This window comes from Chiloscyllium plagiosum, unplaced genomic scaffold, assembly GCF_037043375.1.
Source record: "Chiloscyllium plagiosum isolate Xiang-an unplaced genomic scaffold, Cpla_swu_hap1 HiC_scaffold_47, whole genome shotgun sequence".
In the NCBI taxonomy this organism is placed as follows: Eukaryota; Metazoa; Chordata; class Chondrichthyes; order Orectolobiformes; family Hemiscylliidae; genus Chiloscyllium; species Chiloscyllium plagiosum.
Genome location: NW_028270185.1, coordinates 109,858 through 174,391, shown reverse-complemented (window position 1 = coordinate 174,391; position 64,534 = coordinate 109,858). Strand labels below are relative to the sequence as shown.

The 64,534-nt window shown below is 44.8% G+C and overlaps 1 protein-coding gene across 1 annotated transcript; it reads right to left on the bottom strand.

Moving 5' to 3' along the window:
- Positions 1–7,629: 7,629 nt before the first annotated feature.
- shkbp1 (SH3KBP1 binding protein 1) lies at positions 7,630–50,238 on the bottom strand. Its single transcript, XM_043684061.2, has 18 exons — positions 50,092–50,238; positions 35,187–35,240; positions 34,895–34,940; positions 34,663–34,736; positions 33,650–33,708; positions 31,075–31,155; positions 30,678–30,842; positions 29,496–29,586; positions 28,666–28,856; positions 26,744–26,859; positions 26,570–26,657; positions 25,743–25,859; positions 23,223–23,393; positions 21,519–21,674; positions 20,259–20,355; positions 18,404–18,588; positions 16,677–16,809; positions 7,630–8,758 (listed from the first exon to the last, which is right to left on the bottom strand). The coding sequence occupies exons 1-18, from the start codon at positions 50,145–50,147 to the stop codon at positions 8,176–8,178; spliced, it is 2,463 nt and encodes an 820-aa protein (XP_043539996.2). The 5' UTR covers positions 50,148–50,238; the 3' UTR covers positions 7,630–8,175.
- Between the last annotated feature and the right edge of the window lie 14,296 nt (positions 50,239–64,534).

Below are 64,534 nucleotides of genomic sequence, written 5' to 3'. Positions count from 1 at the left end.
GGGATAACCCTAGTAACTATAGGCCGGTGAGTCTCACTTCTGTTGTGGGCAAAATCTTAGAGAGAATTGTAAGGGATAGGATTTATGAACATCTGGATAGGAATAATGTGATCAAGGATAGTCAGCATGGTTTTGTGAAGGGCAGGTCGTGCCTCACAAACCTTATTGAATTCTTTGAGGTGACTAAGGAGGTGGACGAGGGGAAAGCGGTAGATGTGGTGTATATGGATTTTAGTAAGGCGTTTGATAAGGTTCCCCATGGTAGACTACTGCAAAAAATACAGAGGTATGGCATTGAGGGTGATTTGGAGGTTTGGATTAGGAGTTGGCTGGCTGGAAGAAGACAGAGGGTGGTAGTTGATGGCAAAGGTACATCTTGGAGTGCCGTCACTAGCGGTGTTCCGCAAGGATCTGTTTTGGGACCATTGCTGTTTGTCATTTTTATAAATGACCTGGAGGAGAGGTTAGAAGGTTGGGTGAGCAAGTTTGCGGATGATACGAAAGTCGGAGGAGTTGTAGATAGTGAGGAAGGATGTGGCAGGTTACAGCGGGATATAGATAAGCTGCAGAACTGGGCAGAAAGGTGGCAAATGGGGTTCAATGTAGCTAAGTGTGAGGTGATTCACTTTGGTAAGAGTAACAAAAAGATGGGGTACTGGGCTAATGGTCGGATACTTGGTAGTGTGGATGAGCAGAGGGATCTTGGTGTCCATGTACACAGATCTTTGAAAGTTGCCACCCAGGTAAATAGTGCGGTGAAGAAGGCATATGGCGTACTGGCTTTTATTGGTAGAGGAATTGAGTTCCGGAGTACTGAGGTCATGTTGCAGTTGTACAAGACTCTGGTGCGGCCGCATCTGGAGTATTGTGTGCAGTTTTGGTCGCCATACTATAGGAAGGATGTGGAGGCACTAGAACGGGTGCAGAGGAGGTTTACCAGGATGTTGCCTAGTATGGTAGAAAGATCGTATGAGGAAAGGCTGAGGCACTTGGGGTTGTTTTCATTGGAGAAAAGAAGGTTTAGGGGTGACTTAATAGAGGTGTACAAGATGATTAGGGGTTTAGATAGGGTCGACAGTGAGAATCTTTTTCCACATATGGAGTCAGCTATTACAAGGGGGCATAGCTTTAAATTAAGGGGGGGTAGGTATAGGACAGATGTTAGGGGTAGGTTCTTTACTCAGCGAGTCATGAGTTCATGGAATGCCCTGCCAGTAGCAGTGGTGGATTCTCCCTCATTATGGGCATTTAAGCGGGCATTGGATAGGCATATGGAGGATAGTGGGCTAGTGTAGGTTAGGTGGGCTTGGATCGGCGCAACATCGAGGGCCGAAGGGCCTGTACTGCGCTGTATTCTTCTATGTTCCACGTTCCAGAGACAGGGACACAGGCACACAAATCCATGCACACTATAATCAAAATCTGTTCTTGAATCAAAATGAATCTGAGCTGGAGTAAATGCCCAAGTGCTGTTTTTTTTCTGGCTCTCCAGTTGGTAACACGTAAACCCTTTGAGATTTGGTCCCTGTTTAATTTATTTCTGACCACATAAGACTAATCATCAGCTAATAGTGTAATATTTTAATTTCAATATTTAATTAACTTCCCTTTGAATCTATTAAAATTAATTATCTATATCCCATACTTCATTAAGAAGCTGTCATTTTTTGTGCTGGCCCACTTCCTTTTAACCTGGCACTGTAGTGAAATTGGATTTAACCCTTCACACTCCAAGGTCCGTGGGATCAAAGTTGGGGAATTAGCTTAATATCTCATCTGGAATACAGCATTGCCAACAGTGCAGCACTCCTTCAGTAGTGACCCTGCAACAGCGCAGCACTCTCACAACATTGGCCTTCAATGGCGATGATGATGATGGAACAGTCAGTGATCAGGATGAGAAGCACTGCCTCAGGCTGAGGCTTTCCACAGAGAATTGGATTTATATCCATTGGTCATGGTAAAAAGTTGGAGGAGTGTGATCAGAGGAGCTGCTGATGCAGACACATTAGCCTTTCTCTGTGCTGTAACTGTAGATTACATGAGTATAGCTTAAAAATGTGTTGCTGGAAAAGCGCAGGTCAGGCTGCATCAAAGGAACAGGAGAATCAATGTTTTGGGCATAAGCCCTTCTTCAGGAATGAGGAATTCCTGAAGAAGGGCTTATGCCCGAAACGTCGATTCTCCTGTTCCTTTGATGCTGCCTGACCTGCTGCGCTTTTCCAGCAACACATTTTTAAGCTCTGATCTCCAGCATCTGCAGTCCTCACTTTCTCCCGATTACATGAGTATAGACCACTATCTGTTTTAGGATTAGTTGAATGAAGTAAATGTCAGCCACTGAACTTGACAGACAATGGGTTCTTTCTCCTGAAAAACATCGATCATACTTCACAGGAATATGGGATTTCTGAGGCCTTTTCAAAAAAGGTCCTTCGAACCAACTCCACCATTCATGATCATAGCTTGTCATTCAACTCAGTCCCCTGTTCCTGCTTTCTCCCCATAACCTTTGATCCCTTTAGTCCTAACAACTATATCCAACTCTTTCTTGAAAACATTCCATCTCTATTCCATGTTCAACCTTGAATGCTTTTTGGCAGAGAATTTCACCATGGGTTGAGCGCCCAGGTTCTGGACACTCAGTCATTACAAACATCCTTCCTGTGTCTAACCTGCCTAATCCTATTAGAATTCTATAAGCTTCTATGAGAATTCCATATCCCACCAACACACCCCCACTCCCATCCCAAACCCCAATTCTTCAGTTAACTTGATGTCAGCCCAGAAACTTGTGGATTTAACAGGTTGTGTACATGTCAATGTTCAGATCAGAACTGAACACGCAGCTTCTGGTAACAAACACAGGAACATCAGGTAATTTTTGCTACCAAGACATTCGCAAGACTAATGGGAACAGGCAGGAAATATAACCAAACTTGCACCGAGATTTTATTCATGTTTGGGGATTGCATTCTAGTATTCATTAGGGGATTGGCTGACTGTAACTGAAAGGCTTAAAGATGAAGATTTCATGCTTTGGGAAGATCTTCCACACACATCATAAAAACCTAGGCCTCGATTCCTATGAAATTATCCCAATTAAATCAAATTCTACCTTACCGTACTGTTATCGTTTCTCACTTGTCTTCTGAACTGCATCTCTTTTCAACTATTCCAAAGGAAGCCAACCTCTTCTCTCTGGAGTAACATGTAAATAAGTTTCATCACCCTGCTATTAGCAAACTTTATTGCCATCTTGTGGAGAACTTTCAGGTTTTTACAATTCCATAAAGTTTTCAGAAGGCCCATTCTGTACAACTTCCTGGTTCTCAGAGTGATCATCTATCCCCCAGACCATTATTGCCACATGATGGTGCATATGACCCCCATCAAGTAAAACCTCCTCTTCCCTTCAAATTGTTTCAGAACTCCAGAATTTTACTCACTCACTCAGGTCTTTAATTTACTCGTCGTTTCCTAATACCACCTAATCTTTACTGCCTTAACCTTGTGGCCTATTATGGGGTTTCATAAATTATCAATGCATGATCCTATTCCAGTCATGACTTTTCTACTGTGGAAGCCTTTGGTCCTCCAGAGTTGACAATTCCATGGCAAGTATAGAGGTTGGTGAAGGTCTAGACCCAACTAATCTAAACGTGCTCCTGATCAGACCCCATAGCCTGGCCTCTGTGAACGCAAGGTCCTGCAAGATTCCTAATTCACAGCCAGACTTTGATCACATTTCCTCATCACATCTGTGGGCACCCACCTCCACAGGCTCCTTATGAAATCACCCCTTAAATTTTATAATTCTCTTTCTTGCTTTTAAAGGCTTCATCCCTCCCCAACTTGGATATCTCCTCCAACCCCAAACCTTTTGTTTTCACATTTCCAACTGCGGCATTGAGTGGCCCCAGCAGAGAAGGGCAAACAAAAGAGTGACCAATCTGGGAATTTAGCGAGAGTGGGAATCCTCGAATAACTATGATGGGAAAAAGTGAAATCTATTTTTAAATCTTTTGAATTGAACAGTTCACTTTAAAGGCCGTAAGAGTCTTAGAATGGCAAGGTAGGAAGCGGTGCATGGTATTGTCATTTAACTAGTAATCCAAGGTTAGGGGATAACGGATGAATCAGGAGCAGGAGGTGGTCATTTGCCCTGACAAGTCTTCGCTGACAATCAATAAGATAATGGTTGATCAGTTAGTTTCATTTTCCACATTCCCACCTGTATTGCTGCATTTAAAGATGGACTGCTTCAGTACCTGAATGTGTACTGTTCAGCACCAATCATCAGCAAACATCCCCACTTCTGACCTTATGATAGAGGGACGGTCACTGATGAAGCAGGTGAAGATGGTTGGGCCTAGGACAATAGTCTGAGGACAGTATTACGGTGGCAGAAAAGACATTTCATGAGGACTCATCTACTGAGGTAGTATGGGCTGAGGTTAGAAACAGGAAAGGAGGGGTCACCCTGTTGGGAGTTTTCTGTCCACCCTATCTAACCCTCTGATTATCTTATATCTCAATTAAGTCAGCTCTCAATCTTCTCTCTAATGAGAACAGCCTCAACCTTTCCTCATAAGACATTCCCTCCAGACCCGGCAACATCCCAGTAAATCTCCTCTGAACCCTTTCCAAAGCTTGCACATTCTTCCTATAATGCGGTGACCAGATCTGTATGCAATACCCCAAGTGCAGCCACACCAGATATTTATAAAGCTGCAGCATGGCTCCGAAACTCAAATCGCTCTACCAATAAAACCTAACACATCATATGCCTTCTTAACATCCCCTATAAACCTGGGTGGCAACTTTCAGGGATCTATGCACATGGACACCAAGATCTCTGTTTATCTACAATACCAAGAACCTTACCATTCGTCCAGTACTCTGCACTCCTGTTACTCCTTCCAAAGTGAACCATCTCACTCTTTTCCACATGACGCTCCACTTTCCACCTCTCAGCCCAGCTCTGCAGCTTATCGATGTTCCTCTGTAACCTACAACATCCTTCAGCACTACCCACAACTGTACCAACCTTAATGCCATCCGCAACTTTACTAACCCATCCTTCTATGTCCTCATCCAGGTCAATTATATATTTAAAAAATGACAAACAGCAGTGGCCCCAAAACACTTCTTTATGGTGCACCACCAGTAACTGAACTCCAGGATGAATACTTCCCATCAACCACCACCCTCTCTCTTCTTTCAGCTAGAGAATTTCTGACCCAAACCACTAAATTACCTTCAATCCCATGCCTGTGTATTTTGTGCAGGAGCCTACCATGGGGAACCTTATCAAACACCTTACTGAAATCCATATACACCACATCAACCACTTTACCCACATCCACCTGTTTGGTCACCTTCTTAAAGAACGCAATAAGGTTTGTGAGGCATGACTACCCTTCACAAAACCATGTTGACTATCCCTAATCAACTTATTCCCATCGAGATGATTATAAATACTCTCTCTTATAACCCTTTCCAACAATTTACCCACAACTGAAGAAAGACTCACTGGTCTATAATTACCAGGGGTTGTCTCTACTCCCCTTCTTGAACAAGGGAACATTTGCTTACCTCCAGTCTTCTGGCACTATTGCTGTAGATGATAACGACATAAAGATTAAAGTTAAAGGCTCTGCAATCTTCTCCCTGGCTTCCCAGAGAATCCTAGGATAAATCCCATTCAGACCAGGACATTTATCTATTTTCACATTTTGCAGAATTGCTAACATCTCCTCCTTATGAACCTCAATCCAGTCTAGTCTAGTAGCCTGTAGCTCAATATCCTCCTGGACAACATTGTCTTTTTCCAGTGTGAATACTGATGAAAAATATTTGTTTTGCGCTTCCCATATCTCCTCTGACTCCATGTACAGCATCCCACTATTATATTTAATTGGCCCTAAGTTTACTCTCGTGTTGAGAATGTGGGGTGCTGGAAAAGCACAGCAGGTCAGGCAGCATCCAATCGACGTTTTGGGCATAAGCCACTCAACAGGATCTGACCTGCTGTGCTTTTCCAGCACCACACTCTCCATTGAGATCTCCAGCATCTGCAGTCCTCACTACCTCCTAATCTTTCTCTAGTCATTCTTTTATTCCTAATATACCTATACAAAGCCCTAGGATCACGGAAAATCCTATCTGCCAACAACTTCTCATGTCCCCTCCTGGCTCTTTTCAGCTCTCTCTTTAAGTCTTTCCTGGTTAACTTGTAACTCTCAAGCGCTGTAACTCAGCCTTCATGTCTCATCCTAACATAAGCCACCTTCTTTCTCTTGACAAGAGCTTCAACTTCTTTAGTAAACCACAGCTCCCTCACTTGACCACCTTCTCCCTGCCTGACAGGTACATACTTACCAATGACATGCAGTAGCTGTTCCTTGAATATGCTCCACATTTCTAATGTACCCATCCTCTGCAGTTTCCTTCCCAATCCTATGCATCCTAAATCTTGCCTTATCGCATCATAATTGCCTTTCCCCCAGCTGTAACTCTTGCACTACCCCTTTCCATCACTAAAGTAAACATAACCGAATTGTAGTCACTATCACCAAAGCGCTCACCTACCTCCAAATCTAACACCTGGCTGGGTTCATTACCCAGTAGCAAATCCAAGGTGGCCTCGGCCCTTGTTGGCAAGAAACCCTCCTGCACACATTGGACAAAAACTGACCCATCTAAAGTACTTGAACTATCGTATCCCCTGTCAATATTTGGACAGTTAAAGTCCCCCATAACTACCCTATTATTCTCGCTCCTAACCAGAAACATCTTTGCTATCCTTTCCTTTACATCTCTGGAACTATTCGGAGGGCTTATAGAAAACTCCCAATAGGGTGACCTCTCCTTTCCAGTTTCTAATCTCAGCCCATACTACCTCAGTAGACTAGTCCTCAAACATCCTTTCTGCAACCGTAATACTGTCCTTGATTAACAATGCCACACCTCCCATTTTGCCGTCTTCTCTGTTCTTAAATCCCGGAATGTGCAACAACCATTCCTGTCCCTGCTCTATCCAGGTCTCTGAAATGGCCACAACATCGAAATCCCAGGTACCTATCCATGCTGCAAGTTCACCCACCTTACTCTTGGTGTTGAAGTAGACACACTTCAAACCAACTTCTTGCTTGCCAGTGCCTTCTTGCAACCTTGAAATCTTGTATCTGACCTCACTACTCTCAACCTCCTGTATACTGGAACTACAATTTAGGTTCCCATCCTCCTGCCGAATTAACACCCCATTCTGTGAATGAATTAAAAGAAAACTTGTTGATGATCAAGAGTAGACTAATGAAGCAGGAAGTGGCCAGGTTGAATTTGTCCTTTTTTTGTGCATGGGGCATATATGGGCTGTTTTGCGATGTTGTGGATAAATGATGTTCTTCACTTGAATTTAATGTCAACTGTCAACCTCTGTCCATAACATCAAAACACCTCCCACCATCATAGGAAATGTCACAGTGCATCAAGTTTACTCTATACATAGCCATTCAACAGTGAGAGTAAATGGAAGAGATCTGTCCATTGGTGAAAGACACTTCTGCAGTTCCAACACCAATAAATATTGTAAATAGCACCAACAGAAGTTGAAGAAACTTAAGAAATGCTTCAACTGTTTATTTCATTCAAAATCTGATTTGCAAACATTAAAAACTTTACCAATATAATGACTCATAAGCTGTCTGATCAAATCTCTTGTCCAGGACTAACAGGTTTTAATCCTTTAAGAGCTAACATTTCAGTTTTTCCAAAATGTGAACTGCTAAACAGCAAGAGTCTTCCACAGGTGGAAGTTTGAACATGAACGGAGGATAACACCAGATTCTGGGCATCAGAAACTCTCGATGTTCATTAAAAGCAGAACACATGGATTAGCTGGGATCAGCTTTTGAGCCGGAATCTCGCTTCCCAAAACAGGGAAAAACAGTTGATTTGGGTTGGGTGATGTTTCTACTGATTCAGAACAGGATTTGCAATTGGAGGAGCCAGTTAGAAGTCAGAATGTGCAACAAAGATAGCTTGAAGATATCTGATGAACTGGCTACTGTGAACTAGTCAAGCTGCAAAACCTCATGCAAATGTATGAAAGGAGCTCACCAAGTGCATTGTTTGGGTTTCAGTGAAGCATCACTGGACGATGAGTGATAATCAAAATGAGGTCTCATTCATTCGGGGTCTGTTGGCAGTTGCTGACTCCATGGCTGGACTGAGGGGACTGGTTACTGACAACCGAGACTCTACAGAGGGACTTGCCGATGGCACATTGGAAGGGACAGTTCTAATGGATACTGTTGGACTGGGTGACGTAGCTTTTAGCCCCTGTACAGAATCAGACTGACCTGGAGTTCTATTCCTGTTCAATAATCTATCAGACTCATGGCTAAAACGACGGAGATCCATGGATCCATGGAATTCATTGCAACGTGCTAACTCTTGGCATCGCTCAACAAAGCTTCCTCTTTGCCCTGCCCTGCCATCCCCTTCTGCAATGGCATTTTCATTGCTTGGACCGTCCGCTCGGATGGAGGAGCTGCGTAATCTCACTTGCCTGGGGCTCCCACTGGGAACATCACCTTTATCCAATGAGGTCCGGCTGGAAACAGATGATTGCAGACTGCACACACTGGAAAACCGCTCCTGCAGTCTAAGCATCATGGGGCTGTCTCTCCGAATGCTACCAGTGCCATTCCGCAACAACTTTTCACGGAATCCATCAACAATCTGAAACTGGCTGTTTCAACAGAAAAAGGAAAGAATTGCAACAAAACAATTTCCACTTGAACACAAAGCACCATGATGCTATCCCAACTAAACACCACCATGTCTCTTGGAGATCACGTCCTTATGATAATACCCTCACTTCCTGCTGCATTTTTCCTGTTACAGTTTGTTCCCAATAGTATAAAGTTGAAAGATTAAATTGGACTATCTCCCTGGACATTAATGTAATATTAAAGGGTTCAACTGTACTGTCTTCCTCCAGAAACTGAACATTCTGGAAGTGGGTAGAGACGACATGCATGCAGGAATGTGGATGACTCCGACTCCATTGAGTCAGTCGTTTACCACTACTTCCCTACTATTATCAAATTAAACTCTCATTCAGCCCTTCCGTTCAGAAATACTTACATAGCCATCCCCCAGCCAATCAGGTTCAGTTGCGTGATCATCCCCGATACTGAAGCCTATCACAACTACATTGTCTGGGAAAGTAGCAGAGCTAGAACCCATTTGCAGGGCTGCCCCGAAGCTAGGACATATCACACTGATATTGTCTTGGGGAATCACAGAGTCAGGAAATCATTTGCATAACGTTTCTCTAGGATTAGGAACATTTACATTTACATTTTCTCCGAGGATGACCTCGTACTACCATTGTACCTGGGGTAACATGGTTATTGGGGTGGGGGAGTGGCCAGGGTATCTATGAGCATTACCAACTGACCTGTATAAAAGAGGATGTGTTTTCTTTGTCCGGGGGCCTCATTTTTACTCAACTTCGCATGACCAGCGAAGAGTGTCAGAGGGGTCAACTAGCTTGTACAAGCTTTAATAAATTAACTGTTTGCAGAAGTTGGTGCGTGCAAATTGCATCTCTTGTTGGAAACATCAGGAAAATAACCTAATATATGGTGCAGCGGTGGGACTCCAACATACGGAGTTTCCAGGCAGACTGAATAAGCTATCACCTACGTGTAGGTGGAGTGAGATGGATGGGCCCATAAGGTAACATCCACCTTGATCTCTCGCTCTAAACTTAAAACTCAGTCGACCTCTCGTCTCCTGGGACTCAATGGTGACGGAATCTTTGAGGTAATTGCACACCAACAAGTCGCTTTGTACAGAAAAGGTTTTTAAATCAGGGTTAGAGACCCCTAGGAAGCAGAGAGGTTGGAGCCCCCCCCCCCCCACCCTGGAATTCAGAGGCTAGAATCCCTCAATAGCAAGTTCAGAGCCTGGGATGCAGTACACCAGGTAAAGCAGCTTCATTGTGGCTGTCTCAGCACCTTGCCTTAAGAGGGGAAATCCCCCACGCAAAGGTCAGGAACGTGAAGCGGGTACGGAGACTGCCAGAAGTTCCATAGAAGTCAGTTAGAGAAAGAGAAAATATAACTATGGGGCAAACGTTAGATAAGTCAGGGACAGGAACCTCTTTGTATTGATTATGCCAGGATGACCCCCAGAACCAGAAATGACTCAGGCCTCTGTCAGGATGTTTAAATAAGAAATTGGGCAATGAAATCTGGCCACTAGGAGGGACGTGGGACATAGAGAAATGTTTAAAGGCCAATGAGGCAAACTACAAGCACAATGCAGGCACTCAGTGGAAAAGTTTAATAACTGCTGACGAATTGAAAGACAAATCTCAGCAGAGCAGCTGGGATAAAAACGCACGCCAGAAAGCGATTAAGTTATGTGATAACAAGGGTAACCGTAAGCCTTGGGCAGTGTTGAAGAGCCAGTGCGAGGACAAATGATCTAAATAAGAGAAGCCAAGAAAAGTTAAGAGGCACTAGACAGACCAATGAACCAGGATTAAAGCGCCAAACCCAGCTACCGGCCGACAGCAAAACGGAGGTACTTCTGGACGTGTGTGGTGTGCTGATATTTTTCCAAATTGGTGACACTGATGAGCCGGAGGAGGATTGGCAATTCCCACCCTCCAACCCCCCCACCCCCACCATTCAGCCATTACACCCTAGTACTCCTGCTTACGTCATGACACCCCAACCGCAAATGTGCCAGCCCACACCCACCACCCCTACTGTACCCTTCACATCCCCCACGCTCTATCCCTCAGCCACAGGGATGTCCTGACCAGTTCGAGACTCCTTAAAGCTTCGCTGACCCAGTCGCTTTCAGGATGCAATCAAACACTAAGAAAGACGAAGAGACAGGCCCTTTTGAGAAGTGCAGAGAACAGGGCACCACATCCTATAACTCCAACCCAGACAATGGCAGCGAGCATGACGGGCTCCACTATTACGACCCTGAGACCATGGAATGGCCCAGAGAGGTAGCAAATGAATCAGCTAACCCCAGCCCATCTAACCAAAACAGAAACGGCTACGTCACCCACAAACAGAGACAGTTCCCTACCTCGACAGTCCCTAACCCAAACCCTGACGCAGCGGGAGTGGCCACTATACAGGTTTACACCCCCTGGAAACCCCAAGAGATGTGCTCGATCATGTCCCACACCCCTAACTGAAAGTCAATTCCAGAGGATTTCGCTGATTATGTTACAGGCACAATTCAAAAATTCAAATGGATCAAGCCACACCTCAGGAACTCTTCAGTCTGTGCTGCATGGCTTTGACCCCAAGCGAGGGTTCTAGGTGGAAAACCCAGTTAGGGGGTTACAATGATTGGGAGGCCTTTTCCAGAGCCATTCCCCAGCTGGGAAACAAATCCAGGCAATTAGGGGTGGGCTCTCCAGAGAACCCTACAACAACCGGTAGATGTAAACTAGAGCCTTGCAGTGCTGCCCAAAGCAGGAGGAGGCCAATTCAGATTTTTGGGATCGGTTTTGTTCTACATACTCCACCTATGCAGGGGCCACCGCTTATAATGCAGGAAATCCCTCGCCCCAGTTTAATACCCTACTATTACAATGTATTCCAGAGGGGATAGCTACTGCCATTAGAACCAACAATATTGATTGCCAGTAATATGTGAGCCCTCTTCTCATTTGTGGATGGGTGTTATCTGGCCATGGTCCTAAACAGGCTACGGTCAAGCATGAAATGATACAGTAGCACCCCCCCCCCCCCCGCCCAACCCCCCAGTGTTCCTTTACAGGCCCCGATGCCCTCAGGAACCATCCGATGGAACCTCAGCATTGACCCCAGGGGTGGATCGATGGAAATGACCATGCATATGCCACACAACCGAGTAGCCGCAATGCATCTTTGAATCGATTACAGTCACCCTTGACCCCATGATGGTCCATGCCCATGCACAATGGCACAGCCAATGCAGACCTGTTTTCACTGTGGTGCAGATGGTCATTGGCAGCGAGACTGCCCACTGTTGCACCCACGATATGGAGCTCCCAGCAGGGGGCAAGTTTACTACACTGGAGACACCTTCCCAGTCTGATTAACCTTCCTTCTGCTTTACCTTGCCCTGACTAAAGACCCAGAGGATGAACCGATAGTGTGCCTGAAGGTCGAAGGTAAAGAAATCCTCTTCATGATTGATACCGGCACCACTGCCTCAACACTAGAGACCTGTGTGCGCCAACACGGGTTTGGGATCTCACCCACCTCTATACACCCAAGTGGTCTAACTGGGCCGGAAAGGCAGTATCCCTTAACAGAACCACTCATGGCTGTACTGTCCGATTTGCTCAAACCCCTAATTTAGGCATTAACCTGGCAGGGAGGGATTTGTGGTGTGCCTTTCAGGTCGAGTTTCTCTGTCTTGATGAGAATGGTGGGCTGTTGAATTATAGCCAAAGGATTCTACGCCTCCTCTACAAGTCCCCGATTCCCACGTAACCCTTTGTAATGAGCCCACTAGAGCCTCCACTGAGCTGGCAGCCCTCTTCCTAGAGTCCACTGTCACTGTTACTGTAATGGGACACATTGAAAGTGACCAGGGATCCGCCCACTTGGTAGACGTTCCTGTCCACCTCTGCAGCCAACCTGGGTTGGTTCCCCCCCACATTACCTTGTCTGTGAATGAGGGATACAGAGTGAAGGCCCTGGGATTTTAAGCACAGCAACAGTCAGACCCTGATATCACCCACCAGACCCAACTGCTGACCAATGAGAAGTTAACTTATTACTCGAGCCCTTTCACTGTTGCAAGATTTACTTCGCCACTATCAGCCCTGACACAACCCCTCAGAAGAACCCTTTCCTGACCTTGGGTTGGCCTCTATGCATGAAGTAGGGTGCACTCCTGTGGATCCCATCGAGGTCCAAATTACAACAGGAGCAGAACTGCCTTTGATACCTCAATACCCCCTAAGACCAGAAGCTATAGAAAGGAAAGGATGCCAATTTTAATACACTTGTTCCTCCAACAAGGAATCCTAGTTCCCTGCCAATCACCCTGTAATACCCCTATTCTACCTGTCCCATAGGCAAGACACTAGAGCAGAGGTTAGTACAGGATCTCCAATAGATTAATAGAATAGTACAGCCATTACACCCGGTTGTGCCAAACTTTGCAACCATTCTAAGCACTATCCCTGCCAGCGCCTGTGTTTTCACCATAGTTGACCTATAGCATGTTTTCTTTGCTCTCCACCTGGCAATGGAGGCTCCGTATTTGTTTGCTTTCACCTTTAAGGGTTAGCAGTACACTTGGACACACCTCCCCAAAGGATTTGTCCACTCGCTCACTCTGTTCTCCCAGGTATTGCACCGGCAACTCTGAGTTCTGAGTAGGACGACCTACTCCTAGCTAGCCCCTCGGAATCTGCTAACATTGCTGATACCAACCATCTTCTAAATACCCTCCACTCTTGGATATACTATCCAACAAGGTTCAGCGCACCCAGCAACAAGTTACATTCCAGGGGAAATTGCTCAGTGCTTCAGAATGGCAGTTGACCCTGGACCACATCACACCCATCCTGACAAACCCTTCCACCCAGGAGCGCTAAGCAGATGCATTCCTTTTTAGGCTTGGTTAACTGCTGCCAACAGTGGCTCCAATGTATGCCAGAAGACTGCACAACTGCTGTTTTAACCCAGACCCACGGAGATCACAAGTGACCAGTGGCCTTTTACTCAACTCGCCTTGACTCTGTCATCATGGACCTTTTGTCTTGCTCACAAATTCTGCTGGCTATCTACTTCCTTGTGACAGCCACGACCATTATACTCCTCCAGAAACCCTTGACTGTCTATTTGTCACATATGATTGCAGCCCTCCTGTCTTCCCACCAGGCCCAACACCTTACACAGGCTCAACCTGGCTGTTACGAGCTAGCCCTTCCTAACAACCCCCTTCTGATCTTCTCCCACTGCTTGACCATTAACCGGGCGACTTTCCTCAGTGTCCCTCCAGAGGAGCTTCCCCATCCTCCCCATGACTGCCTTTTGCACAACCACTTCTTGACAACCCCAGAGCAGACCTCTCAGATGCTCCATTGCCCACATCGGATTTAACTCTCTTTGTGGATGGTAGCTCATCAATATCACCCCAGAAGTGCCTTTCAGGATATACAATCGTAAGCCTCACAGACACATTGGAAGCAGCTAATACAAGCCTGTATCTTGGTCACAGGGAAAACAGTGAATCTCTACACAGACTTTGGCCCCACTGAGAATTCCTGACCTCCTCAGGCACCCCTATTCACAAAACACTGTAGGTCCAAAAGCTCCTTAAGGCCATCCTCCTCCCGAAGCAATTGGCCACAACCAAATGTGCTGCCCATGTCATGGACCATACAGATGTCAGCCACGGCAAAGCCAGATGTGACCGAGCCACCAAGGTTGCAGCAAGGGCTCGCGCTTCAATCGTCTCCACTATTAACCGGCAGGCATCCAACCGAAAACCAGCCTCAAAAACTCAAGGTACAGCATTTACAGGAGGACGCCCCTGATTCAGTAAAGCAGATATAGAAGACGCATAGGTGCTCACACTCTATGCCAAGAGGCCTCACGATCACTCCATTTGGTCAAGTACGTATACCTTGTTACCAAAGCTCATTGATTGCCTTCACACTGACACAGACCCTAGCAAGGGGGGAGAGAGATAGTATCATGTTGCGTACCTGGTGGCCTGGTGACCAAGGCAGTTCAAAAAGCACGTCAGACCATGTTTGATATATCAGCAAAATAATTCAGGTCAAGGGGGGTGGTGTGTAATAGGAAAAACTCCCTTGCCAGCTGGTCCAATTGACTGTATTCAGCTTGATCGTATTGAACTATCATGCGTACACTGCTATACATATTGCCTTGTGGTTATTGGCGTATTTAGTAGATGGATTGAGGCTTTTCTCACTACTAATAACACGGCCTCAGCAGTGGTACGATTACTCCTAACAGAGATCATACCGAGGTTTGGAGTGGCCCGACAGCTTAGTTTAGACAATGATCCCTACTTAATAGGGAAAGTTAACACAGAGCTGTGTGAAGCACTTCATATCCAACAGCAATTCTATTGCACCTACCACCCCCAGGCATCAGGCATAGTGGAGAGGGCAAACACGACCCTTAAAACCAAATCGACCAAGCTGACATGTGAAACAAGCCTGAACATAGAACATAGAAGAATACAGCGCAGTACAGGCCCTTTGGCCCTCGATGTTGCGCCGATCCAAGCCCACCTAACCTATACTAACCCACTATCCTCCATATACCTATCCAATGCCCGCTTAAATGCCCATAAAGAGGGAGAGTCCACCACTGCTACTGGCAGGGCATTCCATGAACTTACGACTCGCTGAGTGAAGAACCTACCCCTAACTTCAGTCCTATATCTACCCCCCCTTAATTTAAAGCTATGCCCCCTTGTAATACCCGACTCCATACGTGGGAAAAAGTTCACACTGTCAACCCTATCTAACCCCCTAATCATCTTGTACACCTCAATCAAGTCACCCCTAAACCTTCTTTTCTCTAATGAAAACAGCCCCAAGTGTCTCAGTCTTTCCTCATACGATCTTCTGAACTGCTTGAAGGTCTTGCTTTTGGCCCTGTATCACATCAGGATTACCCACACTCAACTACTGAGTTGTCAGCAGCTGAGATAGTCTACAGCCGACCCAATAGGACCCCTTGGGATGTAGACACAAACCCACCCACCTGACCTTAATATTATGGGAGAGGAATTGCAGGCATACTTTTGGCAACAAATTTATCTCTAAAAGTGCCTTCACTCACAAACCGGCAGGAACGCCTTCGGATCACAACCACAAACAGTGAACCAGGACTTGAACGACCCAAATGAACTTCCCAACCTGCAGACAAGAGAGTTTGTGCTGATCAAAAACTGGGACCATCCCAAGCTCAGACATGGTGGAGAGGACCGCACCAAGTGCTCCTGCGAACGCCGACTGCAGTCAAGATCCAAAGACAAAACAGCTGGGTCCATTTAAGTGACTATTAATGATGGTCCCCTCAAACAGCCTGAGTACTGTACTCAGTCTACAGCACAAGCCGCCATTGCAGCATTCAGCCTAGAGGACACTTTGTTTTATAAGGCTCATGTGCATTGGCATGGTAATTGGACTGTATGTTACCCAGTCAGTAGATACGTTGTTTGTTGCCATTCCCAGGTGGGACCCCCTTAACCTATACACAGTAGATACCTCAAACGCCCCTTGTGTAGACCAGAGTGGGAGGCTTAGAAGGGTGGATTCTGGTCAGTGCATAGAGCTGATATATCAAGAGAAGACTCATTCCCCAAACTACATGGGAGCCACAAGCTATCCACTTTGCTTCTAGGGACAGGGCTGGGGTTGTGCCTATGCCTTGGTCCCCACGAATGCTTGTGCCCAGGAACAAAGTACCCACAGGCATTGCCAGGTCAGCCATGGAATGTTCACCTGCACCGGTGATGAGCAAAGGTGCTTAAATGTTACTGCAGGACAGCAGTTTATTTATCTCTAATTGATATTCAAATCCCAGTCTCAAACACTTTGTATCTTTCTGCACCTTAAATTTCTTTTTCTTTCATTGAATTACCTGGATGAGGCGGCCCGCAACATGATAGGATGAGCCCATGATTCTGCAGGACTCATATCTGGTGTTCGGGACAACGCAATGTCACATTGCTCCAGGTGTCGCAGGAGCTCCTGTTCTGTGGGACCGCCAGAGTCTAACAAAAAGAGAAACAACATTGAATGAGGACGTGCTTTCTCCTTCCCCATCCACTTTGCCTCAATTCATGAATTTCCCATGTGAGCCAAGTGTCAACCAATGAACAGCGTTAAACCAGCCTCAGTTCATCACATTCAGGCAAATTTTAACCACCCAACAGAGCAATGACTGGACCAGAAACAGTTAGTAACCCTGCCACCCTTCACCCATATCTCCTGTTCCCTGCCCTCTCAAGGCCCACCTGCCATTTCAAACCAAAGTCCCACCCTAGAGGTGGAGAACAGGACTAGCCAGGGATTGGGATGGAGTGGTCAGTTTCTGGTGTTTGGTTGTTGAGTGTGATCACACATTGATAGACAGGAAAGTAAGCTGTGAAGAGGACAGAATAAAGTTACAAAGGATTAGATAGATTAAGTGAGGGGACAAAGATCTGGTAAAATGTGGGCAAAAGTGTGAAGCTGCCCATTTTAGTAGGAAGAGTAAAGAGCTGTTTCTAAATAGAGAGATTCAGAGCTCTAAGACCAGAGATCTGGGTCTCCTCGTGCGTGAATTGTAAGCAATCAGGATAGCTAATAGAATATTAGCATTTATTGTGAGCAGAATTGAATGCAAAAATAGGGAGGGAATGCATCAGTTATGTAGGACATTAGAGGGACCATGTCTGGAGCACAGAGTACAGGCAAATTTACTTAAGAAAGGATGTAAATGTATTGGAGGCAGTCAGAGAAGGTTTATCAGATTAATGTCTAGAATAGAATTAGAAGAATGAGAAATGACCTTATTGAAACAGACAAAGATTCTTAAAGATTTCAACAGGGGAGAGGCAGAAAGGTTGCTTTCCCTTGTAGAAAAGTCTAGAACCAGAGGACATCACTTCAGAATGAACGGTCAGTCATTGAAGCCAAAGATGAAAAGGAACGTCTGTGAATCAAAGGAATCCTTTAAAGCAGGGGGCTGGCAGATCTGGGTCATCAGGTATTTTCAAAGCTGAGTGATACCGTTTTTTTTAATTCAGGAAGGAAATTAAGGATGATCAGATTGGCCATGACCTCACTGAATGGGAGAGCAGATTCGATAGGCTGAATGGCCCATTTCTGCTCCTACGTATTATAAGCAGATAATCTGATGAGGAAAGGTTGGACAGGCTCGTCTTGTATCCACTGTTGCTTAAAAGATTAAGAGGGGACTTGACAAACATTAAAAAGATCCCGAGGAGTCTTGGGCAGGAATGGAATTTGGAGGTGGTGGTTTCCTCCTGTGGGTAAATTTAGAACGAGAGGTCACTATTTAAAACTGATATGAATAAAATGTTTTTTTCTCACAGAGTTATAAGACTTTGGAACTCTGTACATAAAAAGCTGGTAGAAGCAGAGTCCTTGGATATTTTTAACACAGAGGTAAAGGTTCTTGTTAAGCAAAGGTGGTGAAAGGTCACTGGGGCAGACTCTGACATGAAGTAATCAGATCGGCCATGATCTCATCGGATGGCGTAGCAGGGTGAAGGGGATGAGCAGCTTAGTCTTGCTTCTAATTTATATGTCTGCATGATGACTCTGAACCCCATTCCCTCATGTCCCCAACTGCCCACAGACCTCTCTTGGCTGCCTTGCCAGATGTCTCCATCGCAGTGGTAAGATCCCACATCTGGATGCTGCCATCAGTGTGTCCGGTGAAGAGGTAGCGACGGGCACGAGAGCTGATGCGGCTTGAACCCTCACATTCGTGTACAGTAAATGCAGTGATTGCGGTGCCATCCACGGAGGAAATCTCACAGATCCTGTGGGGAAGATAACCCAGACTCCGGGGTGGGGCACAACGAGAATGGGGACAGTGAGAGAGGACATGGGGAAGTGGAAGTTGGGAGCAAGGGAAGGGAGTGCGACGAAGAAGGGCAGGATGGGAGGGGAAGGTGAGGTGAGGGAGTAGGAGGAGGAAGAAGAGACATAGACAAAGAAGTAATGAGCTTGTGGTTTCTTGAAGGATTTCTCACATATTAACTTCTGACATTTCTATTTGATCCTCAATCTCACCCAATTGATCAGTCAGTCATCAGGATAACATGATCAGCTGGAGGCTCCCAGAATTGAACTAGGAGATACATCCCCAACTGGCCATGACTTCACTTTGGTGTTCAGTGATTGGCCCACAAGTGGTTAAATCTGCTTCTCCCTTACTCCTCTACTGAGTTTGTCATGCTGTCCCAGTGCCTCTGACCTGCTCCCATGGAACCCCTTCTGCAGCATCAGCACTGCTGTCATGAAAGACACTGCATTAGATTCATGCACAGCAAGATCCCACAAACAGCAGTATGATGATGACTAGTCTGTGCTGGTGACTGACCAGGACTTCTGGGTAAACTCTCTGGCTCTTCCTCAAAAGGTCACATTGTACCATTTTATGTCCAATAGTAAGGGACCGTTTTTTAATGTGCAACCTGAACAGCAACATCTCTGTTGAAATTCTCTCACCTCTCAAATTCCACCCCCTCAGATTTCAGCTCCTCACCCAAGGCAGGAATTTGCAAGCCTTTTCCCCTGCAAAACACGCCTCAGCTACAGATTCCCACTGCCCCCAAACATACCCACACCCCACTTCCACCCAAGGCCATATCTAGTAACTTTCACACAATCAACGCCATAATCATAAGCAACTTGAAAACTCTTCCTGTCTCTTAACCTGCACCAATTCCCTCTTCACTTGTCACCTCCAAGCTCACAATGGATAAAAATAGCATTTTGATTTTAAAATTCTTGGTCACGTTTGCCAATATCTCATGACCTCAACCCTTCCTGTCACCTCCGCCACCCCAATGCCTCTCCCCTACTGTCACCTCCTCCACCCCAATGCCTCTCCCCGACTGTCACCTCCTCCAGCCCCAATGCCTCTCCCCTACTGTCACCTCCTCCAGCCCCAATGCCTCTCCCCTACTGTCACCTCCGCTACCCCAATGCCTCTCCCCTACTGTCAGCTCCTCCAGCCCCAATGCCTCTCCTCTACTGTCACCTCCTCCAGCCCCAATGCCTCTCCTCTACTGTCAGCTCCTCCAGCCCCAATGCCTCTCCCCTACTGTCAGCTCCTCCAGCCCCAATGCCTCTCCTCTACTGTCACCTCCTCCAGCCCCAATGCCTCTCCCCTACTGTCACCTCCTCCAGCCCCAATGCCTCTCCTCTACTGTCAGCTCCTCCACCCCAATGCCTCTCCCCTGTCAGCTCCTCCAGCCCCAATGCCTCTCCCCTAATGTCACCTCCTCCTTTAATTCTTGCCGGTTGAAAGCTGCCTGGTTTTAAATCCTTCCAAGGTATCTGCAGCTGCCTGGTCCCAAATTTTTTCTTTCAAAGACTTCTTAAAAATTGACCTGTTTGCACTGTTCTGGAAAGTACTTTGCAGTTTATCTCTATTAGCTGGGCTTGTCTGGCCAAGTTTTGTGGTTCTTGAGGGCTCCTTTACCTCTTGCCTGTTGAGGATAGTCGCACAAAGAGTTGATTCGTGTCAGGAACAACTTTCTGGATAAAAACCTGCTCATCATCTCGTTCCCCAAATGGGCCTGTAACAGAGAGGGTGGTGGTGGGGGAGGTGGGGGAAAATAGAAAGCACGTTACAACACAGTAGGAAGTTATTCACCGCAATAATGATCAGGAAGTGTCAGGCTTTCTGTAAAATGCATTTGGGTTTCAGTGAAGGAAGGCTGTCATTCTGATATGGTCTGACTCCATGTGTTTCCAGCAATGTAGTTAGCTCTTGGCAGCCCTCAGAAATAGTTCAGAAAGCCCTTTCCCAGTACTGTACTGCTGCAGAAAAGTTGGAAAAGGATCAAACTCGATAGAACACCCAGCATCAACTGGGGTACCAGGAATAACACACGTGCTCTGCCCTCCTGACTTTAACAAGTTATTGTACCCAACATCTGAGAACTGGGAGAATCGGGAGAGCTGCCCCTCAGACTTTGGAAACAACATCCTGTTGTACTCTGAGGCTATAACACTAATCCTAACCTACATCACTGTACGGTCATCGCGAGCTGAGCATTTTACTCAATTTCTCTCTCCACAGAACCTGACAGACCTGCGGAGTGTTTCCAGCATTTTCTCTTTTATTTTAGAATTCCAGCATCTGAAGTAATTTTGTTTTTGTACCACCATCACCATCCCTGGATAGGTCTTTCCCATCAGCAGGAAAGACCCAGCAGAGATGGAAGCACAGTGGGATACAGTCAGGAGAGTGTTTCCCTGGGAGTCCTCAGCATTGACTCCAGACCCCATGAAGTCCCATGGCTGGAGGTTAAACATGAGCAAGGAAATCTCCTGCTGATTACCACATACCGCCCTCCCTTAGATGATGGACCAGTAACTCATCCATGTTGAAAAAGGTAGCAAGGACATTATATTCTGGGTGGGGTCTTCATTATCCATCATCAACAGTATCCCAATAATACCAATACTGACTGAGTCCTGGCTGCTAGTTTGGTTTAGAGAGAAAACCAAATGAGGGATAAAACAAGTTACCTTCACTAGCTGCATCTGAGAAACACCGACAGCAGATGGGAGAGTCGGGGAGCAGGAGGGGCAATTAGAGTGCGGGTGACATGGGCAAGTTACACACTCTGGGAGATCAGAGAGAAACCCTTACTGCTGTTTCACCTGTTACCTGGAGAGTTTGCAGGGTCTGGACTCAGCCCTACACTTCCATAACAGTCTTACTGCCTCTTACCGATTTCCAATCCCACCGAACATCCTCCGTGACCATCCAAATCTTCCAGGGACAGGATTTTAAATGATGCCAGTGGAGTTGAGCCAGGCTGTGTGGAGATCATGCCACGGAATCTGGTCACAGTCCACGTCCGAACATGGTTACTATCTGCACAGACTAAATAAAAACACATACCTCACCACTTCCAGCTTTTCAGACAAATTGATCACGTGCCTTAAAAGCCCCATACTATTCATCTGTAGGAGGCTTCACAATTTTAACCTCATCCTAATGCTAGCTCCAAAACAGACACATGGATTTGATATGTTGGGGGGAGACTGGGGATGGGAAAGAGCATAATCCATGGACTAGCCCCGCATATCACATGGGATTCGGAGAGAGCTTGCTAACTAGATACAAAACTAACTTGACAGTAGGAGACCGAGGGTGGAGACCGAGGGTGGAGTCCGAGGGTGGAGTCCGAGGGTGGAGTCCGAGGGTGGAGTCCGAGGGTGGAGTCCGAGGGTGGAGTCCGAGGGTGGAGTCCGAGGGTGGAGTCCGAGGGTGGAGTCCGAGGGTGGAGTCCGAGGGTGGAGTCCGAGGGTGGAGTCCGAGGGTGGAGTCCGAGGGTGGTTGTTTTTATTTTACGAGAGGCCTGTGATCAGTGGCATTCCACAGGAATCGCTACTGGGTCCACTTTTGTCTGTCGTTATATAAATGATATGGATGAGAATATAGAAAGTATGGTTAGCAAGTTTGTGGATGACACCAAAATCAGTGGTATAGTAAACCGTGAAGGAGGTTATCTACAATTACAAACCGATCTTGATCAATTGGGCCAATGAGCTGACGAGTGGCAGGTGCGACCTTAATTTGGATAAATGTGAGGCATTGCACTTTGCTAAAACAAACAAGGGCAGGACTTATACCATTAAAAGTAGGGCCTTGGGTCATACTGTAGAACAGACAGACCTAGGGGTTCAGATAAGTAATTATTTGAAGTTAGCGTTACATGTAATAAGGGTAGTCAAGAATATTTAGCATGCTGCCTTCTGTGCTCAGACCTTTGAATATAGAGGTTGGGACATGTTTGTACAGAATGCTGGTGAGGTCTCTTCTGGAGTATTGTGTGCAGTTCTGGTCACCCTGCTATAGGAAGAAGATTCAGAACAGATTTACAAGGATGTTACAGGTAATGTTGGGTTTGAGTTATGGGGAGAGGCTGGATAGGTTGGGACTCTTTCCACTAGAACATAGGGGGTTAAAGAGTGACCTTAAAAGGAGGTTTATAAAATCATACGGGGTATAGATAAGACAAATTGTAGCTGTCTTTTCCTAGGATGGGGGATTTCATAACTAGAAGGCATATTTTCAGGATGAGAGGAAAAAGTTTCAAAAAGACATGAGGGGCAACCTTTTTTGTTTAAAAGCACAGTGGTTCGTGCATAGAGTGAATTTCCAGAGGGAGTGGAAAATGTGGGTACCATTACAATGTTTAAAATACATTTGTCTGGGTACATGAATAAGAAATGTTTGGAGGGATATGGGCCAAATGCAGACAAATGAGACTAGTTTAGTTTGAGATTATGGCTGGCAGTAGGGTTGGACCAAAGGGTTTATTTCTGTGCTGCACAAGTAAGGAATGGGCCGGACTACAGGAAGGGAGTAACTGCTGACCCGTGGTTCTGGAAACAGCAAGAAAGAGAAGGCTGAAAAGTTTCCTACCTGAGATGAGGTTTTTCTCAGAGAGTTTGATCTTTGTGATTGGGCTGCGATGGACACTAAATGTCTGAAAGAGCTGTGGGCCAGACCCCACTGTCTCGGGATGCTGCACAATCACACGGACCATTCCGGAACTTGTCCCATATGCAATCTCAATCCAGTTCCCACTGTCACCTAGGACAAATCATGCAAAACACTGACTGAAGTTTAATTGTTAGACTTCAGAGAGCATGGCACTGAAGGCTGTAACCCTGGAACAAGTCGACGTGCATTATCACATTGTTACTTAGAGATTACATTTTATGTAATTCCAATCAACAGCTCCTCTATCAGTCAGCTCAGATACCAAATGCTATAATTAAACTGTACTCACATTTAAATGGTCTTTGGAAACTGTATGATTAATAGCAATTTCTATTCAATAGCAACATTCCAGCAAAAGTAGTGAGGATTTGTGCTCCAGAATATGCCAGACCCCCAGACAAGCTGTTCTGCTACTACTACAACACTAGCATCTACCTGATAACATGGAAAATGATGAAGGTATATCATGTAACCAATAACGGATTCATTTTTCTGCTCTCAATGATGGGTGTGACAATAGTATGGCTTTAAGAGGTGTATTTTGTCTTGGTTTTTGTTTTGAAATGAAGAGACGTTGAGACAGAGGCACCAAGTGGTCTGTTTTAAGCCATGAAACAGCTTGGGGGGGGCCTTGCGGTTGTTTTTTCAAAGTTGGAACAATAGAAGCAGCCTGACTAGGTGGGGGTTCAAGCTCTCTCAGAACCAGCATTTTAGTTTAACTTTCAGTAGCTGCTGGAGTTTGGAAACCTCTATAAATCTCTTCCCGCTACAGCAAAACATTCAAGTCCTCTTTCACACAGAACATCAAGACTTTCTTCCTGGACTAGAGAATTATACGCAAGATAATATATTTTACTGAATTTGCCTTTGGCAAGGCTGTGTTTATGGTATGTTACTACATTGGAACAGTTGCTATTTAGTTGTTAAGCTATCTATTATTCTGTTAAGTTATTCTAATTCTTTCTTACCAATTTAATTACAATGTAAGAATAAAATGTATTTTGCTTCAAGCCTGCTATTCTGACCAATTGAATTGCATCTAGAATACAATACCTTACACTTGCCTTTAAACGTAAGTAGTAGTTGGGGTCTAGGCTTTCTTCATAATATGTTTTGAGGGAGTTTGGTCTGGTCCATACAAGAGCTCAGCAATGCTCATCTCTAACGCGAGAATCTAACCTCTATCGCTTGACATTCAGCAACATTATCATAATGGAATCCCCCATAAACATCTTGGGGGTTACAATGGACCAGATACTCAACTGGACAAGCTATAAAATACTCTGGCTCCAAAAGTAGGTCAGATACTAGGGAGTGAGTAACTCCTCTCCCGACTCCCCAAAGCCTGTCTCTCGTCTACAAAGCACAAGTCAGGGTGTAACAGAATACTCCCCACTCACATGGATGGGTGCAGCTCCAACAACACTCAAGAAGATAGACATCATCCAGGACAAAGCTGCCCACTTGATTATCACCACATATATAAACACCCACTCTCTCTCCACTGATGCTCAGGAGCAGCAGTGTGTACCATTATAAGATGAACTGCAGAAATTCACCAAAAGTCTTTAGACAGAACCTTCCAAACCCATAACCACTGATCGAGAAGGACAAGGGCAGAGATACATGGGAACACCACTACCTTCAAGCTACTCACCATCCTGACTTGGAAATATATCACAATTCCTTCACTGTCACTGGGTCAAAGTCCTGGAATTCTCTCCCTTACAGCATTGAAAGTCTATCAACAGCACATGGACTGCAGCAGTTCAAGAAGGCAACTCACCCCAAACTTCAGGAGCAATTAGGGACAGGCATTAGGAAATAAATCACAAGATACTAATACTAGCTAAAAACTCAGACATTACTTCCTGTGCCACAGGGACAGTCAATTCATTCTCATCATTTAGTCTGTTGTGGCAGGATGCCCGAGAATCACAGCAAAACAAGAGGAAATGACTGGCTTGTGATTCATTGCTGTTGTCTACAGTGAAATATCCCTCATTTAGCAGCACTGCATCTCTGATCAATGGTCAATACTGCCACCAGCTGCTGATCAGACTTACTGCAATTACAGCATCCAGCGCAGAGGAATAAATAGACTTCAATTTACTGGTAATATCTACATATAGTCAGTCAGATTATAAAATCACCAGAAATCTCACATTTGGGAAGATATGACAAGGCATTTGCACACAGCAGACCCCTGAAACAGCAAAGAGTTGGTTTATTGGAGGTAGCGATCTGGAATGAAAAGAAGCTCTGCTCTTTAAATACAGACTCTTTGACTATTGAAGTGGCATTGGAGTAAATGTCAGCAGCTCAGACATTTCCAGCTTCCTTTCAGTCATAAATCTGCCAAGGTGATCCATTCAAGTTAAAATGGAAGATTTAGCCTTTGTACAATAGCAGCCAAAGAGCAATGAAGTGAATACTGACTGGTTTTTGGGGTGAGATAGACACTGAGAGCTGTGATCGCATCTTCATAAGGATCACAGTAAAGCTCTGTTACAAGGAGGTCATTATCCTTCATCCGCAGCGGAAACTTCTGGACATCTGCAAAACAAACATCAGTCCAAAATGAGACAGCCAAAGCCTTGAAGGAGAACGGTCACTGAATTCTCTCAGAATATTTACAGCAAGGGACCACTCAGCCCACAGTCTCTTTATTAGCCAAATAGAAAACGTCCATCCAACCCAATCCCACTTTCCAGCTCTTGGTCTGCAGCCCCCACAGATTTCAGCACTTTGTGCATGAACTGGTTAAATATGAGAGGGATTCTATCACGTGGAAGCAGGACATTCGGTCCATCAAGTCCATACTGAGCCACCCAGACCATATCCCTGTAATCCTGTCTTTCCCACAGCCAACCCACCTACCTTACACATCTTTGGACTAAGGGTTTCTGTCCCGGTCAGCCTTTCAAGCAGAGTTCCAGAGACTCACCAGTCCCAATGAGAATTTCTTTTGCATCCATCTAATCTAATCTAATCCTTCAAGAATTGCTTTAGATCTGTGCCTTTGGTTATTGGGCTGTCTAAAGGAAATCAGTCTCTGGCCATCAGAACTTTGTTTGCCGCAACTGAACATTCCCCAGAGCCTATGTTCCATAGGTAATAATCCCAACCTGTCCAATCCTATCCATTCCCTGGCAACATCCTTGTAAATCTCAAATCCTTCCAACATATGGTGACATCTCTCCTGTAATATCTGCTCTGTGTCAGAAAAGGAAATGGGCATTGTCACGTTAAAATGGGTCACTTACCGATGTAGTAAATCGATCCGTTATTACACCCCAGGATCAACAAGGAACCAGCTGTGTCGTAACTGTTTATCGGAACAACATCCTGAATCTGTGGGAGAAAGTAGGTGTGAGAGGGAAGGAGGAGTGAAGGGGAGACAGATTTCTCAAGAGGGAGGAGTGGAATGGAGTCACTACCTGCCAGTGTTTGGTCACTGCATTCCAGACCCCGACTTTCCCAGTGTGGCTTGTCGCAATCAGTTGATTCCCCACAAAGAACAGAGCTTCCACAGGGACCCCCAGACTAAAGGTTCCTGCAAGAGAGGAATTGGGAAGGGTATGGGGTCGAGTTAATGGAGAGAGAGCACGGGAGGGAGAGCACGGGAGGGAGAGCACGGGAGGGAGAGCACGGGAGGGAGAGCACGGGAGGGAGAGCACGGGAGGGAGAGCACGGGAGGGAGAGCACGGGAGGGAGAGCACGGGAGGGAGAGCACGGGAGGGAGAGCACGGGAGGGAGAGCACAAGAGAAGAGAGACAATTTACAAGGATGTTGCCAGGACTCAAAGGGTCAGTGATGCAGAGAAAGTTGGACAAGCTAGGACTTTTTTTTTTTAAAAGAGCATAGGAGATCGAGGGGGATCTTACACAAATGAATAAGTTCCGAGAAGCACAGATAGGGTGAATACACAATTTTTTTCCTCGGGTTGAGGAAATCAAGGACGAGAGGGCATCAGCTTAAGGTTAGAAGGGAAAGAATAAAAGGGAACCGGAGGGGCAACTTTTTTTTTTTTTTTTACACAGAGGGTGGCACGTGTGTGGAATGTGCTGCCAGCGAAAGTGATTGAGGCCGGTCCATTAACATTTAAAAGCCATTTGGAGAAATACATAGATCGGAAAGGTTTGGAAGGATATGGGACAAGTGCAGGGAAATGGGGTCAGCGTTGATGGACATTTTGGTCGGTGTGGACCGTCTCCTGCTACAGGACTCTATGATGCTCTGACCCACTGGCATGGACTCTCACTGGGGTACAGGTCTGAAACCCATAGCATCTGCCCAATTTTCTACTGATAGCGTTGACATTTAAACAGGGAGAGTCAGTGACACCAACTGGGATCTCATTTCACCCAGTAACCACAGCACTCACAGGAGAAGCTTGTCAATGATCAGCAGCAGGGTGTGGCTCAATCGCCCACCCAAACAAGATCCTGCTGGTCACTGGGTAACACTTGGAAATGCATGATGTACTTTGGTACAAAGAACAAGTGAATACAAGACAAAATAAAGGGAACTGCTCTAAATGTTGTGTATGACAAACCTGGATGGACATGTAGTTGTTAAAGGTGCCAGGACAGGCAGAAGGTGTTGTCAATAAAACAAAAGTACCCTATGTTTCATGAATTGGGCACAGAGTATGACAGCAAGGAGAGTATAATGAATTTATACAAGACACTGGTTAGACATCAGCTGGAGTATTATGACCAGTTGTGTGTCATGCTGTAGGATGGATATGAATATATCAGATAGCCCTCTTCTGTACAGAGAATTCCTCCATGGATTTGAAACTTCAATTATGACCACTAATTGGAGAAGTTTGGAGTGTTTTCCCTGGAGAGGGGAATGCTCAAAAAATGATCTGACAGAGGCTTTCAATATCCAAGGGGTGTGGAGAGAGCAGCTGCTGAATGCAAATGAATGGAGAAGACAACGGCACTCTTTTCAAGTGTTTTGCAAAAGAAACATGGAAGGCGAGGAAATACTTTTCTCCACAGTAGGGTATGAAAGATTTGGGTATGAAATGCAGCACCTGGAAACGTGGTGGAGACAGGTTTAATGGAGGCATTCAAGAAAGTATTGGATGGTTTTTAAATGGAAACAATGCGAAGGAATATGGGGAAAGGCAGGAGATTTGCATGAAGTTAAAATGCTCAGTGAGCCAGTAGAGTCAGACAGACACACTGTGTGAATGGCTTTTTCTGCACCATGATGTTTCTGAGAGCCAGTTGTTGGCACAATGACTGCATGTCATAGCTGAAATAGCAGACCAGCAGGCAGGCAGAGACAGGCAGGGTTCAAGTCACATTTGCTTGTGAAGCAGTGATTCAGGATGAAAGCATCATACCAATCTCATTCCCGGTGCCACCTTCATGAATGGCCCACAGGATAATCTCGTTGCATGAGGCCACAGCCACCATCTTGTCGTTGTCACCCAGGGATCCGCCCATGACCTTGGCATTCAGTGCCACACGTTCAATGACCCAATCTAATCGTGGGCTGGAGAATACCTGCTGCCAGCCAGATGACTCCTTCAGTCTGACAGAGACAAAACAGAAGAGAATGAGGAGCCAGTAAGGAGAGGGTGCCTGTGAAATCCTGACCTCAGATAGTCAGGCCTTATGCTGGGGTTTTTTTTGGGGGGGGGGGGGGTGGCGGAGAGAAAGAAATGGAGAAGAGGTTGCCCCTCACAGAGTAGGGTCTTCCTCTCCTCCACCTTCCCTAAAAGCAAGGAATCCCCCAACAGTGTTGTTTTCTTTATACCAGGCAGAACCTCAGAGGTCTATAAGATGACATGAACAGAGTGAACAGGAAGCAACTGTTCCGCCTGGATAAAGGGAAAATAACAAGGGGGCATCACTTTAAAGAAGGCAGGAGGTTTAAGGGGATGTCAGGAAATCCCTCTCATCGAGGGGAGTGTGGGGATCTGGAATGCACCATCTGGAAGGGAAGGCAAGATGGAAACTTTACAACTTTTTATAAGTACTTGGATGAACACTTAATGTCACAACATTCAAGGCTTTGGGCCAATTGCTGGAAAGTGGGGCTAGAGTAAATTTAACAGAGTTTTGACCGTACTGACGCAATGGGCTGAAAGGCCATTCGAAGCCAAAGAGGAAAGCTGAGGCAATTACAAGGTACACTAAGTGACACTCAATTTGGGTTTTGCACACTCACCTGTAACACACCACAAATTGGGTGTAGACCACTGCAATCCAGTTGTGATGTCCTCGGACAATCCGCACCATCCCAGGATTGGCTATCGAACCTGTACCAAGGGGAAGGAAACACTTAGTGCCCAGGGTGAACTCGCTCCATATAACCAGCTGAGTGCATCCAGTTTCAGAGCTGGAACATTCCTTCTGATCACATCTTTATTCATTCCAGTAAGCAACTCCCACTGGTGATTTGGGAATTGTTAAGCGCATCCTGGGAGAACTCCTGCTCCCATCCCTGTGCTGCACCGAGTTCAATACAATTCTAAAAGATCTATGCATGAGAGAATTTTAACCAGATGTAGTGAGCACCACCACCAGCCCTGGCCAAAAGGCTCCAACCCAAATGTAATGCTTTTCGACAAGGACAGCAGCCCATCCCCCACAACCTCCAGTTCACAGTTGCATACCATCCTCCAGTTCCTTCTGTTACTTTGTCAAGCTCAAAACTTACTCTCAGTCGGGGCTATGGGTGTCGACAACCACAGACTACAGATAGACACTCACAAAGGCAACAACAAAATACAGACCTTGCTGGTGATACAAGCCTTGAGAGTTAATCAATAACCAGAAGGTGTATTGTCTGGTAACTTTCATAATATTCATTCCTCTGAGACTGAAGTACAAACAGCTTCATGGGATCAATTAGGCTTGGTGGCTGTGATGCAGAGTAACACCAACAGGGCCAATTCCAATACCAGCTGAGATCACTGTAAAGGGACCATCTTCTTTGCCTTGTGCCTCTGGTTAAACTCACAACAGTCAACCTTCTCTAACAAGCGAGCAGCCCATGTACCTCTGGGATTACAGCCACTTGGATCCCTTGCTGCTTTTAAACCGAGTGGCAATGATAATGGCAATGCTGCTTTTGAATCCCTCCTCCAAATCCCAGCCTCCATTTCTCAATCATTCCCAGCCAATATCACCAGGCACAGAGTTGCACACTTACACCCTATTTCTACCCCAATAGTTCAGGCATGAAATTCAGTTCCAGCAGAGTCCCGACTGCCAAGGTCAAAGGTCATAATCGAGCAAGGGCCTTCTTGGCCTCAGGACCAACATTTTGGGAACAGAGGAGGAGTTGCAGAGACTTGTTGACAGACTTCTGAAATAGTGTTCACGTAGTGTGTGACCCTGCACCCACCGTTCCCTCGCTGTTCCAGCAGCTTTCCCAGAATTCCAGCATTGCCCAGGTTGGGTGGCATGGTGTTGCTCCTTCGTACAGGAACTCGATCTGCAGCCTCCTGCCGTGACCCCACAAACTGTGGCCCAGCAAGACTGTGTCGATTCTGCCTTATTGTTGGGATCACTGCGGACAAAAAAATGTCAAAATAAGAATCAAGAAGTGGTGATGGTTCCTCATTGTGCCCCTACCACCCTTCAATGGAGGGAAGTCAAGACATACAAACAATTCAGTTCCTTTAGTCCACTGTGCTCACTGCCCCCACTCTGGCACTCCATTGTCAATAAATGGAAAATGACTTCTTCAGCCATCAGCATGTTGGGAAAATCAAGCAGAAAAAATGAATGAATGAACGGACCTGGCGGAGGTAGGTATCCATGGAACAAGACGTTCCCACACGAAGAGCGTTCTAAATCCTCGCATAGTTCCAGTCGGCGAACTGGGAAGAAAGGAAATAAGACATGAAAATGTGAAACTTCAATAAGGGGCCCAGTTTGGAACGGGATAGCTCCACCACGGGCCCAACCTTTGGAAGAGGAAGGGGGGGGGGAAGAATGTGGTGGGAATCATTGCAGGGACAGTGAGCATGATGCAGAACACAGCCTCTTTGCTACCCTTCTATCCAAGGCTCTGATAGAGTACAGCATTGCTAGAGGCGTCATCTTACGGTGTGTGTACATTAGCTAGGACAAAGCGAGGATTCAGATGCTGGAACTCCGAGTCGAGAGCATAGTGCTGGAAAAGTGGAACATAAAACAGTACTGCACAGGAACAGGCCCTTTGGCCCACAATGTTGTGCTGAATATGATGCTAAATTAAACTAATCCGTTCTGCCTGCTCTTGGTCTATATCCCTTCATTCCTTGTATATTCATGTGTTTATCTAAAAGCCCCATGAAAGCCCCAATCATATCTGCCCTCACCGATCACCTTTGAATATTGAGGTGACAATCAAGTTGGTCAGACATGATTGGCCCTGCACAAAGCCATGCTGATTTTCCTTAATAGGCCATTCTTTTCCAAATACACATAAATCCTATCCTTAAAAATTCTCTCCAATAGCTTCCCTCCTCCCTACCTTTTATCTTAGCCTGCTGGACAGACTTTCCTCATTCCTGAAGAAGGGCTCATGCCCGAAACGTCGATTCTCCTGCTCCTTGGATGCTGCCTGACCTGCTGCGCTTTTCCAGCAACACATTTTCGGCTCAGTGAGTCTTTAAACAACTTCATTTGTCTTATAACAGCTCCTCCCAATTAACCCTCCCTAATTTCTGCCTAATACTGATGTAATTTGCCCTCCCCCAATTTTGTACCTTGCCACAAAGTTCTGACTTAGCTAGCTTAAAACTTAAGGAGTTGCGATCACAAAATGCTCTCCCCACTGAAAGGTCAGTCTCCTCACAGGCTCATTAGTTAGAAACCCTCTTGGATACACTTAAGTTCTGCTCCATCTGAGCCTCTTGCTTTAAGGGAGTCCCAGTCAATATTGGGAAAGTTAAAGTCACCCACTATGACAGTTGCTTTTATTGTATCATTCAATAATCTGCCAACATATTTGTTTCTCAGTCTCTGTTGGGGAGGCTATAGTATAATCCTGTCAGATTGATTGCACCAGTCTTATTTTTGTCTCCATGGATGAGACCTCCAGATCTAACATTTTCCTTGATTAGTAATGCAATTTCACCACTTCTTCTACCTTCCTCTCTGTCTCATCTAAAACAACAAAACCCTGGAATGTTAGGCAACCTGTTCTGTCCCCTTCTCAAATTTCTAATGGTCACAACATAATCCCACATACTGATCCAGGCTCTAAGCTCATCTGCCTTACTTGTAATGCTCCTTGCATTGAAATAAATACATTTCAGCCCATTTGTAAAACTGTGTTCATTTACCTGTCTCTGCCTGTCCTTCCCTCATGATTTACTGGTACTAAATATTTACCTTCTCCACAATCCCTCCACTTGATCTGGTTCCCAGACCACTACCACTCTAATTTAAACCGTCCCCCCTTGGGGAGAACTCTGCTCCTCTTCAGAGGGCTAGCCAATACTTATCCTCAACCTAATCATAAAAATAAACAATTAATTAGATCCTTATGGTAGTACTGTTTGTGAGATCTTGCTGTGCACATGCTGGATGTGGGCAAGCTGCACTGGAATGCAGAGTGACACGGCAATCACTGGATGGGACATCAAGGAGCTGGGTGAGGACACAGTGGATTAAGGCTATTGGAAAGGGGCCTTGAAGAGGTGGTGATGACATTTAGGAACATGTCAGAATGAAGGAGATGGCTGAATCGGTTTGGAGATTCTGGACGACACGTGAAGGAAAGCATGCCAGTTATCACCCCAACCGCACTGCTCCTCTCCCTGCCTCCCTCAACCCCCACCCTCCACTGCACAGCCCCTCCCTCTCCACCTCACTCCCGTTCCACAATCCTTCCCCCCACTCCCCTTGCACAGACCTGCCCCCTCCCTGACTTCAACCACGCAGCCCCATCGCACCCACTGCACAGCCCCTCCTGTTCCTCCCCATCCCCCCACTGCACAGCCCCTCCTGTTCCTCCCCATCCCCCCACTGCACAGCCCCTCCTGTTCCTCCCCATCCCCCCACTGCACAGCCCCTCCTGTTCCTCCCCATCCTCCCACTGCACAGCCCCTCCTGTTCCTCCCCATCCCCCCACTGCACAGCCCCTCCTGTTCCTCCCCATCCCCCCACTGCACAGCCCCTCCTGTTCCTCCCCATCCCCCCACTGCACAGCCCCTCCTGTTCCTCCCCATCCCCCCACTGCACAGCCCCTCCTGTTCCTCCCCATCCCCCCACTGCACAGCCCCTCCTGTTCCTCCCCATCCCCCCACTGCACAGACCCTCCTGTTCCTCCCCATCCCCCCACTGCACAGACTCTCTCTCCCCTCCCCCCCCCACCTCACTCACCCAGTGGAGCAATTCCATAAAATTCTGCCTCATGCCGGAGTGTTGCAATGTTCACATCCCTGAGAAAACCAAAAATCAATTAGATCCCAGAGAATTCCACACAGCTATTGAAGTGATTTAATATTAAATAAATCGCCATCAGTGCCAAATAACAGCTTTTCCTCTCTTGACAATGATCACTTCCTCAACTCCACAATACTAGAGGCCGATAGAGGGCAGGGACGTTACTGAGGTGATGCCAGTCACTTCAGGAAGGGAGAACATGCTTTCCTTCTTCCCTCATTCCTCCCAGGACAGGTACAGCCCAGGTTAGATACAAAGGAAAGCGTTCTCTGAACTAGGTGCACAATCCACTCCCTGAGCAGACAGACAGGGGCTGAAGGGTTTTGCTTTTCTCTGCTTTGGGCCTAGTCAGTCAATTTAGTGGCTCATCAAGACAAGGTTAATGAGCTGACCAGCCACCTCCCTCTAGTTATGTCTAAGGCCAGCTGGTCCTGGGGTCAAGCGTACAATAGCACCAATATCATAGAATCGTAGAATACCTACAGTGCACAGAGGCCTTTTGGCCATTTAGTCGGCACCGAACCTCCAGAGAGCATCACAACCAGACCCAGTGCCTATCCTTTACCCATAACCCCACATTAATCATGGCCAATGCACCAAACCTGCACTTCTTTGGACTATGGGACGAAACCCGAAAGAGACACACGAGAACATGCAACCTCCACACAGACATTTGTCCAAGGCTGCAATCTTGGTCCCTGGCACTAAGAGGCAGCTTCATGCTTTTCCCAATCTCTTGGGCAGACTAAGAACCAATAATGGCTTGGAGTGAAATTTTAAAGTTTCTCTCAGAATTATTATTTCAAGAGGCAGTTAGTTAGTTGTTTCTGTAAAGCAGACAGGTACACTCTATCACTGTGTCATTGCCAAACACTCCTGAAAATGATCAAGGTGAATGAACAAGGTGCTCTTCCTGCAAACAGATCCTTTGGCATGCGCTGTCGATGTACCTGGCATCCAACTCTTTTGTGCGGAGAAAATTCAAAATATATGTGAAGACAGTAGGATCTCGATCAATAAAGATCTAAAATAAACAGAGGGAGAGAGAGAGAGAGAGATACTGGTGAGTGCTGGGCAGAGAGTCAGCCTATTCTGGGTCAGCATTCAATTCTGGATTCAGAATTAATATCTACTGAATCAAGCTTTGATTTCTTATTGAAATGGGCTGTGGATTTTACTCACTGCTCCAGTTTCATCCTTTAACGTCGAAATTCTTCCACTCAACAAACTGAAACAGAACAAACAGTATCAGATCAATAACACAGAGTCAGGTTTGATATGCCCCGCACCCAGTGTCCACTCCTCATTCACAGCAAAGCTAATTCACAAAGCATCCTGGGTGAGATTTGTTTCAGGAAATCTGGATAGGGCAAAGCATGGAAATAAGTGGAAATAAATCCCCAATCAGAAAGCCCTGCCTTGGGAATGTGGTTTCTCTGGAAAACTGGAAACTTAACCAGTGAGAGTATCTTACCTTGAAAAAAAGGAATCTGGAATCCAAGTGAGAGTCTGTCTTGAGGAACTGAACCTAAAGATATTCAAGGAAACCAGAAAAAGTCAGTCACAATATCCATCTCTCGCTCTCTCTCACACACACATTCTCTGTATCAGATACACTCTGACACAGGCCTGGGATTGCAGTGGTTAACTGCACTCTTGCAACTTGTCATTATCAGATATTTTCATATAGAAGGCTAACCTTTCTTAAAATGGGTGCAGAACCATGAAAATTATATGTCTTCCAGTAGTCCACTGGCTATCCCAATTGATTCGCTTCATAGAGACATAGGTATAGACCATTTGGCTCATAGCACTTGTACCATTGGTTATGGTTGTGGTTGTGGTTGATCCTCTCAATACCAAAGGCCAATATTTCCTTTGATGCCTTCACCCTCCAGAAATCTAGTTTATTTCCTAAATATATTCAGTGACTTCACTTCCACAGCCTTGTGGTGGAGAATTCCACGGGTACACCAGCCTCAGTGAATGCATTTCTCCCCATACCAGTCCCAAAGAACCCTGTTTCCTGAAAGTATAATTCCATATTGTAGCCCTACATCCCCCCTCCTCAACCAGGAAAAACCCCTCAATCCTGAATCCACTTGGTCCAACCAGAAATCTGGAATGGGACTCTCTCCAATTCTTCTAAACGCCAGTGAGGTTAAGTCCAGTTGGCTACAAAACATAGAGGTGTATGTGTTATCGCTACATAAAGAAATCATAAAGGAACCATTTTGAATTCAACTAATTGTTGGGACAACATAATGGGTGCTCTTAAAAGTTTACAAATTCAAAGATTCTGAGAAAAACAGGGGACTGCAAGGACCTTCATATGTAAATTCCAGCAAAATTGAATTGGCTTTGAACAACAATGACCATAGACAAACATTGAACTTGAAATATCAACTCTGTTCCTTTCTCTACATATGCTGCTGGGTTTCGCCATTGCTTAATGTTTTAATTTCAGATCTCCAACATCTGCAGTATTTTGGTTTTATTTTATATCAAGACGCTCAGTTAGCGAGTTTTGAGAAGATTTGTAGCATTCTGCACGCCAATGACTTTCTGATTGGGTGAACTGCAGAGTGTTGCGATCTCCAAGTACCAGAGCAGAGCAATGAGGGAAACGTGTAAAGCCTGCACTTTGCTGGTTTCCTGTTCTCACAAACATGACTCGCCCACACATCCACTGACTGGCAAAGCCCCATGAGCTGAACCTTCAATATTCAGCCTGGTGCTCTACTGCATTTTCTATATCAGTCATGATCATCTTTTTAAAATTCTCTCTAAAAGTGCAGGTCTTTTGTCATCCAGGAGCTCATTACCTATTTGCCTACCTTTGAGGGAATATCTTTGGAGGGAGCTCACTGTTCAGCTGTTATTTTTCCCACAAACCTTTAGCTGAAATGCATTTTTCCCAGATCCATATGTACCCAATTGGAGTTGGCATTCTCTCAGTTTATAATTGTCACTCAAGACTGCTCAATATCCTTTTTTATAGTCACTGTAGATTTAATCACAATCAACACTGCTCCCAAAAGTTCTCCCACTGACATTCAGAGGGACATTTATTTGGCCCATTTTGATCCAAAGATCCAGGTCTAGCTTTGGACTGGAAACATATTTCTTTAGAGAATTCTCCTGAACACATTCTAGGAACCTTGTTCATTTCATTCTTACACTACTCCATATTCCAATCTATACTCAGAATTAAAACTGGCCTCTGTAACTGATCAATAGTTCTTGCACTTCTTCAATAATTTCCTGAAAAGTTTGTTTTTCTGTCTGGTTCCACTAGTGGGTGGCCTATAGACAACACCAAGTAAAGCAACTGCAACTTTTTTGTTCCTTAGTTTTAGTCAAATCAATTCTGTCTCAAGCTCAGATAATGTTTACCTTCACCACAGAAGTGCCCGACTGATTCAATATCTTCATTCATTTTCCCATTTTATCTCCATATTTCCTGAACAGAACATTGAACTAGGTATTAAATATTTCTGAACGCACAACTATTCCACGAACCAGGTCTCAGTTATAGACACAATATACTTCCACGTGGAAATCAGCACTTGCAACTCACCAACCATATCTACCACATTCCATGCATTCACATACATACAGTGCAAACCCGAACTTAGATTTTAATCACTTTCACTGACTCCACCCATTAACTTTAAATTCTTAATCTTTGTCTGATCGAGCTCGCTTGCATTTTGTGCAGCTTGCTGGTTCTCTGATGTTATCTCGGATTTCCACACACCTGCCAAAAGTAGTATAAATTTTCCACAACAACACAAGCAAAACATCACGAAAGGAACGCAGTCTGGGCTCTACTTAGATGCAGCCCATATGCCCTGGACAAGTCCATCCTGAGAGCAAGAATCTGAAGTCCTTGATTCTGTACCACTTCTCTACGAAAATAAACTATAAAGTATAAACAACTTTTTGCGATTGTAGATTGAAAGTTAACTTTCTCTCCTTCAGACCCTGACAATATATAACAGGATAGTCTGCCACATCAGTACAAAAGACAAGGGTGAAAACTTTACACCCATCTTCAGCCTCCTCCAGAGGTCTCCAGCATCACAGATGCCAGTGTTCAGCCAATTCAATTCAGATGACATTGAGGAACAGTTGGAGGCTCTGGATATTGCAAAGTCTATGAGCCCGGACAATATTCTGGAAATAATGGTGAAGATGTACGTTCCAGAACCTGCAAAATCACTGCTCCCAAAGCTGCTCCAATACTGCCCCAACACTGACATCTACCAGATAATATGGAAATTTGCTCAGGTGTGTCGTGTACACAAAAATCAGGTCAAATTCAACCCAGCTAATCATTGCTCCAGTTTTACTCTCAATCATAAGAGATGGAAGATGTCATCAATAGCGTTATCAAGCAGCACCTGTTCAGCAATAATCTGCTCAGTGACGCCCAATTTAGGTTCCTTCTAGGCCGCTCAGCTCCTGACCTAAAGTGTGTCTGCTTTAACGCAAGGAGTGTCAGAAATAAGAGTGTTGAACTCAGAGCATGGATCAGTACTTGGGACTATGATGCTGTGGCCATAAGAGACGTGAATTTCACAGGGGCAGAATGGTTGCTAGTTGTTCCAGGGTTTAGAACATGTGGAGAGAGCGTGGAGAGAGCAGAGAGACTGCGTCACAGCTACAGAAATGAAGGTTGTCAAGGAAGGTTTGTCTACTGAGTCAGTATGGATGGAAGTTAGGAACAGCAAGTGAGCAGTCACCTCATTGGGGGTTTTCTACAGGCCCCCTAATAGCAGTAGAGAGATTGAAGATCTCATAGGCCGGCGGATTTTGGAAAAATGCAGATGTAGCAGGGTTGTTGTTATGGGTGACTTCAACTTTCCCAATATTGACTGGAACCTCCTTAGTGCAGATAGTTTGGATGGAGTTGTTTTTGTCAGGTGTGTTCAGGAGGGTTTCCTTACTCAATATGTAGACAGGCCGACAAAGGGAAAGGCCACTTTGGATTTGGTGTTCGGCAATAACACCTGACAAAAACAGCTCCATCCAAACTATCTGCACTAAGGAGGTTCCAGTCAATATTGTGGGTGGCACAGTGGTTAGCACTGCTGCCTCGCAGCGCCAGAGACCCGGGTTCAATTCCCGTCTCAGGCGACTGACTGTGTGGAGTTTGCACGTTCTCCCCGTGTCTGCGTGGGTTTCCTCCGGGTGCTCCGGTTTCCTCCCACAGTCCAAAGATGTGCAGGTCAGGTGAATTGGCCATGCTAAATTGCCCGTAGTGTTAGGTAAGGGGTAAATGTAGGGGTATGGGTGGGTTACGCTTCGGCGGGTCGGTGTGAAACTTGTTGGACCGAAGGGCCTGTTTCCACACTGTAAAGTAATCTAATCTAATCTAATCTAATCTAATAAGGCAGAATAGGTGTCAGATCTCACGGTGGGAGAACACTTTGGTGACAGTGACTACAATTGCCTCACATTTACCATAGAGGAGAAAGTGAGGGCTGCAGATGCTGGAGATCAGAGCTGAAAATGTGATGCTGGAAAAGCGCAGCAGGTCAGGCAGCATCCAAGGAACAGGAGAATCGAAGTTTCGGGCATAAGCCCTTCTTCAGTTCAGGTTTACACTGTATGTATGTGAATGCATGGAATGTGGTTGATATGGTTGGTGAGTTGCAAGTGCTGATTTCCACGTGGTAGTATATTGTGTCTATAACTGAGACCTGGTTCGTGGAATAGTTGAACTCGATATTAAATATTTCTGAAGAAGGGCTTATGCTCGAAACGTCGATTCTCCTGTTCCTTGGATGCTGCCCGACCTGCTGCGCTTTTCCAGCAACACATTTTCAGCTCACATTTACCAAAGCCTTGGAGAGGGAAAGGAGCAGTTACTGAGGGAAGATATTTAATTGGGGAAAAGGAAATTATGACGTTATCAGATAGGAGATGGGAAGTACAGATTGGGAGCATTTGTTCCACAGAAAGGGCACAGCAGACATGTGGAGACTGTTTAAGGAGCAATTGTTGCGAGTGATGCACAAATTTGCTCCTCTGAGACAGGTAAGAAGGGGTAAGATTAGGGAGCCTTGGATGACAAGAATAGAGGAGCTTCTCATCAAAAGAAGGAAGGCAGCTTACATAAGTTAGAGAGAGCAAGGATCTAGCACAGTTTTAGAAGATTACAGGCTTGCTAGAAAGGAGCTCAAAAATGGACTGAGGAGTGCCAGGAGGGGACACGAAAAAGGCTTGGCAAGAAGGATTAGGAAAAACCCAAAGGCATCTTACTTATATACGAAGAATAGGAGAATGATCAGGGAGAAGATAAGACCAATCAGGGATAGCATAGGGATCTTGTGCATGGAGTCTGAGCAGATAGGGGAAGCCCTAAATGAGTTTTTTGCTTCGGTTTTCACTAAGGAGATGGACGTTGTTGTGAATGAGAACTTTGAGGAGCTGGGAAACAGGCTTGAACAGATCGAGATTGAGAACGTTGATGTGCTGGAAATTTCGGCAAACATTAAGATTAATAAGTCCCCAGGGCCAGACCAGATTTATCAGAGGTTGCTCCGGGAAGTGAGAAAGAAGGTTGCTAAGCCACTGGCGAAGATCTTTGCTTCCTCAATCTTCATGGAGGTCGTACCGGAGGAGTGGAGGGAGCAGATGTTGTTCCTCTTCTCATTTTCTCAGCGGGAGTTGGAGTAGGAGGAGCAACTACAAGGACCAGTGGCACGACGGCAAGGTAATTTTTAAAATATATAAACTTACCTCGGGAGTTTTCAGTCTTCATCTTCTTGGTGGCAGTTGGAGTGGGAGGAGCTGCCGAATCCTGAAACACTACACGTGTAGTGTCTCCTACCCGCCCTCCTCCTCCAACCAAAAAAAACTCTCATGTGTTGCAAAGGTAACGAGTTTCAATTGATACTTCTTGTGTTTTGTGAGATTGATTAAGAGTTTACTATTAGTTGGTTAGTTGAATAAGACCATAGAGAAGTACTAACAATTGTTTAACTCAAACTTGTATAAATTACTTAAAGAAGTAGAGATAGCTGGAGCTGGCTGATCCCATTGTGAACTGCAGTGACCACATCTGCAGCAAGTGTTGGTTGCTGGAAGAACTCCAGATCAGAATTAATGATCTGGAATCTGAGTTTCAAACATTGCAGCACATCCAGGAGGGGGAGAGGTACCTGGACGCTTTGTTTCAGGAGGCAGTCACACCCGGCAGATCAAGTAATTCAAATTCAGTCAGTCAGTGATCATGACCAACAGGGTGTGACGGTAAGTGAGGCAAGTGGGGGATTCTGAGTTCAGGGGTGCAGGATCCTCAGCTCTTGACCTTGTCCAACAGGTATGAGATTTTTGCTCCCTGTAAGGATGAGGGAAAGGGCTGTGGACAGGATGAGCCAGCTGACCACAGCATCATGGTGCAGAAGGCCATTCAAGAGGGGGGGAGCAAAAAGACAAGTTGTTATAGGGGATTTTATAATTAGGGGGACAAATAGTATCCTTCGTGAGCCAGATCGGGTGTCCCACATGGTGCGTTGCCTGCCCAGCACCAGCGTGCAGGGCATCACCGAACGGCTTGAAAGGATATCAGAGCAGGAGGGTGAGGATCCAATTGTTGTGGTCCACGTTGGCACAAACAACATAAGCAAGGCTAGGAAGGAGGACCTGTTTGGGGATTATCAAGCACTAGGAAGGAAATGGAAAAACAGGTCCTGGAGGGTCATAATCTCTGGATTACTGCCCGAGCCACGTGCTAAGTGGCATAGGGATAAGAAAATTAGGGAAGTAAACATGTGGCTAAGAGCTTGGTGTGGGAAAGAGGGATTCCATTTCATGGGACATTGGCATCAGTCTTGGAACCGGGGTGATCTGTACCGATGTGACGGTCTCCACCTGAACTTATCTGGAACCATAGGATGGATAAATAGGGTGGTCACTAGGACTTTAAACTTGTGAGTTGCGGGGGGAGGTGGGGCTGGAGGGAAAGGGACAGCAACAGGGAGTATGGAGTCAAGTAGAAAGATAAGCAGCAGGTTAGCATGCGTGCAGGATTTAAGTTCAAGGTAGACTCGGAATGAAGCAAAAAGGAAGGATAACTTAGGTAGAGGTAATGAAAATCATGAAGATAAGAAAATTAGCATTAAGGTGCTTTACCTGAATGCTCAAAGCATTCGTAACAAAGTAGATGAATTAGCAGCACAAATAATTATGATGTAGTAGGCAAGACAGAGACATGGTTGCAGGGGGTTCAGGACTGGCAATTAAACATCCAAGAATTTACAACTTATCAAAAAGACAGGGAGATGGGCAGAGGGGATGGGCTTGCCTTGTTAGTTAATAATGAAATTAAAATCAGATGGTGTAGAGCCTGTGTGGGTGGAGTTGAGAAACCACAAAGGCAAAAAAACCATAATGGGAGTTACATACAGACCTCCCACCAGTGGTCAGGACCAGGAGCACAAGATGCACCAGAAGATAGATAGGGTATGTCAGAAAGGTAAGGTCACAGTGATCATGGGGGACTTCAATATGCAAATGGGCTAGGTGAATTATATTGCCGATGGGTCCAAAGAAAGGGAATTCATGGAATGCTTACAGGATGGCTTTTTGGAACAGCTTGTGATGGAGCCCACAAGGGAGCAGACTATTCTAGACTTAGTGCTATGTAACGAGCGAAATTTTATAAAAGATCTTAAAGTCAGGGAACACTTAGGAGGCAGCGATCATAATATGATAGAGTTCAGTCTGCAGTTTGAAAGAGAAGGCAAAAATCAAATGTAATGGTGTGACAGTTAAATAAAGGTAATTACAGGGCATGAGAGAGGAACTAACGAAAACCGACTGGAAGCAGAGCCTAGTGGGGAAGACAGTAGAGCAACAATGACAGGAATTTCTGAGTGTAATTGAGGACACAGTACACAGGTACATCCCAAAGAAAAGAACGATTATCCTGGGGAGGGGGAGGAATTAGACAACCATGGCTGACGAAGAAACTCAGGAAATGCATCACAGAAAAAGAGAGTGCCTATAAAGTGGCCAAGTGCACTGGGAAATCAGAAGATTGGGAAGGCTACAAAAACAGAGGATAACAAAGAGAGAAATAAGGAAGGAGAGAATCAAATATGAAGGTAAGCTAGCCAGTAATATTAGAAATGATAGTAAAAGTTTCTTTCAATACATAAGAAACAAATGAGCGGCAAAAGAAGAGATTGGGTTGCTCAAAATTGATGCAGGAAGGCTAGTGATGGGAGATAAGGAAATAGCTGAAGAACTTAATAAGTACTTTGTGTCAGTCTTCACAGTGGAAGACATAAGTAATATCCCAACAATTAAGGAAAGTAAAGGGGCAGAGGTGAGTATGGTGGTCATTACAAAGGAAAAAGTACTCAATAAGCTAAAAGATCTAAATGGGCTACATCCTAGAGTTCTGAGGGAGGTGGCTGAATAAATAGCGGAGGCATTGGTTGTAATCTTTCAAAAATCACTGGAGTCAGGGCAAGTCCCAGATGATTGGAAAATCGCTGTTGTAACCCCCTTGTTCAAGAAAGGATCAAGACAAAACGTGGAAAATTATAGGCCGATTCGCCTAACCTCGGTTGTAGGTAAAATTCTAGAATCCGTCTTTAAGGAGGAGATTTCTAAATTCTTGGAAGTGCAGAGTTGGATTAGAACAAGTCAGCATGGTTTAGTAAGGGGAGGTCATGCCTGACAAATCTGTTAGAATTCTTTGAAGAGGTAACAAGTAGGTTAGACCAGGGAAACCCAGTGGATGTTATCTACCTAGGCTTCCAAAAGGCCTTTGATAAGGTGAGGGCCCCTGGTGTTCGACGTGAGCTACTGGCATGGATTGAGAATTGGCTGTCTGACAGAAGGCAGAGAGTTGTGATAAAAGGTTCTTTTTTGGAATGGCAGCTGTGACAAGTGGTGTCCCCACAGGGTTCACTTTATACATAAAATGACCTGGATGAAGGGACTGGGGGCATTCTTGCGAGGTTCACGATGATACAAAGTTAGGTAGGTAGGCTGGTAGTTCTGAGGAGGTGGGGAGGCTACAGAAAGATTTAGGTGAAAGTGAGGATTGCAGATGCTGGAGATCAGAGTCAAGATTAAAGTGGTGCTGGAAAAGCGCAGCAGGACAGGCAGCATCCGAGGAGCAGGAAAATCAACGTTTCAAGCAGGAGCCCTGCATCAGGAAAGGCTCCTGCCCGAAACGTTGATTTTCCCGCTCCTTGGATGCTGCCTGACCTGTTTTACAGAAAGATTTAGACAGTTTTGGAGAATAGTCCAAGAAATGGCTGATGAAATTCAATGTGAGCAAATGTGAGGTCTTGCACTTTGGAAAAATGAACACAGGGATGGACTATTTTATAAACAGTGAGAAAATTCATAAAGACAAAGTACAAAGGGATCTGGGAGTACTACTACAGGATTCTCTAAAGGTTGACTTGCAGATTGAGTCTGTGGTTAAGAAAGCAAATGTAATGTTGTCATTTATTTCAAGAGGAATGTAAAAGCAGTGATGGACTACTGAGACTTTACAAAGCTCTGGTTAGACCCCATTTAGAATACTGTTTCCAGTTTTGGGCCCCATACCTCAGGAAGGACATATTGGCACTGGAGCATGTCCAGCGGAGATTCACGCAGACAATCCCTGGAATGGTAGGCCTAACATACGGTGAATGGCTGAGGATCCTGGGATTGTATTCGTTAGAGTTCAGAAGGTTGAGGGGAGATATAATAGAAACTTACAAGATAATGCATGGCTTAGAAACAGTGGACGCTGGAAAATTGTTTCCATCAAGCGGGGAGACTAGGACTCGTGGGCACAGCCTTAGAGTTAGACGGGTTCAGTTTAGAACAGAAATGAGGAGACACTTCTTTAGCCAGAGTGTGGGCCTGCGGAATTCATTGCCATGGACTGCAGTGGGGGCCAGGATGTTAAATGTCTTCAAGGCAGAGATTGATAAATTCTTAATCTCGCAAGGAATTAAGGGATACGGTGTGAGTGGGGGTAAGTGGTGTTGAAATGCCCATCAGCCATGATTTAATGGCGGAGTGGACTCGATGGGCTGAATGGCCTTACTTCCACTCCTATTTCTTATGGTTCTTATCATTCAAGAAGGGTAATAGGGAAATCCCTGGCATTTACAGACCAGTCAGACAGTCTTACATCTGTGGTCAGCTAGGTTTTGGAAAAAATTCTAAGGGATAGGATTTATGATTATTTGAAAAAGCATAGTGAGATTAAAAGCAGTCAGCATGGCTTTGTGAGGGGCAGGTCATGCCTCACAAATCTTATCGAATTCTTTGAGGAGGTGATGAGACAGGTTGATGAAGGTCGGGCAGTGGATGTGGTGTATGTGGACTTCAGCAAGGCACTTGATAAGGTTCCCCAGGGAAGGCTCATTCATAAAGTTAGGAGGTACAGGGAGACCTGACTCTCTGGATTCAGAATTAGTTGGTTGACAGAAGGCAGAGTGGTTGGAGATGGAAGATAGTCTGCCTGGAGGTCAGTGTTGATTGGGGTCCCGCAGGGCTCTGTTCTTGGGCCTCTGCTCTTTGTAGTTTTTTTATAAATGACTTGGAGGATGAGGTTGAGGGGTGGGTTAGTAAATTTGCCAATGACACAAAGGCTGGAGGAACCCTTGATAGTATAGAGGGCTGTTGTAAGGTGCAGCGCGACATTGACAGGTTGCAGAGCTGGGCTGAGAAATGGCAAGTGGAGTTGAACCTGGGTAAATGTGAAGTGATGCATTTTGGAAGGTCAAACCTGAATCTTGAATATAGCATTAAAGACAGGATTCTTGGCAGTTTGGTAGAACAGTGGGATCCTAGCATTCAAGTGCATAGATCCCTCAAAGTTGCCACCCAAGTGGAAAGGGTTGTTCAGAAAGCATATGTATTTTGGCTTTCATTAACAGGGGGATCAAGTTCAAGAGCCGCAAGATTTTGCTGCAGCTCTACAAAATCCTGGTGAGACCACATTTGGAATATTGTGTTCAGTTATGGTCACCCTACTATAGCAAAGATATGAGGCTTTGGAGAGGATGCAAAGAAGGTTTACCAGGATGCTGCATGGACTGGATGGCTTGGCTTATGAAGAAAGGTTGACTAAGCTTGGATTTTTCTCACTGGAGGAGGAGGAAGAGAGGTGACCTGATCGAGGTGTACAGGTAATGAGACGAATGGATAGAGCTGAAAGCCAGAGATATTTCCCCAGGGCAGAATTGACTGCCACGAGGGGTCATAGTTTTATGGTGTTAGGAGGAAGGTATAGAGGGGATGTCAGAGGTAGGTTCTTTACACAGAAAGTTGCGAACACATGGACTGCTTTGCAAACAGCGGTGGTAGAAGTAAAGTCATTAGGGACATTTAAGCGACTGCTGGACATGCACTTGGACAGCAGTGAATTGAGGGGTGCGTAGATTATTTTAGATTAGGATTAATCCTCGGCACACTGTCGTGTTCTGTGCTGTACTTTTCTATGTTTGCTGATGATCACACAACATTTAGCATCATTCCCAACTCTTCAGACACTGAAGTTGTCCATGTTCAACTACAGCAAGACCTGAACAATATCCAGGTTTGGTCTGACAAATGGCATGTAGTATTTATGGCCCACGAGTGTCAGCAATGACCACAGATTGTTCTGCCATAATGCACATTGTTAATGCAAATTGGCTATAATATGATTGACGAATTGTGGACACTGTTTGGATCACGTGACCTTTCTACTGAATAGGTATAGCCATTGGGTATCTCCAATGGGTATCCACAGCACGATTTTCTATAGTGCAAGGTTGCTGAGTAATAACTGTCACATTATAGCAGAATGACCTTTTCCAACATGAGAGAAGCCAAGTGTCACCCCATGACATTCAATGTTGTTACAATCACTGAATCTCCATCAACAACATCCTGGGGGTTACCACTGACCAGAAACTCAATTGAACTAGCCATATAAATACAGTAGTCGAAACTTGTGGCACTGGAAAAGCACAGCAGGTGCTGATGAAGAGCTTATGCCCGAATGTTAACTCTCCTGCTTCTCGGTTGCTGCCTGACCCATATGCTTTTCCAGCACCACAAGTTTTGACTCTGACCTCCAGCATGTGCTGTCTTCACTTTCTACCACAATATAAACACAGTAGCTATGCGAGCAGGTCAGCGGCTTGGAATCCTGCAGTTAGTGATAACTCCTGACTCCCCAGGGCCTGTCCACCATCTACAAAGCACAAGTGATGGAATATTCCACACTTGCATGAGCAAAACAACTCCAACAACAGAAAAAGCTTGACACCACCCAAAGACAAAGTTTGATTGGCACCACATCCATAAAACATTCACTCCCAGCAGCAGCAGTGCATACCAAGTACAAGAAGTACCGCAGAAATTCACCAAAGTTCCTTCGACAACACCTCTGAAACCCATAACCATTTTCATCTAGAAGGGCAAGGGCAGTAGATACATGGAAATGCCAGCTCCTCCAAGTAATTCAACATCCTCACTTGGAAATACATATCTCCATTCCTTCACCGGCTCGGTCAAAATCCTGGAACTCCCTCCCTAAGGGAATTGTGGGCCTACCTACAGAAGATGGACTACAGCAGTTCAAGATGTTAGCTTTTCAAGGGCAATAGGAATGGGCAATAAATGCCAGACCCAGCCAGTGACACTCATGAATGAACGATTTAAAATTAGACAATAACAGCAATGAGCTCGAACAGATTAAGGACATTCCAGGTCTGCAGTGTTGTTCTTAGTATCCACAGGCTAGAGGATAGAAATTATTGGTCAGGATTCCTGCCAGTGACTTAATATAACTTTCTTTCAAAAAGCCTTTACTGTTGTTCAGTAACTGTGTCCAGTTCCAACTGATTTCTTGTGCAGATCTACTGACCGTTACAGCTATCTTTGAGCTATTGAGCGATCTCTCAACCATTATTCTTGGCTGGGGTCAGTTCGCTCGATGTAAGATTTGAAATCAACATGAAGACACTTCCTTCTGAACCTTGCCTCTCACCTGAGATATGGTACATCTCTGGTTTAGCTCAACACCAGTTATCTGAAGGAGAGAGTGATTTTATCTATCTGCTCGCACCACCTCATCCATAACCTCAACTTCTGTCTCCAGCAGCACAACTTTGTTCCATCTCAAAGCTGTCCCAATCTAGTTTTTCCCTTCAAACCAAATCTCACCAGCTGCTATCACAAAAAAAAAATTTCTCCCTGTCAACCGTGAAAGATTGCAAACTTCAACAACTCATGATACCAACACCTTTCTGAATCTTTCTGGCTCTTCATTTTGTCTGAACCCCATCACATCTCCACCTTTTAAACTCATCTTGGAGTAACTTTTCACTGTGTCTCTCTCTGACCTTGAACTACCTGCTGTCAAATGCCTCACCTTCAGCTGCTTTTACACTAACTCGGTGATTCACATTTAGCACTACCCTGAGTTCATTACCACCTTTGTCTCTGCACTTGCTTCTTTATCCGGAATCTTTCACCTCCCACCAAGATCTCTACGTCTATCCCCATCTAGATGTCAAGCCAAACTCTTTCACCACTTTACCCACCAGCTAGCCCTAGTGAACCCATTCCCCCTCCCACTGCACACACTTTCATACAGCACCTCTCCATGCGAGCACCTGCACTTTTACCACTTTGCCATAAGAATACTCCCACACAAAAACAACTCTCTATTTTTTCCAATTTACAATCCAGTGCGCACTGCTAATGGTACAGTTTGCTCAAATTTGGACTCCCCAATGATAGCTGAGTGCCAACTTTGCAAAACATCACCATTCAGTTCACAAGCAGGATCCCATATTCCAGCTACCTGACACTTACTCTGCCCTTGGCTTCCTGTGCTGTACCAACAAGACCTGATTGAGGTGTATAAAATCATATTAACACCAGCCCCTCTCTCGACCGAGCAACTTACAGACACTCTACTAAATTCAAACATTTCAAAAAGAAAGCGGTGTTGACAATTTAAATTGTAGGAAGGATGTTGGCAATGATTCTATGTTTTTATATTGACATCTCCTACAGAACCAGCTTTGGTTTCTTCACTTCCTCATCTCGCTTTGCCTTGCACCATCATGCTTGGAAGTGATGCTGCCTGTGGTTGAATAGTTTGCTTTCCTCTGGGGCCAGAGGTGATGAATTGGCATTTGCATGAAACAGTGAGTAACCACTGATCACTGAACTCAGCATGAACCACATAACGGGTCATCAGACCAGGTGCCCAGACAGTCTCTGCCCCCCTCAGAGAAATTCTCAGTCAGGGTAAAGCTCTTGCCAAGAACGTCACTGGGACACCAGAGCTGCTCCTCACTCCCTGTAGAACATCCCACCTCCCCCCACTCAGGAACTGGCATGGGATCTGCAGCAGTCTGAATAAAAGAAACACATTCATAATCTTGGGTTTGTGCCAGAGGCGAAGATGGAGACAGGTTCCAGTTACTGAAACTGATAGCTATTGTCCAGTGGTCACACTCTCAGTTCCAGACAAATCTTGAAGACATGAGGGGAGGGGGCATGTTCTAAAGAAGGTAGGGAGTCAGAACAAGTACCTTCTGGGGGAGGTACAGGGCCATGGTCACCCTCTGGGGGGTGGGGGGCTGTGGGAGGGAGAGTTACAGGATTCAGCAGCAGCATTCCAAGGAAGAACAGGAGTTTTTTTCTCTGACATTCTAATGAATAATTATCACTGAACAACAACTTGCATTTAAATTGCAGCATTAACGTAATAAAAATGACCTAAAGACCTTCACAAAGGATCATTTTAATCAGTTATCATACTGAGCTATACAAGGCAGCTTGGTGCTATATAAATAGAAATTGTTGTTTTGTTGTTGCGCGAAACAAAAAGGAACTCTTGAAACAAAGCAGCATAACTAAAGCAGACAAACCGATCATTTCCCACAATCTTGCTGTGCACATCGGCAGCAACATTTGCTACATTACATCAGTGATTACATTACATTGGCTGTGAAACACTTTGGCACGTTTAGAGGTTTTGAAAGGCACAATCTAAATGCAATTTTTTTTAAACTGTTCTCGTGGTTCACTCATAAATAACAGAAAATGTAACCCTGGAATCATAAACCAAAACATGAACACGTTTCTCCATGCAGATACCGCTTGACTTACTTCCAGCATTTGTGGTTTTAATGTAAAACATAACTCTCAGACTCAGTCCAACACAAACACCACCGGTTAACAAAGTCGTTAAATAGCAAATGGAAACAACAGGTTACTAAACACAGAGGTTTGGAAGCAGTTTATACTGAAACAGCTCCAAGTACCCAACTCAGGGCAGTGTCCCTGATGTCAGAGGGTTTTAATACCCAGTTACTGCCAGTCTGCCCTTTACCCACCTCTTTCCTCCCACATTGAGATGTATAATTTCTCCAGGCTGGGTCACATTTGCCATTTCACACCATCCCAGCAAAACTCAGCCAATTACCAACTTCCTCAAACTTTGTCTTCAAACAAGTTAATCGAACTTTGGGTGTGTTTTACTCCCACCCCCGCCACCAGCGGATTGGCTTCGATCTGTTACAGTCATGCAGGTTTTACCAGCTGATTGGTCACATTAGTGATCATTCAAAGGCCTTCCTTAGCCCCAGGGTACTTTGCATCAGTATCAATGGCTGCGTTTTTTTTTAAAGGGACATCAGCCCCAGACTAGCACACTTTCTTAAAGTGACAGGACACCGAGACTAAGTTGTAGAAATCCAAGAGAAACAAACAACTCAATTTTTTGAAATAATGACCTCCTTAGTCAACAGGATGTGACCTACTAAACATCTCCAATTTAGTTAAAAATCACAAACACCAGGTTATAGTCCAACAGGTTTATTTGGAAGAAGTAGCGTTTGGAGCACTGCCCCTTCATCAGGTAGCTGTGGAGCAGGATCATAAGACACAATTTATTTCAAAGGATTACAGGGTCATACTGCTGAAATGATATATTGAACAAATCTAGACTGCTATTAAGTCTTTCATCTTTTAGAACAGCTTGCAAGTTTCGGTTCATTAATATATAAATTCCTGAACTTCTTTCAAGTCACATTCTCGAGATAAAGAACAAAGAAATTTTACAGCCCAGGAACAGGCCCTTCGGCCTTTCAAGCCTGAGCCAATCTAAGTGTACTGTCTAAACCTGTTGGTCAATTCCTAAGTATTTGTATCCCTCTGCTCTCCACCTACTCATGCATCTGTCCAGATGCATCTTAAATCATTTTACCGTGCCTGCCTCTACCACCTCTGCTGGCAATGCGTTCCAAATGCGCACCACCCTTTGTGTGAAGTACTTGCCGCGTGTATCCTCCTTAAACTCTCCACCTCTCACCTTGAAAGCATAACCTCTCATTATTGAATCCTTCACCCTGGGAAAAAGCTTGTCTCTATCCACCCTGTCTATACCTTTCATGACTTTGTAAACCTCAAACAGGTTCTCCCCCCCCCCACCATCTCCTTTTTTCTAGTGAAAATAAACCTAACCTACTCAATCTCTCTTCATAGCTAGCACCTTCCATACCAGGAAACATCCTCGTAAACCTTCTCTGCACCCTCTCCAAAGCGTCCACATCCTTTTGGTAATGTGGCAACCAGAACTGTACACAGTATTCTAAATGCGGCCAAACCAATTTCTTGTACAATTTTAACATGACCTGCCAGCTCTTATACTCAATACCCCATCTAATGAAGGCAAGCCTTCTATATGCCATCTTGACCACTCTATCCACCTGTGCAGCAACCTTCAGGGTACAATGGAGGAGAAAGTGAGGGCTGCAGATGCTGGAGATCAGAGCTGAAAATGTGTTGTTGGAAAAGGGCAGCAGGTCAGGCAGCATCCAAGGAACAGGAGAATCGACGTTTCGGGCATAAGATTCCGGAAGAAGGGCTTATGCCCGAAACGTCGATTCTCCTGTTCCTTGGATGCTGCCTGACCTGCTGCGCTTTTCCAGCAACACATTTTCAGTTCAGGGTACAATGGACTGCACTCCCAGATCTCTCTGCCCAACAACTTTTCCCAAGGCTCTTCCATTCATTGTATAATTGGCTCTAGAATTAGACTTGCCTAAATGCATCACCTCACATTTGTCTGGATTGAAAACCATCTGCCACTTTTCCGCCCAACTCTCCATTCTATTTATATCCTCCTTAATTCTCTAACTTAAGAGTTTATAAAAAAAAAAGTGACATCTCAGTTCAGACAATGCATTAAAGGTGTGAGTTTAGAGTCTGTCTGTATCCCAATCTTGAGACAGACTGGTTCTATTTCCAAAGTAGGAATTTATAAAATGTTGTATGGATTGACTGCCTGCAGATTGTGTGCTTATTGGGCAAAATAGAATGTATCTGCAAATATAATTCTGAAAATGCAAGTTCATCCCATAGATGTGAGTGTATGTGAGACAGTGTGTCTTTGCATGTAGGCATGCTTGGAAAGGTGTGTGTGAGAGTGTGATGGTGTATAAACCTTTGAGAGAGTGTACACGTGTGTGTGAGTGTGGGGGGAATGTAAATATGTGTGTATGAGAGAGAACGTTGTATGAGAAAGGGTCTGCGTGATTGTGTGAGTATGTAAGAGTGAGTGAGTGAGTGAGTGAGTGAGTGAGTGAGTGAGTGAGTGAGTGAGTGAGTGAGTGAGTGAGTGAGTGAGTGAGTGAGTGGAGAGCGGGAGAGAGAGAGAGGAAGGAGAGAGAGAGGAAGGAGAGAGAGAGGAAGGAGAGAGAGAGAGAGAGAGAGTGGAGAGAGAGAGAGAGTGGAGAGAGCGAGAGAGAGAATAGTGTAGTGGGGTCACCTGTAGTGTGACATTAACCCAAGTCCCGATTGAGGCCATCCTTGTGGGTACCGAACTTGGCTATTAGCCTCTGTGCGGCCAATCTGTGTTTTTGCATATCCCGAAGTCTGCCATGGAGGATGGACACCCAAAGATCCGAGGCAAAATGTCCCTGATCACTGAAGTGATCCCTGACTGGGAGGGAACACCCCTGTCTGGTGATTGGTGTGCAGTGTCCATTCATCTGTTATCGTAACGTCTGCTCAGTCTCACCAAAGTACCATGCCTCGGGCAATCCTTGCCTGCAGCGTATGAAATAGAAAATGTTGGTCAAGCCACATGAGTACCTGTCATGTACACAGTGGGTGGTGTCACCACATATAATGGTAGTATCCATTTTGACACTCTGACACATCTTGCAGTGGCTGCCATGATAGGTTTGTAAAGGCACCCTTCGTTGTTCAGACTGGGAATACTATTATTCAAGGACTTTAGATGGGTCAGTTTTTGTCCATTGTGTGCAGGAGAGTTTTCTGACACAATATATTGACAGGCCAACAAGGGGCAAGGCCACATTGGATTTGGTACTGGGTAATGAACCCGGCCAGGAGTTAGATTTTGAAGTTGGTGAGCACCTTTGCGATAGTGACCACATTTTGGTTATGTTTACTTTCGTGATGGAAAGGGATAGTATATACGCAGGGCAAGAGTTATAGCTGGGGGAAAGGATGCATAGGATGAGGAAGGATACTGGAGGGGTTGCGCATAATTGAAATATGGAGCTTATTCAAGGAACAGCTTCTGCGTGTCCTTGATACGTATGTACTGGTCAGGCAAGGAAGAAGTTTTCTAGTGCTGGAGCCTTGGTTTACTAAGGAAGCTCAGTCTCTTGTCAAGAGGAAGAAGAAGGCTTATGTTAGGATGAGATGTGATGGCTCAGTTAGGGCACTTGAGAGTTACAAGCTAGCCAGGAAAGGCCTGAAGAGAGAACTAAGAAGAGCCAGGAGGGGACATGAGAAGCCTTTGGCAGTTAGGATCAAGGAAAACTCTAAGGCTTTCCATAGGTATATCAGGAATAAAATAATGACTAGAGTAAGATTAGGGCCAATGAAGCATATAGTAGGATGTTGTGGCGTGGAATTAGAGGAGATAGCAGAAGCACAAACTGAATACTTTTCATCAGTATTCACACTGATCAGAAAAAGTCAATGTTGTCGAGAAGAATACTGAGATACAGGCTACTAGATGAGATTGGATTGAGGTGCATAAGGAGGAGGTGTTAGCAATTCCGGAAAATGTAAAAATAGATAAGTCCCCTGGGCCAGACGGGATTTATCCTAGGATTCTCTGGGAAGCCAGGGAGGAGATTGCCGAGTCTTTGGCTTTGATCTTCATGCCGTCATTGTCTACAGGAATAGTGCCAGAAGACTGGAGGATAGCAAATGTTGTCCCCTTGTTCAAGAAGGGGAGTAGAGACAACCTAGAAATTATAGACCAGTGAGCCTTACTTCAGTTATGGGTAAAGTGTTAGAAAGTGTTATAAGTGTAAATCATCTCGATAAGAATAAATTGATTAGGGATAGTCAACACGTTTTCGTGAAGGGTAGGCCCTGCCTCACAAACCTTATTGAGTTCTTTGAGAAGGTGACCAAACAGGTGGATAGGTCAAAGCGGTTGATGTGGTATATATGGATTTCAGTAAGGTGTTTGATAAGGTTCCACACATTAGACTATTGCACAAAGTACACAGGCATGGGATTGTGAGTGATTTAGTGTAACAGGAATGCAGAATACTGGGCTAATGGTAAGATTTTTGGTAATGTAGATGAGCAGAGAGATCTCGGTGTCCAGGTACATAGATCCTTGAAAGTTGCCACGCAGGTTGATAGGGTTGTTAAGAAGGCATACAGTGTATTAGCATTTGTTAGTAGAGGGATTGAGTTTTGGAACCATGACACCATGCTGCAGCTGTACAAAACTCTGGTGTGGCCACATTTGTAGTATTGTGCACAATTCTGATCACCGCATTATAGGAAGGATGTGGAAGCTTTGGAAAGGGTTCAGAGTAGACTTACTAGGATGTTGCCCGGTATGGAAGGAAGGTCTAACGAGGAAAGACTAAGGGACTTGAGGCTGTTTTCATTAGAGAGGAGGTTGAGGCATATAAGATAATCTGAGGGTTAGATAGGTTGGACAGTGAGAGCCTTTTTCCTTGGATGGCGATAGCCAGCACAAGGGGACATAGCTATAAATTGAGGGGTGATAAATATAGGACAGATGTCAGAGGTAGTTTCTTTACTCAGAGAGTGGTAGGAATGTGATACGCACTGCCTGAAACAGTAGTAGACGCGCCGATTTTCAGGGTATTTAAGTGGTCATTGGATAGGCATATGGGCAAGAATGGAATACTGTATGCTAAATGGGCTTCAGATTGGTTCCACAGGTTGGCACAACATCGAGGGCCAAAGGGCCTGTATTGCACTGTAATGTTCTATGTTCTGTATTCTACTTCCTGGGAGTGAAGAAACTACGCCATGTTCTTCGCAGCCTGCAACACATTATCGATGAGGATGACCTTGCCAAGACCTTCCCTATGCCTCCACTTCCCACCTTTAAACAGCCGCCAAATCTTAAACGGACCATTGTTTACAGCAAACTGACCAGTCTTCAGGACAACATCGACCACAACACAGTACAGCCCTGTCATGGCAACCACTGCAAGATATGTCAGAGCATCAACATGGATACAACCATTACACATGGGGACACCATTCACCATGTACACGGCAGATATTCATGTAACACGGCTAACATTGTCTACTTCATATGCTGCATGCAAGGATGGCCCGAGGCATGGTAAATTGTCGAGACCAAGCTGATGCTACAACATGGATGAATGGACACTGCGTAACAATCACCAGACAGGGGTGTTCCCTCCCAGTCGGGGAACACTTCAGTGGTCAGGGAACTCAGCCTTGGTTTGTCGGGTGACCATCCTCCATATAAATCTATGGGTTGAATTTGCATTTGCAGAATTATATTTGCAGATACATTCTTTTTTGCTCAAAAAGCACACAATCTGCAGGTGGTCAATCCATACAACATTTTACTACTTTGGAAATAGAATGAATTGGTAGCCTTTTGTTGGGTAAGGCAATGAAGAAAGACAAAACTATAGCAGGTAGATGGGGTTAAGTTTATCAGCATCAATCTAGTTAAATGCAGGTACAAGTTTCAGGGCTGCACAGCTTCCTTCTGTTTCTGAATTCTTAAATGAATCAGATGACTAAGAAAGTTTATTGATGAATTAATTGAATGTCAGACTTTCCTGCATTTCCCTTAGGAAGCAGTTTGCGAGGTAATTATGTTAACTCCACAGAATAGCCAATAACTGGAAGCTGAAACAGTCTTGAATCAATCTCCTTTTAAATGTGGGTTTTATCTAGGAGAGCAGGCCTTTAATAAACGTCATTAGTTTCTCCACCATAAAATCTTCTTCTCAATCTGATGTCTAAAGGAGACCAACTAATTTCCCTGATCCTGATTACAGTCCCGCAGCCTCTGCATAGGAATGAGAGAAACAAGCTTGAGAGAGAGAGAGAGAGAGAGAGAGGGAGACAAATCCTGATGAAGGGCTTTTGCCCAAAATGTCGATTTTGCTTCTTGGATGCTGCCTGGCCCGCTGTGCTTTTCCAACACCACTCTAAACTTGACTGTGAAGATAATGTCAGCATAATCCCAGAAGATCATAGGATACGGAGGGAAGACTGGTGGTGCTTTAACCTGAGAGTTACGATAACTGAAGCAAGAAGAAAGATTGAGAAGGGGGATCCTTCACAGGAACCTCAGCTTGTGCAAGAATTGAACCTAGACTATTGGCATCATTTTGTATCACAAGCTAGTCATCTGGCCAGTTGAACTTTTCTGAATGTCAGCAATCAATTCACTTAGAAGCAACCACATTACAATCCAGGTGTGGGATAGCTCATGGGTTCCTTGTATTTAAATCTCTCTGTGCCATCAGCGTTCCCTCTGTAACTTCCTCCAGCCCTGCAACCCTCTGAAAAATCTGCACTCATCCAATCATGGATTCCTGTGTGTTACTACACAGGGTAAACCCCGAAGCTCACCTTGCCTCCTAATCTGTTAAAGTATGAGTGACAAAGAACTAACAAATCCCACTATTTAAAGAAAAAATTAACAATTTATTCTTTAACTCCAAGAAGAAAAAACATTAAATGACAACTTTCAACACTGTAATCCTCCTTTGTCTGATCAATTTATCTACCTCCCACTTTACAACAATATACAGATCCAATAAAACCTCCCATTTAAGTTTTACAAAAAATCAAATTTCAAAACCAGTCAGCTGTCAATTCTCCTCTGTATTTTCCTCTGTAGATTTTCCTGGGTTGTCTTCGGTTTTCAAAGGAAAAGGTACCTTTCAGAGAGGATCTCTGTGGGCCATCTGTTTGTTGGTGCTCTTTGCCACTCAGGCTAATGGTTCAAGTGCCTGATTTTTTTATACCCCAAAATATCAGACTGTCTCATTGGTTTGATGTCATCAAAACAGTAAAATTCAAATTCAATTGGATTTTGGTATCTTGGGGCATAATTTGAACTGATTGGCCAAATTCAAATTTGTTGTGTAGCATAGCAACACAGCTCAGCTATTTGTTTCAAAGCTAAATGTTACATTTTAAAATTTTTCAGCACACTCTGTGACTTTCTAGGTCCATGCCAACTTTCACACTCTCTTAAAGGTACAGTACACACCTATACCTTCATAACATGTGCATCTCTGACCTTAATTGCACTATTGGTGACTGTGCCTTAGAAAATAAGAACAGCAGGAATAGGCCATTCAGCCCCTCAAGTTGCCCCACCATTCTAGATCATGGTTGATCATTGATTTCCATGCCACATTTCCACATTTTTCCCAGATCCCATGATGTCATTAGTAACCAGATCTATTAATCTCTCTCTCAAGCTTACTCAATCACTGAGCTTTCACGGCCCTTTGGAGTAGTGAGTTTCAAAGATTCACCACCCCTGAGTGAGGAAGTCCTCTTCATTTAGGTTTTCAATGACTTTCCTTTTCTTCTGCGATAGTGCCTCTTGGTTCTAGATGCCCCATTCAGGGGAAGCATTCTTTCTGCATCTACTTTGTTTATCGCTTTAAAAATTTTACAAGTTTCTATGAGATCACCTCTCAATTATCTAAACTTGAGAGAATCCAGGTTCATCTCCCCAAACTTTTCTCATGGGAACATTATAAGACTATTAGATACAGGAACAGGAGTAGGCTATTAGGCCCAGAAAATCTGCTCCACCATTCGATCAAGGCTGGTAAGTTTCTCAATCCCATTCTTCAGCTTTCTCCCTGTAACCCTTGATCCCCTTACTAATCAAAAGCTTATCAATTTCTGAATTATATACACTCTAGAACTTGGCCTCTACAGGTTTCTATGGCAATGAATTCCATAGATTCACTATACTCTGGTTGAAGAAATTCTTCCTTATCTCAGTTCTAAAGAGTTGTTCCTTCACTCCGAGGCTGTGCCTTAGGTGTCAGTTTGTGAGAAGATTTGTAGCTCGGGTGCTCGTTGTTGTGGTTCTGTTCTCCGAACTGGGAATTTTTGTTGCAGACGTTTCATCCCCTGTCTAGGTGACATCCTCAGTGTTTGGGAGCCTCCTGTGAAGCGCTTCTGTGATGTTTCCTCCGGTATTTGTAGTGGTTTGAATCTGCCGCTTCCGGTTGTCAGTTCCAGCTGTCCACTGCAGTGGCCGGTATATTGGGTCCAGGTCGATGTGTTTATTGATTGAATCTGTGGATGAGTGCCATGCCTCTAGGAATTCCCTGGCTATTCTCTGTTTGGCTTGTCCTATAATAGTAGTGTTGTCCCAGTCGAATTCATGTTGCTTGTCATCTGAGTGTGTGGCTACTAAGGATAGCTGGTCATGTCGTTTCGTGGCTAGTTGGTGTTCATGGATACGGATCGTTAGCTGTCTTCCTGTTTGTCCTATGTAGTGTTTTGTGCAGTCCTTGCATGGGATTTTGTACACTACATTGGTTTTGCTCATGCTGGGTATCGGGTCCTTCATCCTGGTGAGTTGTTGTCTGAGAGTGGCTGTTGGTTTGTGTGCTGTTATGAGTCCTAGTGGTCGCAGTAGTCTGGCTGTCAGTTCGGAAATGCTCTTGATGTATGTTAGTATGGCTAGTCCTTTGAGTTGCGGCATGTCCTCGTTCCGTTGTCTTTCCCTTAGGCATCTGTTGATGAAATTGCGCGGGTATCCGTTTTTGGCGAATACATTGAATAGGTGTTCTTCTTCCTCTTTTTGCAGTTCTGGTGTACTACAGTGTGTTGTGGCCCTTTTGAATAGTGTCTTCATGCAACTTCTTTTTTTTATTTTTTTTCGTCAGTCTCTTTGACTCTAAATGGGTTATTCTCAGGTGTCAGTCTCTCCTCCTACCAATGGAAACATCTTCTCCACATCCACTCTATCCAGGCCTCTCAGTATTCTGTAAGTTTCAATCATATTCCCTTCATATTTCTAAATTACATTGAGTACAGACCCAGAATCCTCAACTGTTCCTCATTTGACAAGCCCTTCATTCCTGGGATCATTCTTGTAAACCTCCTCAGGATCTTGTCCAAGGTTAGTACATTCTTCCTTAGAAACAGGCTCTGAAACTGCTCACGATGTTGTAAATACGGTCTGACCATGTTAGGTAGAATTGCATGACAGGCCCCCATCCTAGGAATCAGTTTGGTGAACTTCCACTGCTCTCCATCTATGGCAGATATAGTCTCCTTTCGGCCAGGGGACCAGAAGTGCACCCAATGCTGTAGTTGCAAATGTTCTGTACAACTGAAACAAGATTTCTTTAATTGCTTGCTGCACCTGAATGTTAGCTCTCAGTAATTTATAAACAGACATCAACATTTCCCAAGCTTTCACTATTTAAGAAATACCCTGCACCTCCTTTCCTCTTATTAGAGTGGGAAACCTCACATTTGTTTACATTAGATTCGATCTTCTATGCTCCTTCTCACTCAACCAGTCTTAATCCCCTTGAACCTTCTTTGCATTCTCTTCAAAACACATAGTCCTATCAAGTTTTGCCACATTTGCGAACATGGAAATATTGCAATTGGTCTGCACATCCATCATTGATATAAGGTGAGGCAGCATGGTGGTTCAGTGGTTAGCACTGCAGTCACACAGCACCAGGGACCTGGGTTCAATTCCAGCCTTGGGTAACTGTCTGTGTGGAGTTTGCACATTCTCCCCGTGTCTGCGCGGGTTTCCTCCGGGTGTTCTGGTTTCCTCCCACAGTCCAAAGATGTGCAGGTCAGGTGAATTGGCCATGCTAAATTGCCCACGGTATTCAGGGTTTGTAGATTAGGTGCATTAATCAGGGGTAAATGTTGGGGAATGGATCTGGGTGGGTTACTCTTCAGAGGGTCGGTGTGGACTGGTTGGGCCAAAAGGCCTGTTTTCACACTGTAGGGATCCTATATAGTTAAGATTAGCTGGGGCCCAATCACTAATCTTTGTGGTACCACACTGGTCACAGCCTGACAACCTGAGAATAACCCATTTAGAGTCAAAGAGATATACAGCACAGAAACAGACCCTTTGGTCCAACTCTTCCATGCTGCCCAGATATCCTAACCTAGTCTACTCCCATTTAGAGTCATAGGAGACATACAGAATGGAAACAGACTCTTCAGCCCAACTCATCCATGCCGACCAGATATCCAAACCTAATCTACTCCCACTTGCCAGCACCTGGTCTATATCCCTCCAAACCTAACCAGATGCTGTTTAAGTGTTGCAATTGTACCAGCCTCCATCACTTCTTCTGGCAGCTCATTCCATACACATACCACCCTCTGCGTGAAAAAGCTGCCCCTAAGGTCTCTTTTATATCTTTCCCCTCTCACCCAAAACCTGGACTCCCCCACCACAGGGAAAAGACTTTGTCTATTTATCTTATCCATGCCCCTCATGATTTTAAAAACCTCTATAAGGTCACCCTTCAGCCACCGAGGAAACAGCCCCAGCCTCTCCCTGTAGCTCAAACCCTCCAACCCTGGCAACATCCTTGTAAATCTTTCCTAAACCCTTTCAAGTTTCACAACATCCTTCCAATAGGAAGGAGACCAGAATTGCATGAAATATTCCAAAAGTGGCCTAACCAATGTCCTGTACAACCACAAAATGACCTCCCAACTCCTGTACTCAATACTCTGACAATAAAGGAAAGCATACCAAATGCCTTCCTCAACTATCCTATCTATCTGTGACTCTACTTTCGAGCAGCTTTGAACCTACACTCCAAGGCCTCTTTGTTCAGCAACACTCCCCAGGACTTTACCATGCAGTGCATAAATCTTGCACTGATTTGCTTTTCCAAAATGCAACATCTCACATTTACCTAAATTAAACTCCATCTGCCATTCCTCAGCCCATTTGCCCATCTGATTAAAATTCTGTTGTAATATGTCTACTCTTCATTTTTCACCTGTTAATCAATCCTTAATCCATGCTCCAGCCCCATGCATTTTCATTTTCTTTACTAACCTCATCTGTGGTTCTTTATAAAAAGCATTCAGAAAATCCAAAACACCACACCCACTGTGCCAATAGCATCCTTAAAACTCTATCAGGTTTGAAAAACATAAGTTTTGACTTACTAAATCAATGTTGGCTGTGCTCAGTCAATTGATCTGGCCCAATCAGGGAGCCCTGGCTGACAGATAATAATGGGAGTGTTAGACATTCTGTTCACTCAGAACTGGCTCTAAGGGAACTGAATCAGTGTAAAGGACTCTCCACTTGTAAATAAAGAGTGACTTGGTGACAGGTTACCAGCCTATGTGGAGTTATTTCAAGTCCTGGTGCAAGATGGTGCAGGTTCAAGAGATGTCAGTCTTTTGGGATCTATCAGCTGAGTGATGAGCTATTCTGTATGTGCTAAGTTCGGCCTAGAATCAGACATGAGGAATACCATAAGGTAGAGTATGTAGTTTATGAGGACTGCTTAGTAAGATACAGGTAGAAATATTGCTGGGCCTTATGACCAGAATCCCTCCAAAAAACTCTTCGCCAAAGAAATGCAAGACTGAGTCCAAAGTATTTATTTAACTTCTCTGCCATTTAATGAGTTTTGAGAAGATTTGTAGCTCAGGTTGAGGTTCTGGATGTAAGTTTGCTCACTGCGCTGGAAGGTTTGTTTTCAGACATTTTGTCACCATACTAGATAACATCATCAGTGAGTCTCCGGTGAAGCACTGGTATTAGTGACCCGCTTTCTATTTATGTGTTTAGGTTTCCTTGGGTTGGTGATGTCTTGTAGTGATGTCTTTTACTGTTCTTTTTCTCAGAGGGTGGTAAATGGAATCTAAGTCAATGTGTTTGTTGTTAGAGTTCTGGTTGGAATGCCATGCTTCTAGGAATTCTCGTGCGTGTCTCTTGTTTGGCTTGTCCGAGGATGGATGTGTTGTTCCAGCCATCCTAATATCTCTGCTTGTAATGTTCCCACATTTGTCTTTTTTTAAAATTCATTCATATAATGTAGGCATCATTATTGCCCTTCCTGAATTACCCCTGAGGTGGTGGTGTGCTGCCTTTTTGAACTACTGCAGTTTGTGAGGTGCAGGTAGACCCACAATACACTTAGTGAGGTAGTTCCAGGATTCGAGGAGGATGAAGGATATTTAGGGAGATTTTCTGGGAATGGGAAGTTGTAGTTCATCTTTAGAGGGTTTAGTTTTCTATAGTTTTGTCGAATCAACACAACATGGGAAACTTACTTTGCATGATGTGTTCCTGATTTTAACATCACCATTGAATAGTCTTTCCACCAGCAGATGGAGCTCCCTCAACTGCACACCCCAGAACTGGTGAAGCTGCGCTTTAAATAGGGAAAGAGGGAAGCTGAAAGAGGTTAGGAAATGAATTACAGACCTTACAGCCCCATGCCAATGGTGGATAGATTAATAGGCTGAATTAAGGGAGAGCAGAGATCTTGGAAAGGTTGGAGAAGCTACAGCACGTTACAATGAAAGGGAAGGTTGTAAGGGGCTGGAAGAGGTTACCGCGATAAGGAGGAGTTACAACTCATAGAGCCATAGAAACCTTCAGCATGGAAACAGACCCTTCGGTCCAACTTGTCCATGCCGACCGGACATCCTAATCTGATCTAGTCCCATTTGACAGCATTTGGCTCATATCTCTCTCAACCGTTCCTAGTTTAAAGTTAAAAATCACACAACACCAGGTTATAGTCCAACAGGTTTAATTGGAAGCACACTAGCTTTCGGAGCGACGCTCCTTCATCAGGTGATTGTGGAGGGCTCGATCGTAACACAGAATTTATAGCAAGAATTTGCAGTGTGATGTAACTGAAATTATACATTGAAAATCTGTATTCTAACAGATGAAAGGCTTAACAGACAATCAATTTTTCAATGTATAATTTCAGTTACATCACACTGCAAATTTTTGCTATAAATTCTGTGTTACGATCGAGCCCTCCACAATCACCTGATGAAGGAGCGTCGCTCCGAGAGCTAGTGTGCTTCCAATTAAACCTGTTGGACTATAACCTGGTGTTGTGTGATTTTTAACTTTGTACACCCCAGTCCAACACCGGCATCTCCAAATCATGACTTCCTAGTTTAGTTATATAACCATCGAGATGCCTTTTGAATGTTATAATTTTACCCATCTCCACGACTTCCTCTGGCAGGTCATTCCATACACGCACTACCCTCTGTGTGAAAAAGTTACCCTTCAGGCTCCTTTAAATCTTTCTCCTCTCGCCTTAAACATATGCCCTCTAGTTTTGGACTCACCCACCGTAGGAAAAATATCTTGGTATTTCACCCTATCCATGACCCTCATGATTTTATAAATGTCTATAAAGTCACCCCTCAGCCTCTGAACCTCAAGGGAAAAATAGAGCCCCAGGCTATTCAGCTTTTACCATATCTCAAACCCTCCGACCCCAGCAACATCCTTCTAAATGTTTTCTGCACCCTCTCAAATTTAACAACTTCCTTCCAATAGAAAGGCAACCAGAATCGAGAAGTGTAGAGGCTGGAGGAGGTTACATAGATAGGGAGAATTGTAGATGCTATAGTGTCATAGAGTCATCGAGATGTACAGCACAGAAACAGACCCTTCGGTCTAACTCATCCATGCCAACTAGATATCTTAACCCAATCTAGTCCCATTTGCCAGCACTTGGCCCATATCCCTCTAAACCCTTCCTATCCATACACCCATCCAGATGCCTTTCAAATAGGAGGTGATTGCATTGTTGCATTATTGTTGGACTGTTAATCCAACTACCTTCTCCCACCCTCCTCTCTGACCTATCACCTTCATCTCCACCCCCATCCACCTATTATACTCCTTGTTACCTTCTCCCCAGCCCCACCCCACTCCCATTTATCTCTCCACCCTGAAGGCTCCCTGCCTTCATTCCTGATGAAGGGATTTTGCCGGAAACATCGATTTTCTTGCTCCTCGGATGCTGCCTGACCTGTTGTGCTTTTCCAGCACCACTCTAATCTAGACTCTGATTTCCAGCATCTGCAGTTCTCACATTGCCTGTTAATCCAGAAACCCATAATGTTGTGGGGACCAGGGTTCAAATCCCGTCATACCAGACAGTGAAATTTGAATTCAATAAAAATTTGGAATTAAGAGTCTAATGATGATCATTAATCCATTGTCGATTGTTGGAAAAACCCACCTAGGTTCACTAACATCCTTCAGGGAAGGAAGCTGCCTTCCTTATCTGGTCTGGCCTACATGTGACTCCAGACCCACAGTGATGTGGCTGAACCTTGAAAACAAACCTTCCCGCTCAGCAAGCAAATGTACATCCCATGATTGACTCTTACCTGCCCTCTGAGCAATTATGGATGGCCAATAAATGCTGCCTAGCCAGTGATGCCCTCATCCTGTGAATGAATAAATTAAAAATAAACTTCCTCTGGCAGCTTATT

Bases quoted from the DNA above. Each gene is read 5' to 3' on its own strand.
- shkbp1 (XM_043684061.2), bottom strand. From the start codon at position 50,147: ATGGCAAATGTGACCCAGCCTGGAGAAATTATACATCTCAATGTGGGA. The intron at 34,941-35,186 runs GTAAGATACTCT...GTTCTGTTTCAG, and splicing joins CCAGATTCCTTTTTTTCAAG to TTTGTTGAGTGGAAGAATTT. The intron at 26,658-26,743 runs GTAGTGACTCCA...TTTCTCCCACAG, and splicing joins CAGTGACCAAACACTGGCAG to ATTCAGGATGTTGTTCCGAT.